The sequence below is a fragment of the Rhinoraja longicauda genome, chromosome 1, assembly GCF_053455715.1.
Source record: "Rhinoraja longicauda isolate Sanriku21f chromosome 1, sRhiLon1.1, whole genome shotgun sequence".
Lineage (NCBI taxonomy): Eukaryota > Metazoa > Chordata > Chondrichthyes > Rajiformes > Arhynchobatidae > Rhinoraja > Rhinoraja longicauda.
In genome coordinates this window covers 127,920,244-127,984,659 of record NC_135953.1, presented here as the reverse complement: position 1 = coordinate 127,984,659, position 64,416 = coordinate 127,920,244, and the positions used below count along the sequence as shown (strand labels likewise).

General features: G+C 43.5%; 1 protein-coding gene across 4 annotated transcripts; it reads right to left on the bottom strand.

Moving 5' to 3' along the window:
• Nucleotides 1-19,523: 19,523 nt before the first annotated feature.
• gucy1b1 (guanylate cyclase 1 soluble subunit beta 1) lies at nucleotides 19,524-59,881 on the bottom strand. 4 transcript variants are annotated; one of them, XM_078412531.1, is made up of 13 exons: nucleotides 59,625-59,881; nucleotides 58,756-58,829; nucleotides 56,540-56,640; nucleotides 51,831-51,949; nucleotides 47,170-47,367; nucleotides 36,493-36,723; nucleotides 33,275-33,391; nucleotides 33,020-33,153; nucleotides 30,831-31,028; nucleotides 26,963-27,200; nucleotides 23,280-23,420; nucleotides 20,032-20,186; nucleotides 19,524-19,856 (listed from the first exon to the last, which is right to left on the bottom strand). In XM_078412531.1, exons 1-13 carry the CDS (start codon nucleotides 59,625-59,627, stop codon nucleotides 19,724-19,726), a joined length of 1,842 nt encoding a protein of 613 aa, XP_078268657.1. In that variant the 5' UTR covers nucleotides 59,628-59,881; the 3' UTR covers nucleotides 19,524-19,723. The 4 variants fall into 4 exon arrangements, with proteins under 4 accessions (XP_078268657.1, XP_078268677.1, XP_078268668.1 ...); XM_078412551.1 differs by having other exon boundaries at nucleotides 59,630-59,691; XM_078412542.1 differs by having other exon boundaries at nucleotides 59,617-59,668.
• Between the last annotated feature and the right edge of the window lie 4,535 nt (nucleotides 59,882-64,416).

Genomic DNA, 64,416 nt, shown 5'->3' with positions numbered 1-64,416 from the left:
ACAGTCCGAGAAATATCCTTTATTCTAAAAATGAACAATGACTTCAACTGAACCTCAATGGTTCAATGTTTTCCGTAATATTATGTGTACCCACCCAGGTACAGTGAAATACTTTCATTGCATACAGCTCAGCAGGCCGATCGCCATACCAGAGCACAATACCCAGCTACTCCAGAATGTACAGAACACCGCACTGAGTCATGTAGAAAGGAACTGCAGGTGCTGGTTTAAACCAAAGATACGCACAAAATGCTGGAGCAACTCAGCGGGACAGGCAGCATCGGTGGATAGGAGGAATGGGTGACGTTTTGGGTTGAGACCCTTCTTCAGACTGAGAGTCAGGGGACAGGAAAACGTAGAGATAAGGTGGGGTAATGTGTGAAAACGAGATGAAGTGATGAAGATAAAGGAGAATGTAGAATAGATCATTGTTAGCCAGAAAGCAAACAGAGATAGAAATGTAATCAGGGGGATAGTCAGACTGGTTGGAGAACAAAGAAGGGGGGGGGGGGTGGAGAGAGAGGGAAAACAAGGGTTACTTGAAGTTAGAGACTCACTGAGCCTGTCTACAAGAGGCACCATTTTGGCTGAAGAAGGGTCTCGACCTGAAATGTCACCCATTCCTTCTCTCCAGAGATGATGCCTGTCCCGCTCAGTTACTCCAGCATTTTGTGTCCATCTTTGGTTTATTTATTTTTATTTTATTTTTATTTTTTTTTGAAAAGCATATGTACAAATAGAAATTTAAAAAAACACATTTGTTACAAAGTTCTTACATAGCTTCAATTTTTAAATTTTTGGAGCGAGAAAGTAAAAATAAAATAAAAAAACTATAAACTTGGGGAGAGAGAGTAAAAGGGTTAAAAAAACGGATCTAACAATGAAAATTAAAGGGAGTAGATCCGGGAGACAATAACCACAGTTGTACATCCAACCCCTAACTCAAGTTTCAACTTTTAATTTAAATTTTTTATTTTAGTCCTGTGCCAAACACTTTTCTAAAAATTCAATAAATGGAGACCATATTTTTAAAAGTAGCTCAGGTTTGTCAATTAAGGCAAACCTTATTTTTTCCAAATGCAGGGTCTCTGTCATTTCCGTAGTCCACATTTTAATTGTGGGGGTTATTGGTTTTTTCCAAAATTTAAGTATTAATTTTTTCGCAGTTATTAGACTGTAATCAAGAAAATGTACCTGACTTACTGTAAAATTTGTAGTATGTTCTGATAATCCTAATATAATTAATTTTGGGTCCATATCTAACTTTTTATTAATAACTTTAGAAACTATTTTAAAAATCTCCAACCAGAAGTTTTGCATTTTTATACAAGTTACGAAAATATGAGTTAAATTAGCTTCTTGAAATTGACATTTATCACAAATTGGTTTAAACCAGCATCTGCACTTCCTTCCTACAGATTTAGAGATATGAATTTTTGACTCAAGACTTGATCTCAAATCCCATCACATCAGCTGACGATTTAAAATTGCAAGTTAAATTAATACTAAATGAACAATGATGAAATCACTGCATTGTCAAAAAGATCAATCTAATTCTCCAATGCTCTTCCAAAAATAAAATCACTTATCCTTATTTGGTCTGATTTAAATATGACTTCAGACCCACAACTATACAGTTATAGTCATAAAGTCATACAGCATGTAAACAGGCCATTTGGCCCAACTTATCCATGCCGACCAAGATGCCTATATAAGCAAGCTCCATTTTGCAGCATTTGGCCCATAAATGGAATGTAGACTGGGCGATCGTTTCGCTGAACACCTTCGCTTAGCCCGCCTGGACCTACCTGATCTCCCAGTTGCCAGACACTTTAATTCTCCTTCCCATTCCTACACATACCTTTCTGTCCTTGGTCTCCTCCATTGTCAGAATGAGGCAAAATGCAAATTGGAGGAACAGCATCTCATATTTCGCTTGGGCAGCTTACTGCCCAGTGGTATGAATATTGATTTCTCTCACTTCAGGTAGCCCTGGCATTCCCTCTCTCTCTATCGCTCCCCTACCCAAGTCACACTAGCTTCTCATTTTCACACTACAATGGCGTGTTTCCTTTATCATCATTACTTTTTTGCATATCTTTTATTCATTATGCTTTATCCACATCATCGTCTATGTATATTTCTCATTTCCCTTATCCCTAACAAGTCTGAAGAAGGGTTTCAACCCGGAACGTCACCCATTCCTTCTCTCCAGAGGTGCTGCCTGTCCCGCCGAATTACTCCATCTTTTTATATCTATCAATGCTTACTTATAACTTCCCTCAGAAAGGGCGTAGCAAACCACAGTGCGCTAGGGAAGGTATTTCACCATCTTGTTCTCAAATCAATTCTACATACGCAACAAACGTTATAGTTGCCACTGATACCAGTGTCATGTGAATAAATATTGGCTAGAACATTGAAGAAAAAAATACAATCTTTTACAAAGAGGTATCCAAACAAAATCAATTTTTTGAAAGTTAGACTTTCAACTATCATGAATCAACAGTGATATATTCCTACAGTGACACATGCAGATGCTGTAATCAGGAGCAAAATTGCAAACTGGTAGTAGTATTGATTTATTATTATTATTATTATCAATGCCAATTGTTCCAAGGTACAGTGAAAACATTTATTTTGCATTTTGCAACAGGTAGTGCAAAAAGAGAAAGGAAACAGAGTGCAGAATATATTGTTAAAGCTACAAAGAAAGTAAAGATAAAAAATATACAAGGTCCCGAATAAGGTAGATTGAGGGAATAGGAAGTATAAGAAAATAACTGCAGATGCTGGTACAAATCGATTTATTCACAAAATGCTGGAGTAACTCAGCAGGTCAGGCAGCATCTCGGGAGAGAAGGAATGGGTGACGTTTCGGGTCGAGACCCTTCTTCAGACTGATGTCGGGGGTGGGACAAAGGAAGGATATAGGTGGAGACAGGAAGATAGAGGGAGATCTGGGAAGGAGGAGGGGAAGGGAGGGACAGAGGAGCTATCTGAAGTTGGAGAATAGGAATTCTATTGAGGGAATAGGAATAGGAATATGTTCTTAGTATGCAGTATGAGAGAGTGTGATAACAGAAGGAAAGAAGCTGTTCTTGAATCTGGTGGTGTGCACTTTCAAGCATTTGTATCGTCTACTTTGTAGGAGAGGAGTGAAAAGGGAATGAGGGGATGGGAAAGGAATTAGACTATGTTGGCGGCATGAAGTGTAGATGGAGACAATGGAGGATGGGGCGCTTGTTTGCATGATGGACCGGGCTGCATCCACAAGTCTCTACGATCAATTGCAAACATGCTGAAGTGGGGATATGCTGAAGATGCGGCAGACTGCGAATGCGGACGGGCCTCCAGACTATGGAACATCTCCTGAGCTGTGACATGCTGCATGACACACGCACTGTAAAGGATCTTGCAAAGGCCAACGACGTGGCACTAAAATTTGCTTGCTATTGGCAAACAGTTGTATGATGATACGAATAAAATTGCGATCAGGGCCAGCGCAGATGGTATTCCAAGCTTAAATGCATCCAGCTAGGATGCTTTCTATGGTGGATCTGTAAATATCGGTGGGAGTCATTGGAGACAAGCCAATTTCCCTTGGCTTCTGAGGAAGTAGAGGCATGTGGGCTTTCTCAGCCAGAGCATTGAAGTGGTTGGACCAGGTCAAATTGTTGGTGATATTTACACCGAGGAACATGAGACTCTGGACCATCCCAGTTCAGCATCATCGATGCAGTCTGGGGTACATATCCCACTTCACTTCCTAAAGTCAATGATCAGCTCCTTTGCTCTGCTGACATTGAAGGAGGTTGCTGCCTTGAAAGAGAGCTTGCTGTGTTGCTGGACAACTCAATGGGTCAGGTATCATCTGTGGAGGCAGAGAGATGGTTGGTGAATTGGGTCTAGCAGGACTTTTAGCATATAACTAGACCAAGTGGACCCGATGGGCCCACAACTCATTGGGTTGCCATTGTGATGTGGGGGGAAAATCGCACTTTTTTTCTTTAAAATAAATGACTTTGTTTAAAATATCAATCTCAATGTAAATCGCAATTTTTCTTTAAAACGGCGTTTTTTTCTGCATTGGTCTAGCACCTCCCCTCCCCTCTCTTACTCCATCCCGTCAACCCCTCTTCTTCCCCACCCACTCCCCCCCTTCCCCTCCCACCCTCCAGTCACCCACTCCATCCCCCCTTATCTCCTCCCTCCATTCTTAGGGGCTCTCCGGCGGCGCCACCATTCCCGCCCGTTGGGTTTCCATTGTGACGTTGAACATGGAGGTATTACTGCACATGGGTGGCTGACGGGCACAGCAAGTGGAAAAGGGATTTATTAAAGTTTAAAATGTGAATAACAAAATAAAACTATTTGAAGATTAATAGGATTTTTTGATGCAGGAATTTTCAACATCAGCATCATTTCCCCTTTTCACAACAGGAAAGAGTTGTCGAAAATCGCTACAACAAATGGTAAGAATGCCGCCAAAAGGCTCATCGTTCTTTTTGCATAGATCTCGAAGAGTTCTGTCCACCGCTTCAAAGCTCTCCCTCCTAATCATCAGGCACTCATCCCAAACAATCAGTCTCACACTCCTGATCAAATGAACCATGTTGGAGTTCTTCTCAATGTTGCACATTGTATTATCGGTCACTTCGATGGGCATCTTGAATCGAGAATGTGCAGTTCTTCCACCAGGCATCAATGTAGCCGTTATACCAGAGGATGCTACAGCAAAAGCAACATCAACTTGACCTCGAACTTTGGAGAGGATCAAATTGGTGAAAATTGTTTTGCCCATTCCTGCTGGTGTATCAATGAAAATCATTGAAGGAACAATCCTTTCCAAGCAGCTGCACACATGGTCATACACTGCTCTGCTCAGCATTCAGCAGAGGCTCCTTCTCTTCAACAAATCACTGTTGTTCAGGTCCAATTCTCTTGATATTGAATAAAAGAACAATGGTCATAAAATGTATGACTAAGTTATGAAGAAAGAGTTTCATTTAAAACTGCACATACCTAATTTCATTGAAGACATGCTTGCTCCAGTGGTCCAACAGCAAATCAAAACGGCCCGGTGGGTGGCGAGGTGAGCACCGGCAGGCGGTGAGGTGAGGCGAGGCCCGGGGAGCGGCAAGGCGAGGCGAGGCCCAGGGAGGGACTAGGCAAGGCCCGGCACGGCAGCGGCCCGGCGAGCGGCATGGCAGCGGCCCGGCGAGCGGCGAGGTGAGGCCTGGCAAGCGGCGATGCGAGGCCCGGCGAGCGGCGAGGCGAGTCCCGGCGAACGGCGAGGCGAGTCCCGGCAAGCAGCGAGGCGAGCCCCGGTGAGCAGCGAGTCCCGGCGAGCGTCGAGGCCTGGCGAGGCGAGCGGCGAGGCGAGGCAAGCAGGGAGGCCCGGTGGGCGGCGAGGCGAGGTCCGGCAAGCCGAGGTGAGGCCCGCTGAGTGGAGAGGCCTGGTGTGTGGCGAGGTGAGGCGAGGCGAGGCGAGCGGCGAGACCCGGCGGGCAGCGAGGCCTGGCGGGCGGCAAGGCAAGGCCTGGCGTGCGGCGAGGCGAGGCCCGGCGAGCGGCGAGGTGAGTCGAGGCCCGGCCAGCTTCGAGGCCGGCCCAGCGAGCGTAGCGGCGAGGAGAGGCCCAGTGAACGTAAAGGCACGGCCTGGACTGGCGACGCCAGGCAAGAGGCGGGGTGGGGCGGGGTGGGGCGAGCATTAGGGCAAGTGTCAAAGCATGTGTTTTCCGGGAAAATGTGCAGCGAAATCGGAATGGCAGAAATGAAATCAGAAGGCGGAAGCTGTCAGCCAAATTCGGATGGGTTCGGAGGTCTGCATGACCTCAGAGGTCTTCCTCCCTCTTGGCATGATGTTAAAAAGAGATAGGTGAAGGGAGGGGGGATGAAGGGGGTGGAGGGGGGATGGAGTGCGTGAGTGGGGAGGGGGGAGGGGGGGATAAAGTTGGTGGAGGGGGGAAATAGAGTGTGTGAGTGGGGTTCTTTAAAACAACCTTAACTCAATTTCAGTTAATGCAGGGGTGGTTTGGGGGAGTTTTTAAGGGGGGTTATCTTTAGCAGCTCAGCAGCAAATAAAAGCTTTATACAAAAACTCTTGTTTGTTCGTTTGTTTGTTTGTTTGTTCCTGAACTACAGCCAAAACGGTACATGATAGCGTGACAATTTTAGGTCCACCTTACATCGTCCCGTGGTCCTATTGGAAGAGGTTTCATTGAAATAGATGTTATATTTTTTAAAGTTATTCACGTTTTAAAGTTTACATCATTTAAAACCGATTGCAGATTCAGAAGACAGGCAAAAATTGGAAGTGGAGTGTAGTGTGGAAAACAGTGAAAATAAAGGTATGGAAAAAAGAAATAGAATGGTCCCATGAAACAAAAACTGCTGGAAATGTTTGTGAAGCAAGTTAGGTGGCATATATACAGAGAGGAAAACGGAGTTGACATTTCTGATCAATTAATGATCATTGACCTGAAATGTTAATTACTCCTGTATTACACTTCACAAAGGCTGCCTGATCTGTTAAGCATGTGTTTTATTTCAGATTTCCAGCATCTGTTGCTTTTCACTTTGGGTTTAAATTGTTAGCAATTTAAATATTAGATCTCAAGCAATAAATAATAGTCTGGGATTATGATATAAATATCCAAGGTCAATGGGGTGCAGTGCTGCCGGAGCCCACCGGAGAGTCGCTCCGGCACCTCGGTAAAAAAATACCCCAAATAAACAGCAGGGAATATTAACCAGCAAGGAATTTTTTTTTTTTTATTACTTTCTTTTTTATTTTTATTATTTTTTTTTTTTACATACATACAAACACAAACTAAACAAACATAGGAGATGCATATTGAATGTAAATACCCTTACTTTAAGTTCCCAAAATCGGAAGAGACTAGAGTCCCGGCATTGCCTGTATTAATAATGACCATCTTTTATCAAACATGTCTGTTGTCAACTGTAACCTTGCTGTGATTTTTTCCATTATATACACATTTTTTACCCTATCTCTCCATTGCATTATGCTTGGAGGCTGTGGTTTCAACCAAGAAGTTGTTATCGTCTTCTTTGCTATCAGCAGCAGGATTGTCAGTAAATGTTTCGAACTCTTATCTGTCATACTGTCAGGAATTATACCCAAAATGTAAAGTGCTGGAACCAGCAAGGAATTTAACAGCAGTCGCTCCGGTACCAGTGACAGCTCCGGCACCTAAACAATTAGCACTGCAACACTGTCCAAGATATCTATGATATATGATATCTTGGCTTTTACTGAACACTGGCTAACGAGTGTTCAGTCTAGGAAGGAACAATAGACAATAGACAATAGACAATAGACAATAGACAATAGGTGCAGGAGGAGGCCATTCGGCCCTTCGAGCCAGCACCGCCATTCAATGTGATCATGGCTGATCATTCTCAATCAGTACCCCGTTCCTGCCTTCTCCCCATACCCCCTGACTCCGCTATCCTTAAGAGCTCTATCCAGCTCTCTCTTGAATGCATTCAGAGAATTGGCCTCCACTGCCTTCTGAGGCAGAGAATTCCACAGATTCACAACTCTCTGACTGAAAAAGTTTTTCCTCATCTCAGTTCTAAATGGCCTACCCCTTATTCTTAAACTGTGGCCCCTTGTTCTGGACTCCCCCAACATTGGGAACATGTTTCCTGCCTCTAACGTGTCCAACCCCTTAATAATCTTATACGTTTCGGAAGAGATGGACCTGCATTAGTTGAGGTAAAATAATACAATCATGAGAAAGGATAATATGTCTGCAAGATTGACAACTGGGCCATGAGGTTGAATTATACAGAACAATCTCACAAATGTGTTTTTAGTGTGTAAAGTCTTTAAAACCATCTGAGGCAAATAGAGAAATTAGTATGTGATTAATTGTATTTGGGGAAGTTTGAAAATAACAAAGCATTCAATGTAGGGATTCCAACTATTTTGGCTTGGAACTAATATCTGTAAACAACGTTTCTCTGTGATTATCAAGATATCATGCATCCACAAATCTATCTGTGACCTTGTGGCTTTTCTTGGCAGTCCATGCTATTGCTGTTGCAAACTAGTTCAGGAACCTGGTCAGAAGGATATGAAGCATACCTGGATATGGAAAGCTAGGGTGTAGTAAATAAGCCAGTAAGACAGACAAAGCAAGAGACTGTGAGTATGAAGATGGGCCCCAACCCAAAACGTCATCTGTCCATTTCCCTCCACAGTTGCTGCCTGGCCCATTGAGTTGCTCCAGCACTTTGCTTTTTGAAGGCAGAGAGATGAATTTGGAGGGCAGAGAAAGCAAAGAGTGATAAAAAGAAAACAAAGCATTTTGCTGATACCAATTGCTCAGTGCAAGGTCTGGAAATAAAGGTGAGAAACTGAGGGCAACAACATGACATAATGCCTATAGTTGAAATATCATCTTAGGTGCCATTAACTGAGACAGATACAATTAGTGCATAGTACAGAGGTTAAAAAGAGAATCCTATTATTCTGTTGTGCGTAGGAAGGAACCTTTTCCCAGCTAACAATGATCTATTCTACATTTTCCTTGATCTTCATTCCCTTTGTCCTGTTTTCATACCTTACATTTTCTTATCTATGTATCTCCCTCTCCCTCCGCTCAGACTGTCTCAACCAACCTGATCTCCCGGTGGCTCAGCATTTCAACTCCCCCTCCTATTCCCAATTTGACCTTTCTGTCCTGGGCCTCCTCTATTGCCCAGCGCAAATTGGAGGACCAGCACCTCATATTACGCTTGGGCAGTTTACACCCCAGCAGTATGAACATTGACCTCTAACCAGGTAGTCCCTGCTTCCCCTGTCTATCCCCCCCTCCCCTCCCCCCCTTCCCAGTTCTCCCACTAGTCTTCCTGTCTCCGACTACATTCTATCTTTGTCCCGTTTCCTCCCCTGACATCAGTTTGAAGAAGGGTCTCGACCCGAAACGTCACCCATTCCTTGTCTCCAGAGAGATGCTGCCTGTCCCGCTGAGTTACTCCAGCATTTTGCGTTCCTTCGTTGTCAGTAATTATGGCAATTAAACACTTGTGATTCTTGACAGTATGTAGCATGTTCAATAAGTTTAAGGAATGGGTGGTGGTGATGTATAATTGTGAGTGTGATACTTGGCAGTATCACAGGATGAGACATGATTTAGATGATGGATTGGGAAAAGATACTTAATGGTAAATTCAGTGACAAAGCAGGAAGATGCCAAAATGCCACACAAGAGAAGGTCCGTAGATGTCACCATTCGCAGTTAGCATTATGAGTTAACCTTTCTCCCAAACTTGAACTTCTGCCATCACTGTGCTGATCTGGTCATATTTATCATTCCTTTTCAGAGAGATTATTCCTTCATCAGATCGCACATCTTATTAGCTTTATGAATTATAATTTTAGAAGTAAAATTACTGGGATATTTTTTTAAACAATATGTATGAAAATTATTTTCATTGGACATTCTGGAAGAACAACTAGAGGATCATTAGAAGAGTGGCCATTGATAGCACAGTCTCCATTATTCAATGAGCTAGTTTTGGCTGAGTGATGATACAAATTCTTTAAATCATGAGCATGGCCGAGGAAGATGCAATACAGAAAGCGTGAGGAATTCCAAATGGTCACAGAAAGAATGCTCACACTCTACACAGAAATTACAAGAGGTCAGCATTGAATCAGGGCAAACCTACTCACAGCGCAACCCTCTCTCCTCTATCATCAAGGCTGTGACAGCGCCCTCACAAGCCACTCTGATCCTTATCACTGGCAGACAGGCCAGGAGCATAGAAACATAGAAACATAGAAAATAGGTGCAGGAGTAGGCCATTCGGCCCTTTGAGCCTGCAACGCCATTCAATGTGATCATGGCTGATCATCCAACTCAGTATCCTGTACCTGCCTTCTCTCCATACCCCCTGATCCCTTTAGCCACAAGGGCCACATCTAACTCCCTCTTAAATATAGCCAATGAACTGGTCTCAACTACCTTCTGTTGCAGAGAATTCCACAGACTCACCACTCTCTGTGTGAAGAAATGTTTTCTCATCTCGGTCCTAAAAGACATCTCCCTTATCCTTAAGCTGTGACCCCTGGTTCTGGACTTCCCCAACATCGGGAACAATCTTCCGGCATCTAGCCTCTCCAACCCCTTAAGAATTTTATATGTTTCTATAAGATCCCCCCTCAGTCTTCTAAATTCATTGGTAATAGCTGGGTCCACTTAGGAGCCAGCGCTGCCGTCGCAGCTGCGGCTTGCCTGCAGTCCGTCTGTCTTTTGTGTTTTTTGTTGTTTTTGTCTGAATTGTAGTTTAATATGATGTAGTGTTGTATGTTATGTTTTGGGGGGGGGGGGGGTGGGAGGGAACGGGAACTGTAACATTCTCTCTCCAGAACGGAGACGTGACCTTTGTTCTGTGTCGTGTCTCCGTTCCCGTTGCGGCCTACCACCGGCCATTCACCTGGGAACACCTGGGGCTCTGGTTCGCAGAGCCCGCGGCGCGGACTCACCACCTGCGGCGCTGGCTGCCTGCGGATGCTGCGGGCGCGGCTGCGACTCGTCTCCGGAGGCTCCGGCGCGGGCCGCGTGGACGTCGGAAGCCCGCAGACCCCTGGGTGGGGGCCGACATCGGGAGCTCCGGCAACGGCAGAGGCAGCGTGTTCGCCCGCCCCGAATCGCGGGGCTTGGGTCGGCCCGTCGCGGACCTTTCACCGTCCGGCGCGGCCTGAAATAGGCCGTTGACCTTTCACCGCCCAGCGGGGGCTTCAATATCGGGAGCCCCGACCGCCCCGACGTGGCAACTCCAACAGCCTGACCGCGGGACAAGACGGCAGGGAAGAGAAAAAGACATTTTGGCCTTCCATCACAGTGAGGAGGGACTGGAGGAGACTCACTGTGATGGATGTTTCTTTTTGTTTGGTGTTAGTTGTGATTGTATGTGTTATTGCATTTTTATTGATTAATCTTATTGGTCTTATTGTTCAACTGCGGGTAATGTTTCATTTTACTACACATTTATGTGTATGTAACAAATAAACGACTATTGACTATTGACTAGATATTTGTTTGGCTACCTGAACCTCGTCAACCTACTAGCCAGAGGGAAGAGGTGTTTCCCTGCTATCTGTGTTCCCCTGCCAGCTGTGTGTCACCTATTGCAGGTTTGAGGAAGACTGAGCCACTGTACCAAACCCAAGACCACCAGCGCCACCGTGTGGTCAAGACTTGGCTGCCGGGAAGAAGCCCTGGACAGCCGGTGCCCTTACTGAGGCTAAGACTGAATGGCCAGAGCAAGCCTGAGATGCCGTTGCCTCTTTTTGCCCATGGACAACAAGGGACTGCGCCTAACGACAAGCAAGGTTGTGCCAATAGAATAACACAGAGACAGCCAGCTCTGCCTCCTCAAGCATCAAGCCTGAAGCTGAGCTGCCGTGAGACAGCACGGAAACAGGCCCTTCGGCCCACCGTGTCCGCACCGACCAGCGATCCCCGCACATTAACACTATCTGACACACACTAGGGACAATTTACACTTATACCAAGCCAATTAACCTACAAACCTGTACGCCTTTGGAGTGTCGGAGGAAACACGCTTCTAACCTATACTTTGCAGCTCATCCAAACTTTGATACTGTACATCCGATGGTCTTCTTCTGATGTTGAGTGCCAGTTACAAAAGCATTTCACTTTCAGCACTGATAATCATCACTCTCATTGATGACAATAATTCTACATTTACCCCCACTGAAAGGACCAAGTTTGTATTTAAAATATATTAATAAATTAACAACCACAATTTTTCAGGAATATGAAATGAACAAGAGTCCTGAACCATTGATTAGTGACAGATAAGACAACTAAACGTGGTACAAACACAACACTAAGTTCATGTTGAAATAGCTAGAATGTCACAACAACTGCAAAGTCAACATCTAAATATAACCTACAGGCCAATCAACCTTTAGTGTAAGTGGGAGGAATACTCAAGGTCCACCAACTGTTGCAAATGGAAATTTTAGAACGATGCGGCAGAAATCTCCTAATTTATCACAATAGCAACTTCAAAAATGCATTTGAAGAAGCGGCCCAGAGGAATATAAAAATGAAATCCCGTACTAACTGGAGCGAAGGAATGCCTTGGTATATCAATAATAACATAATGATTTGCATATCTGTTCACAAGTGTGGTTACAACTATGTAGGCGTGCAGTGTTCATATCCAGATGAAGCAACTCAAAATAGGTACAATCCAATAAACATAATGAAGATCTGGTTGCTAATTGACCAAGGATGAGGATTATATATTACAGGATACTTGAGTTTCAGAAGAGCTCAGCAAAGTGAAACAAAGGCAGTCCTAATAAATTATGGGATAAAGGCACAGAAAATCAAGAAGTGGGAGAACAATGGGTGGAGCTAAGGAATAGCAAGGAACTGAATGCATTGGTAGGATTTGTCTATATGTCCCCAATCAGTGTGGCATAATATAAATAAGGAAATTAGAGGCGCCCTCATACGGTACATTAATCTACTTATTGATTGCTAAACCCAAATTAGAGCAATATGGAGGAAGAATTAATGATGTGTTTTTATGGAGTTAATGACACCATATTGGATGGTTTTATTGGATGGTTTATTGGATGGTTTTATTTATCAATGTGCTGAGGAATTGTTCAGGGGGAGGGGGGGATGAGGAGGGGGGGAATGAGGAGGAGGGGATGAGGGGGGATGAGGGGGGAGAGGAGGGGGGAGAGGAGGGGGGAGAGGAGGGGGAGAGGAGGGGGGAGAGGAGGGGGGAGAGGAGGGGGGAGAGGAGGGGGGAGAGGAGGGGGGAGAGGAGGGGGGAGAGGAGGGGGGAGAGGACTAGTATAGATCTAATTTTTCATAACGAGAATTTTTTTTTAATGATTTGATAGTTAAGGAAGCTTCAGCTTAGTATTACCACAAAATGATGGAATTGTAATTCAATATTGAAAGTGATTCCTTTCCATGTGAAACAAAGATCCTTTCGTTTAGTGTAGAGATACAGCACGGAAACAGGCCCTTCCGCCCACCAGGTCTGCACCAACCAGTGATCCCCGCACATTAACATTATCCTACACATACTGGGGACAATTTACACTTATACCGAGCCAATTAACCTACAAATCTCTATGTGTTTGGAGTGTGGGAGGAAACCAAAAATCTCGGAGAATACCCACGAGGTCACGGGGAGAACGTACAAACTCCATACAGACAGCACCCGTAGTCGGGATTGAACCCGAGTCTCTGGTGCCGTAAGGCAGTAGCTCTACCACTGCACCACCCTGTTGCCCTAATAGCAAACAAACCATATGATATAGGATATGGAAGATACAGTGTGACAGTAAAAAAAGTATTGCCGTTAACAAGGAATATTGGCTAATATTTAAAGAATATATATTTTACCAAAAAATAGGTATTCTATTAAGGTACAAAAAGCTAAAAGGAAGATTGGTCTGGTTGTGGCTAACTGAAGTAGTTAAAGGTGGTATTAGAACAAAGAAAAAGGAATATAATAATGCAGTAAACAACAGGATTAACAAAAGGAGGTCACAAAATGCTGGTGTAACTCAGCGGGTCAGGCAGCATCTCCGGAGAGAAGGAATGGGTGATGTTTCGGGTCGAGATAAGGGTCTTGACCGGAAACGTCACCCATTCCTTCTCTCCAGAGATGCTGCCTGTCCCGCTGAATTACTCCAGCATTTTGCATCTACCTTCGATTTAAACCAGCATCTCCAGTTCTTTCCTGCACAGGATTAACAAAAGTCCGATAATCGAGAAAGGAGGACCTAGACACAGATGCAAAAAGGGAGCATTGAATATAAATATCTGGGAAACTTAAAAATTAGTTGAAAAAGTTGCTATTCATTTGGGCAAAGAAAAAGATTAGCAAAAGATAATGTGGGTCCCTCGGGTTGAGACAGGAGAAAATATGCTGGTGAACAAGAAATTGGCAGAGAAATAAACATTACTGCACAAAGTGTTCATGATTCGTAGTTTTATGAAAGTGAAATGGCATTTGGAAAACCTGTTTGCACATTATCACATCAGGTAGTCAGTCCTGCCACCTAAAAGCTCCAGGAACCAGGACTCCATTGTGGCCTGAAGTGGTATCTGCATGGTGATTGCATGTTTTCACCAAGACCATGCATGTTTCCTCTGGGTGCCCTGCTCTCCTCCCACATGCCCAAGTTGGCCTTGTAGGTAAATAAAGGGCCTGTCCCACTTAGGCGATTTTAAGGCGACTGCCGGCGACTAGGCTGTCGCCGACAGTTCGCCGGGGTGTCGCGGGCACGATCGTGAGGAGTCTTCCAAGAATCGTAGTGGATCACAGCGCATCGCTGAGAAATCAACCGGAGTGAAATTTCTCGGCGACAGCTGGCTTGTCGCCAGGCATCGTTGCTTATTATGGGCGCTGTCGCATGCTGTCCCCAGGTTTGCTAGTTTCTCTAAGATGCATTTAGAAGCACATAATATTAAAATAAGTAAAGTCATTTCAAGATACCGTAAAATACTTGTGTATAACAAATGTATTTACCGTCAGGACATTTGACAGGTAGATTGGAGGCGACAGTTTGACGGTCAGGTAAGTGTGGGAATTTTTGCGATGTTTATGGCCATCAGCGATCACATTTAAAGTAGGCTCTCAACCCAGATATGCAACCCAGAAACCAGATATGCATCTCCCGTACATTTTCAAAGAATGCCCACACACTTTTCACAAAAATCCATTTAACCACTTTTAAAATTAAATTTCTTAATACTGCCATTAATAAACTGGAAGTCAATCCAGGTTATGCCTTGTTACCGTGAAGCTTGGTTTTCAAGTAGCCCGGGCAAGATGTTATATTTCAAAACTCTCAAGTACTTACCGACTTGTCAGTGATATCAGCAAAAATTAAGACAATAGACAATAGACAATAGGTGCAGGAGTAGGCCATTCAGCCCTTCGAGCCAGCACCGCCATTCAATGCGATCATGGCTGATCACTCTCAATCAGTACCCCGTTCCTGCCTTCTCCCCATACACCCTCACTCCGCTATCCTTAAGAGCTCTATCCAGCTCTCTCTTGAATGCATTCAGAGAATTGGCCTCTACTGCCTTCTGAGGCAGAGAATTCCACAGATTCACAACTCTCTGACTGAAAAAGTTTTTCCTCATCTCAGTTCTAAATGGCCTACCCCTTATTCTTAAACTGTGGCCCCTTGTTCTGGGTTCCCCCAACATTGGGAACATGTTTCCTGCCTCTAACATGTCCAACACCTTAATAATCTTATACGTTTCGATAAGATCTCCTCTCATCCTTCTAAATTCCAATTCTCTTTGCATTTTTACATATGCAGGCTCTTGCTGACATTGAGGGAGAGGATGTTACCCACTATGTTTTGGCACCATTTCCAAAGTCCAAAGTCTGCCCACACGCTCAGTCTATTAAAATGGTTGCCATCGCCGATCCAGGTATACCCCAGGCTCCTGCAGGGCCTCCCTCTATCGCCTACGACCGGATCGGTCTGTGAACCGACGTCTCTCTCCTCGACCAGCCGTCGTTGTGTCCTGGGGACACCTCCTGCAGCCGACCTTGAATGCACTGGAGGCATTACCCCGCTTCACTCTCCTACTAGCCCTTGCCCGTCACGTCCGTCTCTCCAGCGGCTCCCTTTGGTTCCACGTCAGCTGAGCCTTCAGGTCCTGAGTCGGGTCCCCCATCCCGTGGTCAGCCAGGCCTTTGGGTCAGGTCCCCGGCAGGGTCACGGTTCCGTGGCCGCGGCACTTCGGGGAGACCTAAGCCGTGCGCGACACCTCGGAAAGGTTTCACTTTGAGACCATTGATGCTGATTTGGGGCATGTGCTCCCACCACATTTTTTGAACTCGGTAACTAGGTCCGTAGTCTTGCTGACATTGAGGGAGAGGATGTTACCCACATCGTCTATCTCCTTCCTGTACTCCTCATCATTGCTTGGGATCTGGCCCAGAGTATTTGTGTCATCTGCAAACGTATCCTTACTTTTCTTTGGATAGTCGTCTTTCTGAAGCAGGTGGGAATCTCAGAATGGAGTATTCAGAGGTTAAAGACATCTGTGAATACCTCTGCCAGCTCGTTCACACCGGTCCTGAGGACGCAGCTGGGGACTCCACGTCCTACGATGGCTATAGCGACCATATGTTGGCAGATAGTAGTGACTTTCTGTTCAAAGCAAGCACAGAATGCATTCAGCTCATGGGGGACTGACCTGGTGTTGCTAGCAGTACCACCCAATATTACGGTATGGTGGCACAGCGGTAGAGTTGCTGCCTTACAGCGAATGCAGCGCCTTAGACCCAGGTTCGATCCTGACTACGGGTGCCGTCTGTACGGAGTTTGTACATTCTCCCCGTGACCTGCATGAGTTTTCTCCGAGATCTTCGGTTTCCTCCCACACTCCAAAGACGTACAGGTTTGTAGGTTAATTGGCTGGGCAAATGTACAAATTGTCCCTAGTGGGTGTAGGATAGTGTTAGTGTGCGGGGATCGCTGGGTGGCGCGGACCTGGTGGGCCAAAGGGCCTGTTTCTGTGCTGTATCTCTAAATCTAAATCTAAAATCTACATTGCAGCCCATTGTAGCATTTAAGCCTTGCCACAATCAACGGGTGTCCGGGTCATTGCCTCAGGACTCCAGCTTCGTGCGGCATTCCCTCTTGGCATCCTTAATTGTTCTCAGAAGGTCATGGTACTGCTTGCCAGAGTACACAATAAATTTAATGCCAGCCAAATTTAATGAAATGCCAGAGTACACAATAAATTTAATATTTGTATTTCAACCCAGTATCCATGAGTGGTAAGATGAGAACAGATCGGTGAGCTGAAAGAAAACTATCTGAATGCTCCCTTCAAATGCCATTCAAACTAGTGTCATCAGGTGACACAAGGAACTACAGATGCTGGAATCTTGCAAGGAACGCAAAGTGCTCCACTATCACCCTGAGTACCGGCACACCACAGGGCTGTGTTCTGAGCCCCATGCTCTACTCCCTCTTCACACACGACTGTGTTCCTGCATTCGACACCAACACCATTGTCAAGTTTGCAGACGACACAACGGTGATCGGGCCGATCACCAACGGGGATGAAACAAACTATAGAGCGGAGGTGCAGAACCTGGCGGACTGGTGCTCGGATAACAACCTGTCCCTAAATACCACCAAGACCAAGGAGCTGATCATCAACTTCCATAGGTCACATAACGGGGAATATGCCCCGATCTTTATCAACGGGGACAGTGTGGAGAGAGTGTCCAGCTTCAAGTTTCTGGGCACTCACATTTCGGAGGACCTAACAAGGTCCAATAACACTGCTGCGCTGGTCAAGAAGGCACAACAAAGACTGTTCTACTTAAGAACACTGAAAAAGTCTGGTCTACCCCAACAGCTGCTGACGACCTTCTACCGCTGCACGATAGAGAGCATCCTAACACATGGCATCCCTGTGTGGTACCTCAGCTGCACGGAGGCAGAAAGGAAAACTCTACAGCGGGTAGTCCATAGAGCTCAGAGGGCCATCGGAACACAGCTACCAGACTTGGAGGGCATCTACAACACACGATGCCTCAGAAAAGCCACCAGCATCCACAAAGACTCTTCACACCCCTGCAACAGTCTGTTCGAACTCCTTCCATCGGGCAGACGATACAAGGCCTTCTACGCCCGCACCTCCAGACTCAGGAACAGCTTCATCCCCAGGGCCATAGCTGCTATGAACCGGTCCGGCTGAGCCGGATGGCCACAACGCATAGATCAACTTGCACTTTACCCTGTCTAAAACTGTCACAATTGTTTCGTTTCGTTGGGTTGCTGTTGTCTAAATTACTTAAATTATTGCATCGTATGGGAGGCGCATTCCCAATTTCGTTGTACCCCTGGGTACAATGACAATAAAGATATATTGTATTGTATTGTATGGGTCAGGCAACATCTCTGGAGGACATGGATAGGTGACCTTTTGGGTTGAGACCCTTCTTGAGACAGATGAAGTGAAGCCCGACCCAAAACGTCACCTATCACAATGAGAGCGTTTGAGTATAGGAGTAAAGAGGTCCTATTGCAGTTGTACAGGGCCCTGGTGAGACCACATCTGGAGTATTGTGTGCAGTTTTGATCTCTTAATTTGAGGAAGGACATCCTTGTAATTGATGCAGTGCAGCGTAGGTTCACGAGATTGATCCCTGGGATGGCGGAACTGTCATATGAGGAAAGATTGAAAAAACTGGGCTTGTATTCACTGGAATTTAGAAGGATGAGAGGGGATCTTATAGAAACATATAAAATCATAATTGGACAAGCTGAATGCAGGAAAAATGCAGGAAGTCCAGAACCAGGGGCCACAGCCTAAGAATAAAGGGGAGGCCATTTAAAACTAAGATGAGAAAAAACATTTTCACCCAGAGTTGTGAATTTGTGGAATTCTCTGCCACAGAAGGCAGTGGAGGCCAATTCACTGGATGAATTTAAAAGAGGGTTAGATAGAGCTCTAGGGGCTAGCGGAATCAAGGGACATGGGGAGAAGGCAGGCACAGGTTACTGATTGTGGATGATCAGCCATGATCACAATGATTGACGGTGCTGGCTCGAAGGGCTGAATGGCCTTCTCCTGCACCTATTTTCTATGTTCCTATGTTTCTATCCGCGTCTTCTAGAGATGCTGCCTGACCCACTGAGTTATTCCATCATTTTGTTTTCTACACAAGTATCATCAGGTCCCAGCTATGCATTTGAAAGAAACAATCGGCAGATCCGTCATATGGAGAAGTTAAAACAATACTGACCAAGCACACCGCCTGCTGGTTGGAGCAACAGCTTGCACTTAAACACACATTCTTGAAAATGAGGCAGATTTTATTCCAAGATCCTATTTATCATATCATCATAGATATACAGCCGGAAACAGGCCTTTTCGGCCCACCAAGTCCGTGCCGCCCAGCGATCCCCGCACATTAACACTATCCTACACCCACTAGGGACAATTTTTACATTTTACCCAGCCAATTAACCTACATACCTGTACGTCTTTGGAGTGTGGGAGGAAACTGAAGATCTCGGAGAAAACCCACGCAGGTCACGGGGAGAACGTACAAACTCCTTACAGTGCAGCACCCGTAGTCAGGATCGAACCCGAGTCTCCGGCGCTGCATTCGCTGTAAAGCAGCAACTCTACCGCTGCCAGGGGACTTGCAGATTAGTGAGCATCAAAGAATTCCTGAGAGTTCAGGATGGACTTCACACCACCAGCCCTCTTTCTTCCTTAAATAAATCACAGCATTTCTTTGAATGCTACCTTAGCAAATTGTGGAGTCGTGAATTTTGGTAGTAGGAATAAAGGCGTAAACTATTTTCTAAATGGGGAAAAATCCAGGATGCTGAATTGGCGATGCTCAAGGCATCCTTATTTTACACAAATGTTGTCGGACTTGGCACAATGTGCAAATTTCATATGCAAGATAAACCAAATGTGCTCGTTGGCATCTGTTTATTGAATGAAGAGAAATTAGAAACAATCTTCTGATTAAACAACTTTCTTGCTACTTGACAAAGTTCGTAGAAAAATGCCATTAAATTAGGAAATGTTTGATTTTTCCGTCGTGAGCACTATTTATCAAATTAATGATTTTTTCCACTGTTTATGTTCAAAATAATAAATTGTTCTTTGATGAGTCATATTTCGGTCTCCTTGCTTTTTCTGGAGAGGAACCAAACTTTCATCGGATCTTTCTTGCCCTTCATGCTAACCAAATCTCTGTACTCCAGTTGGAACTGTTCGTCCGAGTTCTCAGCATTCATCAGGCATCTAATTATAAAAGATGAGGCTAATTAAATTAGGATCATTTTTCTCATTTTAAGTGCAGATTGAAACAATATCAATTCAGAAAAGGTAAATGTGCAAGATATAAACATGATGTGCTCCCCTCCCTTGTCACATGCTTGTAACAACACCATTCACAATGAATTAAAACGCCACTCACCTGTATGTATAATCAGAGACATTGATTTTCCCTTTTTCTCCAGTGGTTTCTGTCCTGCTTGTTAGATTCACAGTATTTCCAAACAAACAATAGCGAGGCATCCTCTGGCCTATTACACCAGTGACAACTTCCCCAGTATGAATGCCAATAGTGATCTGAAGTGAAAGAAGATATAGTCTGAAGAAGGTCTCTCGACCCGAAACGTCACCTATTCCTTTTCTCCAGGCATGCTGTCTGACCCACTGAGTTCCTCCAAATCTTTGTGTCTGTCTATATACTAAAACTCTCGTTTGTTTGTTTGTTCCTTGTTGTCTGTCCATTTTCCTCCACCGATGCTGCCTAACCTGCTGAATTCCTCCAGCACTTTGTGTTCCAGGAGACCAGCAAGGATGGATTCGCCAGCTGTTATGGGGCTGGAGTTATGCCACATTGAACCCAAGGAGAATATATTCCAATTAACACAATGATGTTTACTTTGCAAATCTTATCTACAAACATGCACGGTGGCGCAGCGGTAGAGTTGCTGCCTTACAGCGAATGCAGCGCCGGAGACTCAGGTTCGATCCTGACTACGGGCGCCGTCTGTACGGAGTTTGTACGTTCTCCCCATGACCTGCGTGAGTTTTCTCCGAGATCTTCGGTTTCCTCCCACACTCCAAAGACGTACAGGTATGTAGGTTAATTGACTGGGCAAATGTAAAAATTGTCCCTAGTGTGTGTAGGATAGTGTTAATGTGCGGGGATCGCTGGGCGGCGCGGACTCGGTGGGCCGAAGGGCCTGTTTCCACGCTGTATCTCTAAATCTAAAAAAAATCTAAAAATGCCACCCGGGCCATATCAGAACCAGGGGTCACAGTTTAAGAATAAGGGGTAGGCCATTTAGGACTGAGATGAGGAAAAACAATTTCACCCTGAGAGTTGTGAATCTGTGGAATTCTCTGCCACAGAAGGCAGTGGAGGCCAATTCACTGGATAGTTTCAATAGAGTTAGATTTAGCTCTTAGGGTTAATGGAATCAAAAGAGATATGGGGAAAAAGCAGGAACGGGGTACTGATTTTGGATGATCAGCCATGATCATATTGAATGATGGTGTTGGCTCAAAGGGCCGAATGGCCTACTCCTGCACCTATTTTGTATGTTTCTATGTTTTTTTCTATATCCAAGCAGTATCTTTTATAAAAACGTCAATAGCACTTAAAACCTTGTCTGCAGTAACATATTTAAAAAATATATTATTAGCCCGAGATAGGCTTAGGTTAAATTTGTTGGGATTAGCGTTGTGGTTAGGTCCTATGGGGCAACCCACCTCTGCAAGCATCTTCTGCCAGGACAAACAGCACCCACCCTTCCAATTGGTGAACTGTTAAGGGTTACAAACAGTTCTCTTCTACAGAACCTTACCATAACAGGTGAAAGATCTGTATCTAACTTTAGCCACCACATTCTACACAGGACATGTCGGTGAAGAGTTGAAGGATAGAGAGGAGGGTTGTCAGAATGGTTCCAGGAATAAGGGGATTTAGCTTCTCCTGGACTGCAGCCTTGACATGGTGGAGAGGCTTGAGTACTCCAGTGATCCTGTGAGCTATGCCGGATGGGGTTTTATATCCCTGGCAGGTTCAACCAAACCGGACAGGTCATGGGGTGAGGAGGCAGATGAAGCAGTCCCTGGTCCACCAAGTTGGGGGTTGGGCGTGGGGTTAACTACCCCACCCTGGAAAAAAGTGTGAGTAACAGAAACATTGACGAATGAAAACCAAATTACACACTTGGTTGAAGAAGGTGACCCAGCGACGGGGAACATGACACTTCCCAGCCAAACCCACAAGGGTGCTGGGAAGCTGACACACCTTCTGACGCCAAAGAAATCCATCCTTGTGGGGGCATGGAACATCCGAACCATGTTCCAGGCTGGCAAGGCTGCCACTGTTGCCAACGAAATGGTGCGCTACAATCTCTCAGTCCTGGGCTTGGCAGAAACAAGATGGAAACAGTCAGGGGAGATCAAATTGGCCAGTGGGCAGTCCATTATCTACTCCGGAAAGGAAGATGAGAGACTAAACATCTGGAGGAGAGACAAAGTAAACAATGTGGACCTGTGGAAAACAACAAGCCAGGATCCCATTGACTTACAAATTCGAAAGAGAAAATGGAGTTGGATTGGTCATACCCTCAGAAAACCTGCCACAAACATCACCCAGCAAGCCCTGAAATGGAACCCTCAAGGAAAAAAGAAAAGAGGTCGCCCCGGGAACAGCTGGAGAAGAGGTGTCCAGGCAGAAATGTCTGGGAATGGGCTCAACTGGGCAGATCTCGAAAGAACCGCCAACAACCAAGTGAGGTGGAGGACATTTGTCAATGGCCTATGCTCCCTAGAGGAGTCAAGGGCTTAAGAAGAAAGAAGAAGAGCTGTACGGTTAGGTTGAAGACACCTTTAATTTATTCCCTGGAACAAGGGGTGCTGATTTGAAAAAGATAAACAAGATCACAATTGGTTTAGATAAGATAAAACAAAGAAAAATGTTGTTCCCATTAGCTGTTTGTACAGCGATGTAGGGGACACATATTTAAAGATACAAGAAGAAATTCAGGAGGGCCACGTGGAAGATCTTTTTCTACCTAATAAAAACGAATGAACTGGAACTTACTGGCTACAAGAGTGCTAGAAGCAGTGACAATCATTTCATAATAAGAGAGTAGGAAAATAACTGCAGATGCTGGTTCAAATCGAAGGTAGACACAAAATGCTGGAGTAACTCAGCGGGTCAGGCAACATCTCAGGAGAGAAGGAATGGGTGACGTTTCAGGTCAAGACGCTTCTTCAGACTGAAGAAGGGTCTCGACCCGAAACATCACCCATTCCTTCTCTCCTGAGATGTTGCCTGACCCGCTGAGTTACTCCAGCATTTTGTGTCATAAGAGGCTCTTCAAAGTACACAGGCAGGGCTTGTAGGGTGGAGCAGGGAACTAGGACTATCGGGACGCTGTGCAGAGAGACGGGATGTATTCTGTGGACAATTGTCCTTCACTGTGCCACAAGATCACAGTTTATTTCTTCACAACTTTAAATGCTTTCAATTTACAACCATCTTGAATGTCTTTGGTTAGTTTTTCATGGATTTTTTTTTTGGCAATGGAATATTTTTTGATGAAGAGTTGTTGATCAGCATTTGAAAGGATTTTAGATGTACCGCACAGATAGTGAAAATGCACAACGGTTACATATTCGGCTTTTTCATTGGCTAACCTGCACAGGTTCTCCTTCTATCTGCACCTGTCCTGCGATTTCCATCATGTCTAATGCCAGGTGGCATATGGAACGAGCATGATGGACGCATGGCTCTGGCAGACCGCTCACAGTCATGTACTTATCGCCAACTGTCTCCACCTGCAACAAGAAGGGCAAAATTTAGGCTCACGTGGGAGTGAGGACACAGCTGCTGAAGGAAGGAACAATGGACGACCCAGCGTTGGGGGGGGGGGGGGGTATTGTGAGGGAGGGAGGGTGTGGGGGAGTACAACAATGGAGGATCCAGCGTGGGGGGGGGGGGGTATTGTGAGGAAGGGAAGGTGTGGGGGAGGGGGGGGTAGAACAATGGAGGATCCAGCGTGGGGGAGGGGGTATTGTGAGGGAGGGAGGGTGTGGGGGAGGGGGGGTAGAACAATGGAGGACCCAGCGTGGGGGGGGGAGGGGTATTATGAGGGAGGGAGGGTGTGGGGGAAGGGGGGTAGATCGAAGGGGGATCTGGCGCGGGATACTTTGTAACTTTGTAAGCGCCCTTATGTGGTGACAATTTGTATACCTTGGGTATGCAAGCAAAGAATTTCACTTTGACTTGTCACATGTGACAATAAAGTATTCATTCATTCATTCAAAGATGCTAATACAATAATAGCAATCTAAAATTTGCAGATATACCAAATCATACAATACTTTCAATTGCTACATTAATTAAAAACTGTTTGATCAGCCTTTGCTATATTCTTCTTCAAGTCTTGGCCTCAAAGAACCCTTCAACACACAATGGGCCAGAGCATGCTGGATAGGTGCCCAGTATCTGGAACTGTAGTCTGCAGTCCCTGCTTTCCTGGACTCTCCTGGCCTGTACGCAGAATGCCAATTCTGCTGGCTGTCCACTCCCACAAAGTAGGTGGCAGGATTTTGAACAATGATGAGACTAGGGGTAACATGATGCAGAAGTCACAATCCCAAAATACCCCCAGAAAGTGGGGCAAAACCAGGAAGAGAACCTTCTCTTCTGTCAAAGTTATGGCTTGATAGATTTTTAAGACCTCTGACATCCAGGGACATTTAATAACTATTACAATGAAGAATATTCAAAAAACCAAACAAATGTGAAGAACTTTTAGATCAGAAAGATTGATGAAAGATTTAAAAACTTAGAAATCTAAGTTTTAGAAAAGTTAGACTCTCTTGTTATGCATTCAAGCGAGAGCGAGATAGAGCTCTTAAGGATAGCCGAGTCAGGGGGTATGGGGAGAAGGCAGGAACGGGGTACTGATTGATAATGATCAGCCATGATCACATTGAATGGCGGTGCTGGCTCGAAATGCCGAATAGCCTACTCCTTCACCTATTGTCTAAATGAGTTACTACTTGGGCTACAATAAAATAATAAAAAATAACCTTGTTTGTGTGTAATTTACAGGTTTGGTACCCGTGTTAACATTGGGTTTGGATTGCATGCCTGGGACCACTTGGCATGGGGAATGTTACTAAACTGCTGTTGGTCTCCATGGAAGACACCTATCAGATGCAACACCTGTCCCTTTACCTCCCCCTTCAACTCCATCCAAGGACCCAAACAGTCTTTCCAGGTGAGACAAAGGTTCACCTGCACCTCCTCCAACCTCATCTATTGCATCCGCTGCTCTAGATGTCAACTTATTTACATCGGCGAAACCAAGCGCAGGCTCGGCGATCGCTTCGCTGAACACCTGCGCTCGGTCCGCATTGACCAAACTGATCTCCCGGTGGCCGAGCACTTCAACTCCCCCTCCCATTCCCAGTGTGACCTTTCTGTCATGGGCCTCCTCCAGTGCCATAGTGAGGCCCACTGGAAATTGGAGGAAGAGCACCTCATATTTCGCCTGGGCATTTGCAGCCCAGTGGTATGAACATCGACTTCTCCAACTTTAGATAGTTCCTCTGTCCCTCCCTTCCCCTCCTCCTTCCCAGATCTCCCTCTATCTTCCTGTCTCCACCTATATCCTTCCTTTGTCCCGCCCCCCCTGACATCAGTCTGAAGAAGGGTCTCGACCCGAAACGTCACCCATTCCTTCTCTCCCGAGATGCTGCCTGACCTGCTGAGTTACTCCAGCATTTTGTGAATAAATTGATTTGTACCAGCATCTGCAGTTATTTTCTTATATAACAAAACATTTGTTGTGCACTTTTGTCAGAGCCTTGTACCAATTTGAATGTTGAACGTTCAGAGCTGCCAAACATAACCAGGGACTAACTGGACAATAATTTGAAATTATCTTTAACAAAATAAAACACAAAAGTGCAATCTGATATAATCTGTCACATGGAAAATATTAGGACAAGTGAGCAAATGCTTGGTCTGGAACCAAAAAACAAACTGCTGGAGGAACTTGGAGAAACAAGGAACTGCAGTGCTGGCTTACCAAAAAAAAAGACACAGAGTGCAGGAGGAACTCAGTAAGTCAATCTGAGTCAGGATAGGGGATGAGAGTCAGGATAGGGGATAGAGTGGGAAGGCAAAAACAGAGGCTGGAAGGCCATAAGTAGAACTACATAAGGGAGGGATGATGGGCAGACAGAACCAGGGTGGGGGGAGATATAGGAAAGGTTGACCAGGGGAGAAGAAACCCAGGTGGATAGGTGTGTGTGTGATCGGCAAACATAACCAGGTGATGGGCAGACAGAACCAGGTGGGACAAGGTAATGTATCAGGATAATGTGGGTGGGGGAGTGGGGTGATAGGACAAGTTTGAATTCCTAGAATAATTCTGTATCATGATATTTTTTTACACAAAGCCACATCACCTGTGTATGCGTCAAGCCATGCCAGTTGAAAAAATATTGTGTTTATTTTTTTATTCAACACAAGTTCTGTGAGAGTAAATTTTATTCCCTTTTTAAATTTTTTGGGTAGTGGTTTGTAAATTCTTTAATGAAAAATTTTCCATTACTAAATGGCCATGACATTCTCTTCCTCAGAGGGCAGTGGAGGCCAATTCTCTGAATACATTCAAGAGAGAGCTAGATAGAGCTCTTAAGGATATCGGAGTCAGGGGGTATGGGGAGAAAGCAGGAACGGGGTACTGATTGAGAATGATCAGCCATGATCACATTGAATGGCGGTGCTGGCTCAAAGGGCCGAATGGCCTACTCCTGCACCTATTGTCTATTGTCTATTGACATGAGTGTCACCTGTCACAGGTGAGCATGAAGAAACAGATTATTCTCTATGTCGCTCAATGAATTTAGGAGAAGTGTTATTATTATTCTTCTTCTGCAATGTGTGTATAAAAACTGGAATATTATTGCTCAAAGTGTTTAGGTGACAGATTCACTGGTAACCTTCCATCTGTGATTTAACAACCAAAGATTGCAGAATAAATTAGTTGACAACTTTTATAGCTAATTCTGTCTGCACTATTTCTATTGAACATATCGGAGACAGGTGATAGTCCATAGCATGCAGAAATCTAAGTTTGAAAATCCAGCCTTGTTCAATGTTGCTACATACAGGAAACATATAAAAGGTTCCACATCGAAATCAACTTCCAAAATTTAGGTTTGGTAAATATATTGATTTTAGAATAGGAGTGTAAAGCACAGCTACTACACGAATGTACATTTAGTACCAACCAATATCAAATTCCCAGATGATAAAATTTACTTCTAAATTGAGCCAAATGAGAACAGGGCAAACTCACCTTAAACACATAAGGATTTTTGCGTGAATCAGTGAGGATGTCAAATTCTGTGTAAAGATCATTGAGGAGATTTACAATTTTCATAGCTCCTTCAGTCGAGGCATGTTTACTGCAAAAGGAGTTGAATCCAACAATCCCACTGAAAAGGATGGTTACATTGTCGTAACGTTTAGCAGGAACAGGCCGCTTGTGTCTCAGCTCATTGGCCACGGAATGGGGAAGAACTGAATACAGTAACCTGAAAAAGGATGAATGCATACAGATTTTCAATGTTTTAAATATTTTCCTAACATTTTAAATAATTTAATTTTACGCACCTAAAAAGGCATTTTAAATTGTAGATGCATAGCAGATCAACGTACAAGTTGTTTGAGGGTCAACCGCTGTCAAATTCTGTTGTAAAAGGTCTAAAGGACATTTGCTGTAGGACATGCCATACAGAAGTAACTGTATCAAAGACCTTACTCATTCTCCACTCTTGCTGAATGCATGAAGAAAAACAGGTGGGTTACAGATCTTGTTCATACATTGCAAGGAGTGAGGATGGGTTGTGAGCCTGGGAGGGGAGAGTTTGGCATCATTTGGTGAGAGGGAGAAATTATCTTTGCAACCAGGGAGAACAGGTTAAGGATGGAATTGCAATTGGGTTGGGGCAAGATGGAGTTGTGAACGATTGTGGGGTCCTGAGGAAGAGCTGTTGTGATGCACAAGCTCTTAATCAGTTTTAAGCAGGTCCTATTTATCAGTGAAGATAGGCTCAAAATGCTGGAGTAACTCAGCGGGACAGGCAACATCTCTGGATAGAAATAATGGGTGATGTTTTGGGTTGAGACCCTTCTTCAGACCCTTTATCAGTAATAGGTCTTCACAGCTTGGTTCTCACCCCCTATAATTAATGATGAATGGTGCACTATGCAATAACAAAACTGTTCAGAATATGGACTGCAAATGATTTATAATGGGCTTCTTTCAAAGAGTTAGCATAATTATAAATCTATTGCAAATGTTTTTATGTGTTATCCATTTTTTGTCTAAAAATAAAATTTGCATGTTAGTTAATGACAAAACCAAGATCCAGTGAGATATCTAACTCAATATTTTATAACAAGCAAAGGGAATCCTATGAAACCACAGGATAAAGAGAACTAAATAAAGGTATTTTGTTCAATTTTTAGGTGCAGGATCTTTGGTACAGCATCCATTAACACATTGCAAGTAGGTTGTAAATTAACTGGTCAGTGTAGAGGAGATTCTACAAAATGGTGCCTTGAAGTTACAGGAAGAGACTGGATAGGCTGGGATTGTATTCCCCAGAGAGGAGTACCAGTAGGTCTTCGCTCCTGGACCTGGCTGTTGATGAGGCCAAAATGGAACTAATAGCATTTTGGTCTAGGTATGTAACATGTGCTTTAATTTCCTGCATGTTGGTCCAGGCAGTGGAGTCCAGCATTGTTTGAAGGTGGGTGGTGGCACCCAGTAGGTGAGGGTGGAAGAGCATAATAGTCCAGGTTAGCTAGGAGGCAGAGTAGGAATCTGACCTTGCTGGGTAGGTGGGGAGTCAGAGATGCAGGAAACTAGTCCAGGTGGATTGAGGGGAAACATAGACATAGAAACATAGAAAATAGGTGCAGGAGTAGGCCATTCGGCCCTTCGAGCCTGCACTGCCATTCAATATGATCATGGCTGAACATGCAGGAGAATTGGAGAACATGGTATCTCCACTGCTGTACCTGCTCATTCTTACATTACAACCTCCTGCCCTTAAGTCACACATTTGTTCACACCAGATTATTTGTATGTTCCCTGAGCTGCTTTACATGACTATCTTAGACTTATGCATAGACATGGTACCATGCTGAAATGTACATAATTTCTCACATTTTCATTTGAAGGCTATGTGATTTCAAAACATCATAATCCTATAGGAAATACATATAACCTGTAAATCTAACAGATTTAACTAATCAGTTTAGTTTTGCTCTTTTATTTTTTATATAACCTTATCATCATGAAATATCAGTGAGCATGAATTTACAAATTATTTCCACTGTACGTGTAATTTTATTTACACCTCCTTTATTATCAATGTGCTGTGAATAAATTATGGAATCTTTAACTAATTTACCACTAAACAATATATTTAGACCACCATGCCTGAGTTAAGTGTCTGCAAGAACAGGCAATTTATCTAATTCCGCTGTTCTTTCTCCAGAGCCTTGTAATTGCTTTTCATCAGCGGTAGCACAGCGGTAGAGTTGCTGCTTTACAGCGAATGCAGCGCCAGAGACTCAGGTTCGATCCTGACTACGGGTGCTGCACTGTAAGGAGTTTGTACGTTCTCCCCGTGACCTGCGTGGGTTTTCTCCGAGATCTTCGGTTCTTCGGTTTCCTCCCACACTCCAAAGACGTACAGGTATGTAGGTTAATTGGCTGGGTAAAATGTAAAAATTGTCCCTAGTGGGTGTAGGATAGTGTTAATGTACGGGGATCGCTGGGCGGCACGGACTTGGTGGGCCGAAAAGGCCTGTTTCCGGCTGTATATATATGATATGATATGATATGAAATATCCAACTTACTTTTGAGAGCTTCCATTTAATCTGAATGCAATCCACATAATTTGCCAAGTTAAAGAAAAACATTAATTTCTACCCTTGCTGTTTTGCCAATTATCTTGAGTCTGTCTCCTCTGTTTATAGAGTCTAGGGTTGTGCAGAACAGTAACAGGAACCTTTTTCCATGACGTCCATCCTGATCTTTTTACCCATCTTTCCTAATCCCTTTTGCCCACATTAGGACCTGGTTCTTCTAAGTTTTGCCTATTGAAGCATCTGCCTAAATGCCTCTTAAACGGGGTAACTGTATCTGATTCCATCACCTCTGATGGCAGCACATTACAGATATCAATCACTCTCTTGGTATAAGACTTCCCCCTTAGAATCCTATTAAAACTCAAATTCCTCGCAAATTAAACCTATTCTGTCTTGTTTTTTAATATCCTGATCATGAGGGGAAAAACTGACCATCACTCTATTTATGTCTCTCATAAACATATATACTTCTATCAAGTCATCTCTCAACTTCTCTGTTCCAAGGAAAACAAGCCTATCATTCCAATCACTCCTCATAACTAAAGTTCTGCAATCCAGGCAACATCCTATGAATCTGTTCTATCTCCAGTGCAAGCACATCCTTCCTATGCAATGGTAGGCAAAGCTGCACGCAATACTCCAATGCAGCTAATTGGTGTTTTGTAAAGTTGTAAACTTACCATTCCAGTTCTTGTATTCTTTGCCCGGATCTACGAAGGTGCCTATGCCATTGCATTCTTTGCCAACCTACCTCCCTGTGTTGCCACTTTCAGGTAATTATTGACTTGGCCCTTTACTTTTTCAGTTCAGCAACATTCCTTAGTGCCCTAACATTTATTGTATGTCTTACTCCTCTTCCCAAAATGTATCCACTCATACTTATCAGGATTATGGACCTTCAATCAGAAAAGCTTCCTTACACCACTATCCTCTGCCTCCTATCGCCAAGCCAGTTTTTGATTCAATTAGCCAGTTGCTGCTGGATCCCATGTGCTCTGGACGAGGCTACCATACAGAACCACGTCACACACCTTACTACATCCATATAGACAACATTTACCTTCCTGTTTTCATCACCGAGTTTCTTCCGATCTCCTGTTTTAAATATTTCATAGTTTTGCACAATTGTATTGTGCCTTTCTAACCTTCTACGCTATTTTTTCTAGGTTTTTTTTAATAACAGAAAATGTCCTCTGTATTCATGTTACTGGCTTGAGATGAATTAACATCCGTATCAAAAATGTACATACAATTCACTTCCTAGCCTGAAGCAGCTTACCTGTCTGTCTTTTTCTTTTCATCTTCCAGTTCTCGCAGAGTATGTTGCAGGCGATCTGTCAAAATTTCCAGTTCTTGGGTAAGTTTGTACTCTTCTCTGAACTGCTCGCCTAGCAGAACAAGATCACGAGTAGCATCATGTATCGGGATATCACTGAGATAAAGGCCTCTCCTTGTGAGATCATCCAAATTCATTACACTGGATTGAAATGAGAAAATATTTAAACCTTACTAAAGGATCATAAACAGAAATACGTTTGTTTGCATTGACATTTCCATATGAACACACCATTGATTACCTCACTCCTTTGAACAGCAAAGTAAAATATTTGAAAATTCATTAACATTGACATTTCACTAGGATGGTTCAGATACCTTTAAGATGATGTTTAACAGAGTGTATCATTGAAAGAGCATATTCAAAGTTTTGCAAATAACACAATACAATTAAAATGATATGGGAGTGAAGTAAGCCTCAAAATTCAAACTTTTATTGTGTCACAAGATAAGATATGGCATTCAGCCCAGAAAGGCCAAAAAGACTTTACATTAATCCCATTTCGTACCTCTTGGTCCATAACTCTTTGGGTCATGGCTCTTCGGGTACCTTTCTTATGCTTCTTCCAAAAAATGTCTACTTATTAATAATATTTTGGCAAGGAGAACAGTCCTTCCTGTTTACCTTTCCAGGCCTCTTTAGTTCTACACAATTAAACACCCTTTATTTTTCCAAAGAAAACAATCTCAGTGAAGATAGACTATAATTCTCCAGTCCAGTAAACATCTGTGCATTTGTCCTCTGTACCCTGTCAATCCGCTGCCACATCGTTCTTACAGTGAGGTGTCTAGATTGTACACAATGGTATTCTCGACCAACTGTGAGTCTAAATAATTGGAGATGGAGATGGAAATGAAATATTGGGGTATTGTATAATCTTCTGAAAGTCTGCATGTGATGTTGAAGTAACTAGGAGATTCTATCTTCAAGTTGTGTGAAACTTATGCCCCATCCTTTGCAACATGGAAGTGGTGTCCAGCTCAATGTTAATATTTGTAGACTCAATTGTGAGGCATCACCTGATGCCAGAAACAGAAGCTGTACAACATATGATGACCGCAGTGGAATGACTTCTATCATCTAAACTCAGACTGCTTTCATCGTTGCTCTGAATTCTATTCTTGGCAAGAGACTCCAATAGTGATGCCATGACACTCCAAAAATATGTCCACCAGTGGGTTTCTCAGCAGCTGATGGGTTGCCCTGACCCTGGAGAACCAGCAACAACTGTAAGGAGACGACAGAAGTTCCCGGTTCTGATTTAACAGGAATAGACACTGAGAACTTTCCTCGATGTATTTAGAAGCAACTGGACAGATTTCTTCAGTATCTCAGCAACTGTACAGGACTTCTCCCATCGCCACGCACAAGGTTGTAAAGTGCCTGGTTGAGGGCACTCGGGTCAATGGTGATCCCCAGGACATTGCTTATAGTACAATGGGCAAAAGTAACCTCACTGACTGCGAAGGAGAAAGGTTGAGACATTCATTTGAGATGGGTGGTCATTGCTGGGCGTGATCGTGACGAGGACATTTGTGTCCAACAAAATCTTGCTGTTGGTTGGACATAAACTGCCATTTCATCTGTGCCTTGAGTTAGTGAAGTGAGGTCCTCAAGTGAACCTCATGACAACCAGGGATTATCATTTCAGGATATGATGGGGAAGACACTTCTTCATTCAGAAATATGTGAACTTTTGGAATTTATAATCCTTGAGGACCTTGCATTCTTTGACAATGAAGAGTTTACTGAATCAATGACTGATTCTGGTTAATTTGTGTGGATTTGAGAAAGGTAGATCCAAGTGAGTCTTGAGCAGATTGCAGAATATCTTGAGTAAGCTTTCATTCTTTGTCAATGAAGACTCACTCAAGACTGAAACCTGGTAGATTTTGTATACTGTGGGGAATTGTAGTTGACTGGGTTCAGGTATTAGTATAAATTTGCCGTGAGTGCAATGAATGCTGAAAGAAGTTCAAGGGGTGCTGGGGCCTAGGCCTGTTTCTCAACCACTTTTGTTCTGTTCACATCTTTGAAAAGAAAAATAAGCTACTTTAAAATTAATATGGATTCATCCGATCTAGAAATTCTGTAAAATTAACGTACAACTGCTTGACACATGAAAAATATACCTGGGAGAACACAGGAAAAGTACGTTATCGGCTTCAGGCAAATAGATCATCTGCCCCTTCAAACGTAAACAGCAGATCTCAGCACCCGTCAGATCATTGTAAGATTCTGCCTTTTCTACATTCAGCAAATCTTCCTGAGGTAAGTAAAATATATAAATATACTTTTTTAAACAATACATTTGCTTATTTAATGGTTTCGTTTCAGATATGGTTATTGTAGTGTCAATAAAAATGGACGAATGAACCATGAGTTACCTTACTTCTTAACACAAAGACTGTGTTAATGTGCGAGAGGATTCCGTGGAAAGTAAAGTCAATGTGTGGCCGAACCAAAGAGAAAACGGACAGAAGGTTACAATTTCCCGGCTGAAGCTAAAGCAGAAAGTAAAGAAAAATTACAAGACTGCAATAGAACAAGACGACAAAATTGAACCACTTCATTATCTAAGATAATGGAGGGGAAAAATCAAGCTGCAAAGTTGATTATTTCTTCAGTTTTAATAGAGATTTGGGAATGCAGATGTTATGTATGCATTATGGAAATGGAAGGTACGATCACCTGGAACACAAACCGATACATCTGAAGATGCTCCCCATGATCTTCCTTCTATAACAGGCCTATGATCATAAAGAGGGGCCGAGATTCCCTGTTAATATATAGTGACATACATGATCTTTTTACTATTTGAAGTCTACTTAATTTTCGCACTAACCATAAATAATACCTGAAATAACATTTGAGCAAATTATTTTTTAAGAAGCTAGAAAATGCAAGAGGCAGGACAGAGCTCCCACTTGCTTCTCCCCTCGTCCCCCCTGCTCCCTCCGCCTCCTGCTACTTTCTTCACTGTGGCTTCATTATCCACAACTCTACAAAAGTGTCTCACACCTTCTGTTCGCATCTCTGGCCTTTGTCAAACCATCTGTCTGGGAATAAAACCACCCCCTCGCCGCCCGTGTCTCCCTATTACCTATCATGCTCTGCCCTGCCTCTTTTATACCTTTCTTCTCCCCCATATAATCAGTCTGAAGAAGGGTCTCAATCCGAAATGTGACCTATCCATGGTCTCCAGAGATGCTGCGTGACTTGCTGAGTTATAGTCATAGTCTTACAGTGTGGAAACAGGCCCTTCACCCCAACATGTCCTAGTTACACTAGTCCCACCTGTCCACGTTCGGCCCATATCCCTCCAAACCTGTCCTATCCTTGTACCTGTCTAACCATTTCTTAGACGTTGGGATAGTCCCTGCCTCCACTGCCTCCTCTGGCAGCTTGTTCCTTACCCCCACCACCTTTTGTGTGGAAAAAGTTACCCCTCAGATTTCTATTAATTCTTTTCCCCTTCACCTTAAACCAATGTCCTCTGGACCTCGATTCACTACTCTGGGCAAGAGACTCTGCATCAACCCGATCTATTCTTCTCATGGATAGGAAAAAAAACTGCAGATGCTGGTTTAAATCGAAGGTAGACACTAAATGCTGGAGTAACTCAGCGGGTCAGGCAGCATTTCTGGAGAGAAGGAATGGGTGACATTTCGGGTCGAGACCCTTCTGAAGAGTTACTCCAGCATTTTGGATCTAGCCTATTCTTCTCATGGAGGTTACTTTGTATCCTTCAAAAAAATTAGTCACAGGTGTCATGTAATGAGGTTTATGGTGGGCTGCTTTACCCAGACAGTGTCTGCAAGCAGTACCAGATATCAGGAGAACGAAACTTCAAACCAGTCAGATTCATTTCCAAGAAATCCGAAAGGCACATTAAAATGCTGCTTGAAAGCTTTGGGCCAGTCTGACCCAAAGCAGTTCCACTCCATTCACAGTTGGTGGCACATATCCCTAAATTGATTCATTTTAAAAAGATAATAAGTTGGTCATGCCTCATATATAAACGAAAGGTGAAGTTATGGCTTTTAAAAATATGAATGTATTAACCATTGAAGACTTTTCACACGCTTTTTAAATATTGTCATCAGATGCGTGCTGGTAAGTTTGACAATAGACAATAGCTGCAGGGGGAGGCCATTCGGCCCTTCTAGCCAGCACCGCCATTCAATGTGATCATGGCTGATCATTCTCAATCAGTACCCCGTTCCTGCCTTCTCCCCATACCCCCTGACTCCACTATCCTTAAGAGCTTTATCTAGCTCTCTAATTTGCTGCAGAAAATGAAAATGAAAATATTGCAGGTTCTAACATCATTTAGAATCAAATCGCAAATTGTCCTAATTTGGAGTTGGCTACCTGGGAGGAAACTTTCCAAGAAGATTTTTGTCAGCATTGGAAACACCAAATTCACTTAACACCAGAAGCAGAGCAACACCCAATATTTCACACACACACTGGTTCATATCATCTCCCAGTGTTGAGGCACAGACAACCAACTTTCACTTGCATAGTTTCCTCTGCAACCACATCAAGAGACCCAATCACTCTTCTCTGACTTACAATAATACATCGTTCTGCAGGAGATGTAAACAGAAGAGCTGAAAAGGGGTGGACAACAAAAAATCTTGGCTATATGAGAGACGGAATGCTTAGTGTACAGCTGTCAATGTACTGGTGACACAGCTGCAAGGCTTGCAACACCACTGTGCATTCTGAAGGATGAGACAGAGACTGAGGGGGAAAGGCAGAGACCAATAGAGACATATAAGGTGGATATATAGATTGGTGAGAGAGGGAGAGATAGGGAGATAGAGAGAGGGAGACGGGGAGTGGGGGAGAGGGAGGGGGAGATAGAGAGAGATAGAGAGAGATAGAGAGAGATAGAGAGAGATAGAGAGAGATAGAGAGAGATAGAGAGAAATAGAGAGAGATAGAGAGAGATAGAGAGAGATAGAGAGAGGGAGAGATAGGGAGAGGGAGAGATAGAGAGAGGGAGAGATAGGGAGAGGGAGAGATAGGGAGAGGGAGAGAGAGAGAGAGAGAGGGAGAGAGAGGGAGAGAGAGACAGAGGGAGAGACAGAGGGGGAGACAGAGGGGGAGACAGAGGGGGAGACAGAGGGGGAGACAGAGGGGGAGACAGAGGGGGAGACAGAGGGGGAGACAGAGGGGGAGACAGAGGGGGAGACAGAGGGGGAGACAGAGGGGGAGACAGAGGGGGAGACAGAGGGGGAGACAGAGGGGGAGACAGAGGGGGAGACAGAGGGGGAGACAGAGGGGGAGACAGAGGGAGAGACAGAGGGAGACAGAGGGAGACAGAGGGAGACAGAGGGAGACAGAGGGAGACAGAGGGAGAGACAGAGGGAGAGACAGAGGGAGAGACAGAGGGGGAGACAGAGGGAGACAGAGGGAGACAGAGGGAGACAGAGGGAGACAGAGGGAGACAGAGGGAGACAGAGGGAGACAGAGGGAGACAGAGGGAGTGTGAGAGAGAGAAAGAGTGGGAGAAAGAGATGCAAACACCAGGCTGGGATCAAAATCTTCAGAAAACTATTTATTTTTGTGAACTGTAATGAAGTTGGTTGCATACCTGTGGAAGTACACGATATATTGCATTCCCAGACTGCGTAATCATAAATTTTCTATCAAACATAATGTGGAAAGGAAATGCTTTGCAGAAGGTGAAAGGACTAATTCTGGACTCTTGGATGGTATTCTCCTCAAACCTATCCAGATCTTCTGAAAAATCCTCTTCTTCAGAATCTTTTTGCTCAATCAGAAATTGGATGTGATCACATTCTTCACTCTTCTGTCGGACCACCTAAAAACGCAGAAAGACTAGCTTTAGTAATCTCCTTACTCTCAAGCAAAGAAAAGCATCGAGCTAAGGGAGCAATTTCCATTGTTGGTAATGTTCATCTTAAAACCTAAAGTACACCACCTCCATTAAGTTCCTTTATCAAAACCGGTAGCATAGACGTTAATTTAATGTGGTCTGTAATAAAGAATACAAGGGGGGAGGCACAGTGTCACAGCGGTAGAGTTGCTGCCTTACAGCGCCAGAGACCCGGGTTTGATCCTGACTACAAATGTCTGTAAGGAGTTTGTACGTTTTCCCCGTGACCTCAGGGTGCTCCGGTTTCCTCCCACACTCCAAAGACGTACAGGTTTGCAGGTTAATCTGCTTCAGTAAAAATTGTAAATTGTTCCTAATGTGTAGGATTGTGGTAGTGTATGGGGTGTTCGCTGGTTGGTGCGCTGAAGGGTCTGTTTGCGCGCTGTAAAGTTGACTTAAAAATCCTTCTAAAGAGAGGGAGTTATATGTTATATTCCTTAGGTAGCAAGATGTTAAAGGCGGTAACCTCCAAATTATTCCCAGTACTACATACATTAAAACCCCAGAAATCCAGCATGCTGGATGTCCGACTGAAGATTTTCCAGACAATTGAATGTTGAATACGTCAACATATCTTTAATTAGTTTTTTTGTTGTTGTTACTAAAGTTGTTTCAGTATTATGATCATTTTTCCATTAAGTTTAGATGGAGCGTGGGAACCAGGGCTCCAGTCAGTTGGAAGAGTGACAGGATCCTAAGTCACAGTGAGTGGCAAGGGAGCGTGGGAACTGGGATCCCAGTGAATATAGGAAATAGGCTTCCGGTGAAAATACAAAGGGCGGTACGGTGGCACAGCTATAGAGTTGCTGCCTTGCAGTGTTTACAGCACCAGAGACCCAGGTTCGATCACGACCAAACTTGCTGCCTGTACAAGAAAATAATTGCAGATGCTGGTACAAATCGAAGGTATTTATTCACAAAATGCTGGAGTGAGTTATTCAGCAGGTCAGGCAGCCACTCGGGAGAGAAGGAATGGGTGACGTTTCGGGTCGAGACCCTTCATGTTTGAACGTTGTCCCCGTGACCACGTGGGTTTTCCCCGAGATCTTTGGTTTCCTCCCACACTCCAAAGACATACAGGTTTGCAGGTTAATTGAATTGGAATAAGTGTAAATTGTCCCTAGTGTGTGTAGGATAGTTTAAATGTGCAGGGATCACTGGTTGGTGCGTACTCGGTGGGCCAAAGGGCCTGTTTCCTCGCTGTATCTCTAAAGTAAACTAAACTGAAAGGGAGCAGGAAACCAGGGCCACAGTGAGTAGAGTGGGAGCATACAAACTACTGTATGAGTCTGGTGAAATGAAAGAGAACATGGGAAACATCACCTGGTATGCCAGGTGCCGACCTATTGGTATTTCCACTTTAGACAACAGATTATCAGAGTCTTAATGTGTATATATATAAATCGGATCACACAAATAACTGCTTGGCTACAAAATTGGTGCAAGATGGAGCACTTAAAATTCCTTCAGCATTCTGACCACTGGAGGGATTGCAATCTGTGCAGGCCCAAGTAGTTCTATCTCAACAGAACTGGAAACACTATCATTAGAGAGAGATTCACGAATGCTTTTGTGACTTTGGGGAAGAGTTGTAGGATTTGGGAAGAAGAAGAGCATGAGGATCTAGCAGTGAAAGAAAAAGACTGGTACATTAGGGACTGGGAAACTCAGAGAGCAAGAGAGAAATAATTTGCACAATGTTATATAGGAACAGACTGAAAGAAGGAGCATAAGTCTATGATTGGATTAAAGTGCATTTATACAAATGGATAAAGTGTATAAAATGAATAAAGAGCAATTGTGATATAGTGGCAGCGCAGAAACCTTATTGTACAAAGCCAGGTGGTCTAGTATATTGTGTCTGTTACTTAAATAGGTTACATTCTTAAAGCACGGTGTCAGGTGTTTCGTTGCTCTCTATAGGGACGATAGGTATTTCCAGGGTCAGTCCACAGGAGCCATCAGAATAAACAATTGACAATAGACAATAGGTGCAGGAGGAGGCCATTCGGCCCTTCGAGTCAGCACCGCCATTCAATGTGATCATGGCTGATCATTCTCAATCATCGGTAGCGCAGCGGTAGAGTTGCTGCTTTACAGCGAATGCAGCGCCGGAGACTCAGGTTCGATCCTGACTACGGGTGCTGCACTGTAAGGAGTTTGTACGTTCTCCCCGTGACCTGCGTGGGTTTTCTCCGAGATCTTCGGTTTCCTCCCACACTCCAAAGACGTACAGGTATGTAGGTTAATTGGCTGGGTAAATGTAAAAATTGTCCCTAGTGGGTGTAGGATAGTGTTAATGTACGGGGATCGCTGGGCGGCACGGACTTGGAGGGCCGAAAAGGCCTGTTTCCGGCTGTATATATATGATATGATCAGTACCCCGTTCCTGCCTTCTCCCCATACCCCCTGACTCCGCTATCCTTAAGAGCTCTATCCAGCTCTCTCTTGAATGCATTCAGAGAATTGGCCTCCACTGCCTTCTGAGGCAGAGAATTCCACAGATTCACAACTCTCTGACTGAAAAAGTTTTTCCTCGTCTCAGTTCTAAATGGATGTGTTTGGACTATGGACAAATGACTGTGGTCAAACAGAATCCTGGCAGATGCTACATTGGTGACACTGATCGACAAATTTTCAGACTTTAAGGGAATCGTGCGACATGGATTAGTGCATATATGGAGCTTAGATAAAAGATGAACCATGATCTATCTGCCTGAATTGTGGAAGAAGCATGAGTGGCAGAATGGTCCAGAGCTGAACCACAGTAGATCTGGGCTTACAATGCAAAAAGAAAATCCAACAGATACTCCGTAAACCATAGATATAAGGGCTGCAACATCCACACAATCAACAGTGCTGCAAGACTAACATCTGACGGACATACACTTATCCTTCTGTGGCAGCCATCCATTGTGATGACCTCACACACCTCTCCAATTCATCTATACGTATGTACGTGCATGCAAAGACTGTTTGACCACCAAACGCACCAATGACAAATGTACTCACATTGCGGATGGATGCTGACTAGTGCTTCACCCTCTGTCTTGCAGGAAATGATGACAAGCAATTAGCAGTAGGTGCAACAAAACTAATCTCCTTCCATGTACGCCATCTCACTTGGCGTAGCGCTGTGCACTGGGCCATATGCTTTGCTGTCACAGCACCAGTAATCTCATTTCATGCTGTCTCGGGAAAGCGGCCAATGTAATCAGGGGCCTTTTGCATCTCGGTCATTCCTTCATTATAGTAACGTTGTGTGTTGAGATGTGGGGTGCTCACTGCTACGGTCTGGTTTTGACAGCAGGTTGGTCAACTCCTCAAAGGAGGTGGAAACACACTAACTCTGCTCACAAGTACTCAGGTGTGGACCCACTCACGATGGGTGCCCAGAAGCACGTGAACTTGCTGAGCATATTGTCAGACTGGTCAGAATGCTTGTAAGATTTGTCAAGGAGTTCTTTCTCTAACCTTTGAATGGAATGTGTCAGGAACTAAAGAAGTCATCCATGCTATTTGGCCTTGGGTACATGGTACCTGCCATGGTGATTTTCCTTTATTATTTCAGACAAGCCGCATACTCTGGGCAAGAAACCCCTTATGATTCATGGATAGCTCTAAGTTCTTATTCTCTTATTATGATATAGAGAGACACCATTCAGCCTATCAACTTCTGCTAGCTCACTGAAGAGGCACGGTGGCGCAGCGGTAGAGTTGCTGCCTTACAGCGAATGCAGCGCCGGAGACTCAGGTTCGATCCTGACTACGGGTGCTGTCTGTACGGAGTTTGTACGTTCTCCCCGTGACCTGCGTGGGTTTTCTCCGAGATCTTCGGTTTCCTCCCACACTCCAAAGACGTACAGGTTTGTAGGTTAATTGGCTGGGCAAATGTTTAAAAAAATTGTCCCTAGTGGGTGTAGGATAGTGTTAATGTGCGGGGATCGCTGGGCGGTGCGAACCCGGTGGGCCGAAGGGCCTGTTTCTGCGCTGCATCTCTAAATCTAAAAATCTAAGCAATTCCATAAATCTCATTCTCTCTCTTAAATCCCAGTGGTCCTGAAACGAATCTTCTTTGGTTCTTTTGGCACTTACATAAATTAAACAGTAATTTTGAGTAGTTAATTAATCTACCACCACATCTTTGTGAGGCAGCGATACTAACTGCCTTGCTATCATGCCATCCTAATCACTGTAAACAAAAGTATTTCAGCAAATCTACATGCACATGAAACAAGCTGGATTTACTAATCATCGACAAGGAAAAGGAAAAGTAACGAAGTTCCCATAGCAGCAAGGAGCTGCACTTTGATGTATGGCATGAGTCAACCTCCACTTTCTGCATTAGTCCAGAGATCAAGGACTACAGCGTGTAATTAACCATCACCTCTTAGGCTGCCAGTCTGCACCACAGAAGGCCAACAATGAAACATGCATAAGCAAGAAAGATTTTACAGACAGTTCAGAAAATAACTGTTGTGGGCTCTTGTGATCGATCCTCTGGCAGCATACAAGATTATTTGCAGCTAAGCCCCCCAAAAAAGCAAGACTGATTATCCTTGTAAAGAGTCCAGGTATCAAGTGCACAAATGGTGTGGTGCACATTTGTCCGGCACGGCCTGGAACGTGGCAACTCCAACAGCCTGACTGCGGGGGAAGACGGCAGGGGAAGAGAAAAGACATTCTGGCCTTCCATCACAGTGAGGAGGTGACTGGAGGAGACTCACTGTGATGGATGTTTCTTTTTGTTTGGTGTTGGTTTATGATTGTGTGTGTCATTGTTTATTTTTATTGCTCTTATTGTTGGACTGTGGGAAATCTTTCATTTCACTGCGCATTTATGTGTATGTGACAAATAAAATTGACCATTGACTATTGAGAACACTGTAAGATCTTGTTCCATGTGAGCTGTTTGCATTGTTTCCCAAACAATAATAATATGCTATCATTTTAACGGAAGGTTCAAAAGAAATGTTACACATCTTTTTCAACATTATGTCTTGCGGTGCATGCGCTGCTTTTGATGAGAATTAGAGATAAATGTGTTAAAAGTGTAGTCTTCCCATCACCTGGCACTATGTGAGTATATGCCATGCAACAGAACTTCTCGGGCTCCAGACTGCTAAAATGTTTTATACTTATTGCCAATCTCACTACAATTGCGAATGAGCCACTCAGAATAAAAGAGAAAAGATTTATCAGTGAAAAATCCCATGAAAATACTGCAGAAACATTGAGAAGATATGCTATGGTAAGACATTAAGACCTGTTATAAGGACCTAAGGATTTAAAAGGAGCGTCATCTAAAATGATCAAAACGAACCCTGCTTGCAAAATCATTAAAAAAATCTCAAAGAACTGATATGGAAATTTCTGGTAAGATGCTTGTGAAAACTTTGGGCATTTAGCCCAAGTTTTCACTCCCTCACAAGCTCCATTTCTGGAATGTATCCTGCTGGCTCGCAGAGAATTGTTGAGAACGACTTGCTTGTATCTACGTGGTAAATGTCAGAAGAAATTACAGATAACTGACAGAATGAAAAATGCCTTTTGGCCCATTGAGCCCATACTGGCCACGTGCAAGAACATTGCAACCAGTAATTTTCTCCACATAACCCTGAAAATTCTTTCTTTTTAGTACTTATTCAAATTCCTTTCAAATGCGACAATTGAATCTTCGTCCACTAATGTTCCTGGCCGTGTGCTCAAGATCACAACCACTAATAAGTGTTTTGTTATGTCAATTTAGGTTCTTTGACCTAAAACCTTCATTGTACATTATTTGGTTTGCTTCCTTTCCGTTATCGAAAATAGTTTCTTTTGTTCTAGTTTGTGTGGATCCTTCGTGATTCTAAGTGCCTCTAGCACATCCTCTTTCAACTCTTGTTTAATGAGGTCCAAGTTCATGTATCTGAACTCGTCCATCATCCCTGCTATCCCTCTGGTAGACCCCTTTTACACCGTCTCCAAAGTCTTCAAATCTTTATTGAAATGAGGTGCCAGGAACTGGAAGTACAATTGGGCGGCACGGTAGCGCAGCGGTAGAGTTGCTGCTTTACAGCGAATGCAGCGCCGGAGACTCAGGTTCGATCCTGACTACGGGTGCTGCACTGTAAGGAGTTTGTACGTTCTCCCCGTGACCTGCGTGGGTTTTCTCCGAGATCTTCGGTTTCCTCCCACACTCCAAAGACGTACAGGTATGTAGGTTAATTGGCTGGGTAAATGTAAAAATTGTCCCTAGTGGGTGTAGGATAGTGTTAATGTGCGGGGATCACTGGGCGGCACGGACTTGGTGGGCCGAAAAGGCCTGTTTCCGGCTGTATATATATGATATGATATGATATGATATAATTGCGGTTGACCAGGTGTTTTAAATAGAGAAGTTCTGATTTCCTTGCTCTGGAAATTTGGGGGGTTTTTCCAGCCTCCGGAGGATCTTGTATGCTTTTTAGAACATTTTCCCACTTTCAATGCATTCTGCACAACTACTCGACTTTCCTACCTCCCCCCGACTAATTTAATAGACAAACTCTTTCTGTGTTTCTGTTTCTGTTTTCTACTGCACAAACGCCAATAGCTGGGCTACCTCGTGCAGGTTTCGCTCGCATGGGTGCTGGTTGCAAAAGGTTGTTTAGATTTTTATGTGGGCAAGTTTAGTGAGATGATCCATGTCCAAGTTGTCGAGCTGTGACTTGAAGAATGACAAGGTTGGTGCACATCTGGTGGTGTCGGGAAGGATGTTCCACTGTGGGATAGTCCATGGATATAGTGGCTGTAGGTAGCTATTTTTGTTTGCTCTCATTCTAGTATAAATGAAGTGACCCAAGGACTGTCTTGTAAATTTCTGGGTATTGGATTGAATAAAGTGAGATATGTTACTGGGGATGATGCCATGAGTCTCTTTGTCGACAGTACATAAGCGGGCTTTGGTGCGTCTTGACTCCAGCGACTTAACCAGCCAAGGCGATTTAACATATCGGAGACGCTTGACTGTCTTGAGTAGTCGTCACAAACAAACCGTGCTGCACGCCTCTGAACCTTGTCAAGGGTGTCAATGTTATTTTTCTGGTGAGGGTCCCATATTGCCTGGCAATATTCCAACAGTGGGCGGACAAGTGTTTTTTGTGTGCTACCTCCTTTGTTGGTTTGAGAGTAATGCTAAATATAAAATCTGTTTTTGATAATCTGGAGGCTACGTAGGAAAGAAAATAACTAAATATTTACAGCAAAATATAAGAGCGCTTCAGAATATTTGACAACAAATTAATTTGGGACTGCACCCCAATTAGTTCTAAATTTGTCATGAATTAACAACGAAACCTATATGTAAAGGCCTCAAATGCCAACATGCATATTTATGACTTTAAACTCTGCTTTACAATAAAGATTTCATACAATTTGTTGTATAATGAAACAGGAAGTTATCTATTGCAATAAATAATCAAAAATGATAAGACTTGTTTACGGCAGAGGAAGGAACTGCAGATGCTGATTTAAACCAAAAATAGACACAAAATGCTGGAGTAACTCAGGCAGCATCTCTGGAGAGAAGGAATCGGTGACATTTTGGGTTAAGACCCTTCTTCAGACTTGTTAATTGTAAATCATTAGCATGCTGATGATGTTGTAATTAAAATGCCACCTTGCAATTCAGTTCAAATTGGTAAAAATGAACAAATAGATTCCAGTTACAATCATCCATTCAAATACAACTTCATCAACAAGTTAGCTTCAAACAAGACCAGAATAATGAGTTACATAACCTTTGGCAATAAGCAGAGCAAAAGAATTGTGAAAAACATTCACCATGTTCCTTTACATATTGTCCAGCCTTATCCAGATTGTCCCAATCTACCTTGTTAAACCACTCACCAAGACATATTTCTAAGCAGTCAGAAATTACTTCTTTAGAACATTAAAAGGGAGCAGCAATAGGTCCCAGGACTATGCACATTGCCCTGTCTTTCAATAATATCATGGCTGATGTTATCTTAGTTCATTTTAACTTCATTAGATATTCCTGATAATCTTTTGTTCTCCCACACTATAAATGTATCTATCTCAGCCTTGAGTATATTCAAAGATTCATCTCTACAGCCTCTTTGTATAAAGAATACAAAAAATACATGGTCCTCTGAGAAAAATTCTTCCTTACCTCTGTCTTTAAATAACATTGAACAGTAAAACGCAGGAAGAGTCCCTTTGGTCCAAAGTTCTGTGCTGAACATAATATCAGGTTAAACGGACCTCCTCTGCTATTTCAATCTATTCTCTGTATATCCACCTGTCTGTTTAAAATCGTCTTAAATGCCACTATCCTATCTGCCTCCACTACCATCCCACACAACACACTCCAGGCACCCTACACTCTCTGTGCAAAGATCTTTCCTGACATATCTCCTTTAAATTTTGCTCCTCTGACCTTAAAGCCACACCATCTAGTCTTTGTTTCAAGGTTCTGACCATCTCCCCATCTATGCGTATCATAATTTTACATATTTCTATCAGGTCACCCCTCAACCTCCGCCATTCCAGCGAAAGCAATCCAAATTTGTCCAATTGCTCCTTATAAGCAATACCGCCAAATCCAGGTAGCATTCTGATAAACCTCTTCTGCGCTTTCCAAAGCCCCCACATCCTTCTTGTAATGTGGCGATCAGACGACACACAATATTTTGAATGCAGCCTAACCAAAGTCCAGTAAAGCTTCAATATGACTTCCTGACTCACACACTCAACTTCCCCACCCATGAAGGCAACCATACCATACGCCTTCAGTCAGAAGAAGGGTCTTGACCCCGAAACGTCACCCATTCCTTCTATCCAGGAATGCTGCCTGTCCCGCTGAGTTACTCCAGCCATTTTGTGTCTGCCTTCTTTACCACCCTCTCTACTTGTGTTGCCACTGTCATTGTGGAGTGATACAATGCTTTAAGATCTAGAATCCACCACAGGAAAAACATTATTTCAGCATCTATTCAGTTAAGCTCCATCAATACCTCTGATTCTTCTAACCACTAATGAGTATCGACCAAACCTACTCGATCTTTCTTTATATCACAGTTTCTTCCTCCAATGAATCAACGGAAATGCCCCCAATGGACGCATATACATATTCAAATAAGCACACTAAAACTATAAGTAGTATTTGTGTATTCGGGTGTGGGACAACGACTGCAAGACATCATAAATGTTATATTCAATCCTCCTTGCAATTAGACATTTGTGACAATAAACTAAACTTCAATTTACCTTCCTGATTACTCGCTGCACCTACATGCTAATTTTCTACATTTAATCTGCAAAAATGATTTCACCCATCCCAACATTGCTGAAATGATCCATCTATAGGCGCCCATGCAGAATGGAATCCCTGGCTGACCACTGCAGAGTTGGTGGAGAATTTCCAGAAAGCTTGCAAAGGCAGTGCAAGAAGAGTTCTGTTGAACTCTCAACAAATGTACAATGCAAAACAATACAGCGGCAACCTGAGGTTGCATTGTACCAAACTGCATTTTTGTTTTGCAATTGTGACATCAAATGGCAAAGTTGAAAAACTTTGACGACAACAACTCTCCGACTGTAGGTGATTATGGTGACCATTACTTGTTCCTGAAGAAAATAGGGTCCTTTAAATAACTGTTCTACACAAAATAAAAAGGCAAGACTTTGATTTTATCCCATTGGATTAACCAATGTAATCCAAAAATAATTGCATTCTTTACCACTTTAAACATACCATCATTAATCTAGGTCCTAGATACACTAATTGCTTTAAGTGGGAGATGCTGTCAAAGTAAATTGCTATAATGCAGCTGGTAAATCATGCATAATGCAACCCGAGAGCTGGGGGACAATGGATCATCATTGCAATGACACATCACGAAATTGGAAGCATCAAAATTTAAAAGGCACAAGTATGTCACAGCCTGGAACTCATATAGATAATATAACACATTCATATGGTAAGACTATAAATCCAAAACCATCCCCTCATACAGTCTAAATTATTACCAATCCATGCATATTGTAATTACAAGGGATTTTTAACCGGATTAACAATTAATACAACGAAACAATGAAAGGATAAGGAATATTGAAATTATTAATGGTAATATTGAATTAAGGAGAAAGATCATGTAATCTTCAGACATGCATTTCAGATTCAATTTGAAGCAATTTGTCTTGTGAGGTTTAGTTATCAGTGTATGTCAGAATATTGAATTCTTCTCCAGTGTATTCATGTGGAAGAGAATACTATTGATGGGCAATTCTCTGGCACATTAATTGCTCATGACCAAAGACACATTGCTTCTTTTTACTTCTAGTTTTCAAACACTATTATTGAAACTGTAAATATTGTGATCTTACCTTCATATCTATTTCAGTGCCATGAAGCTGCTGCGAAACTGTCTTAATTATTCCAATTACAATGTCCTGTAAGCCTTCCCTCTCCGAATAATAATGTAAAAGTAGTCCTTTCCCTTTCTCTGCATCTGTACATCGGAATGATGGTGCCCGCATCCCTGGGTAAATGGTAGCCAGATGATCATGCAAAGCATCCAGGTTCTGAGAAAAGATTGATATCTTATTCACATTTAGTAGAGCATTTTAAACCACAGGCATAATCAATAATAAGCAACCCAAAAAAAAAAAAAAAAGTTTTGCCAAAGCTTCTAACTTCCATAATGCGTCCTTTTCGTTACAGGCACTGTTAACCTTATCATAGCACATAGCACTGTTTACATATTCTGTTGTGCTGCAGCACGTAAGAATTTCATTCTGTGTTCTATCTGGGACACATGACAATAAAACTCTTGACTCTTGGAAAACCAACGGCCCAAATTTATCAGAAAGAAAGGAGGTTGTTCCAGGGCGGCACGGTGGCGCAGCAGTAGAGTTGCTGCCTTACAGCGAATGCAGCGCCGGAGACTCGGGTTCGATCCTGACTACGGGTGCTGTACTGTACGAAGTTTGCACGTTCTCCCCGTGACCTGCGTGGGTTTTCTCCAAGATCTTCGGTTTCCTCCCACACTCCAAAGACGTGCAGGTTTGTAGGTTAATTGGCTGGGCAAATGTAAAAATTGTCCCTAGTGGGTGTAGGATAGTGTTAATGTGCGGGGATCGCTGGGTGGCGCGGACCCGGTGGGCCGAAGGGCCTGTTTCTGCGCTGTATCTCTAAATCTAAAAATCTAAATCTAAACAAACTCTGGCATTGATCTCCACCACTGTCAGAAAGTTGAGGATTCATGAAAAAAATGTACAAGAACATGAAAATTCCTCATAATTTAAGGAAAATTGTCATTCCAATTGAGTGGTGATGTTGCGTTCCTGAAAAGTGAGTGGTGCTTTCTAGGAAATCTGCAGATAATCATGCTTTAGGTTAGATCTGTGGAATGTTTGATTTCTGCTTCAGGTAGATCAGACCTTCAGTTTATTGCCCCATCTGACAATGCAGTATTCACTCAGCATCCGCCTAAACTACCAAAGTGCAGTCCTGCCCTTCCATCTACCACATTGGAGACCTCTGAGGTATCTTTAATCTGACTTTATCGAACTTCAATGTTATATCTTTGCACTAAATATTGTATGCTTTATCCTTTATCTGTGCACTGTGGAATATTTGATTGCATTCATGTGTAGTTTATCCTTTGACTGGATAGCACATAAACAAAAGTCTTTTCACTGTTCAGCAGAACATCCAAGAGAGAACTGAAAGGGGATCATTTATGAGGAGAGCACAAGGGAGAAGAATGAACTGGGTTGTTCATTTAATGGAGACATAGTCTTCTGAAGAAGGGTCTCGACCCAAAATGTCACCCATTCCTTCTCTCCAGATAGAGCTGGATAGCTGGATAGAGCTCTTCAGGATAGCAGAGTCAGGGGGTATGGGGAGAAGGCAGGAACGGGGTACTGATTGAGAATGATCAGCCATGATCACATTGAATGGCGGTGCTGGCTCGAAGGGCCGAATGGCCTCCTCCTGCACCTATTGTCTATTGTCCATGGACGCTGCCTGTCCCGCTGAGTTACTCCAGCATTTTGTGTCCATCTTGTTCATTTAAAGAGTCGGTATGGACTTAAAAGGCCACATGGCTTCATAATGGGAAACTTTCTGTGATTAGTACGATATGACAAGGATTTTCAACATGCATGACAACATCTAAAGAGAGAAATGCACACCCATGCAACATTCCCAGAACACACTTGACACCAATGACAGATTATGAGGAGCTTTACATAAATAAAATGTGCCCTTTAAGCCTAGATTCGAAGTGTTTTAAATCAACCGAGCTTTCAAATGCAAAGAAATATTAAAGCTTAAAAATTAGGAACAGAAGCAGGCTGGTGGGCCCTGAACGCCTGCTCCATGATTCAACATGTGTAGGAAAAAAATTGCAGATGCTGGTTTAAATCAAAGTTAGACACAAAATGCTGGAGTAACTCAGCGGGTCAGGCAGAAACTCGTGACAATTAATTCAATTATTTTTGCCCAAATCACCCGTAATAATTTCCAAAGTGTAATTTGCCTTCTCTCCCGAGATGCTGCCTGACCCGCTGAGTTACTCCAGCATTTTGTGTTTACCCATGATTCAACGTGATCCTGTCTGATCATCCAAATTCAGTACTCTGTTCCTGTAAAAATCCCAAATGTTCTGGGATTTTTCCCCCACATTCCAAAGATATAACGGTTGGTTGGTTAACTGGCCACAGTAAATTGCCCCTAATGTTGGTGGCTGATAGAATGCGAGAGGGAGGTGGGTTGGGGGAAGGGAAGTGGGTGGGGATTAATGGGAATATAGGGAGAATAGAATGTATAATTGGCCCTTGACCCTTATCTATGCTGTATGATTTCCTGAAAGATCTGAATGACTGTACTGTACATCATTCCCACCTTCATTTATCATCATGTTTTTGTGCAGCATCGTAGGAAGCCATTTGGCTGATTTTACCGATGCTGGTTCACAATGCAATCCTACCAATCCCACTTCCCCCCCAACAACTCTTCTACGCTGCATGGTGGCTTAGTGGTACAGTTGCTGCCTTACAGCACTTGCAGCGTCTGAGACCTGGGTCCAATCCCGACTACGGGTGCTGTCTATACAGGGTTTGTAAGTTCACCCCGTGATCTGTGTGGTTTTCTACGAGATCTTCGGTTTCCTCCCAGACTCCAAAGACCTGTAGGCTAATGGGCTTGGTAGAAGTGTAAATTGTTCCTACAGTGTATCCTGAAAGTTGTGATGGATTCGGAATATTGAAGGGTTTACAGGGAAGTCTGATGGAACCACTACTGTTAGACTCTACAATGCCACTGGACCTCAGGCTGCTGAGTAAACAATGGTTGGCGGTATTTATTCACAAAATGTTGGAGTAACTCAGCAGGTCAGGCAGCATCTCAGGAGAGAAGGAATGGGTGACGTTTTGGGTAGAGACACTTCTTCACATCACCCATTCCTTCTCTCCCGAGATGCTGCCTGACCTGCTGAGTTACTCCAGCATTTTGTGAATAAATACCTTCGATTTGTACCAGCATCTCGAGTTATTTTCTTAAACAATGGTTGGAGATCACCTGTTATCCAAGCCCGATATGTTTCAACCTCCAGACCTGTGCTAGATATGTCTGGTACATCCTCCATCCCAACCAAGTTCTCCTACATTCTTTAGATTTCTCCCAGGATTCAGTTTTCCATTGTTGTATGAACACCAATCTGCACCCAATGGAGAAGGGCTTGACCTCAGAGGGAGCAAAGGGAGATGAATTGACCAACACCATCTCTCTGTTCCTACAGATCAGCAATTGTTGCATTTGGCATCACTCTGTACTTACAGTACAGCAAGTTGATGCAGATATCAGAGAGCAGAGATTTGATGGATTTGATGAATTTATCTTCACAGCAGCAGTTACTTAACTCAATCACCTCTATAGAATGGGATCATCACCAGATCCAAATTGGAAGTGATGAGCTCTTGGCTTCTATTAATTGGAAAGAAAAATCTTGACTACTGGCAATTTTCTGTAGCAATGAATTCCATTATCCAAAAATATATCCAATACACACGGGTGCTGTCTGTACCACATGGGTTATGTCCGAGATCTTCGGGTTTTCTCCCACACTCCAAAGACGGACAGGTATGTAGGTAAATTGGCTTGGTAAATGTAAAACATGTTCCCTAGTGTGTGTAGGAATGTGTTAATATGTGGGGATCGCTGGTTGGCACGGACTCGGTGGGCTGAAGGGCCTGCTTCCGCACCAAATCTCTAAACTAAACTAAGCTAAAAATATGCTTAAAACGAGGACTTTTAGTCGCACTTATAAAAGTAAGCAAAAAGTCCATGCTCTTTTCATAATTACTTTTTCCAAGATTTCGCTATGGTAGATTACTCAACTTTTAAGAAATCGTGGCTCACTTTTTTCAATCTAACTCTGCATTGAATGTTTTAAAATCTGATCTTTTAGAAAATATTATGGTATTTTTCCTTGATATAAATGTAAATTGTCCCTGGTGTGTGTAGGATAGTGTTAATCGCTGGTCGGTGCGGATTCGGTGGGCCGAAGGGACTGTTTCCGCGCTGTATCTCTAAACTAAACTAAAACGAAACTCCATTATATGTTCCATTCCAAAATATAGTTGAAAATGACCAACTTGACTATGTTGGTAGCATAATATTGCTGCAGAAACCAAAGAATTTATTATTATTTAGTTTAAACTTTGGATCATTTTGCTAAGATTATCAGAAAAGTAATCATAGCCAATTGTTAATTTTTTATTCCACAAAAATACTTAACATTAAAAAGAAGCTTCATAAACAGGTGTTGAAAAATAAACTTACCATTGACAGATTCTGAAATGTTTAATTAATATGGTGCTTTCAAGAAAGAGCAAAGGAGTGGAGTTCAGCTCAAGAAAAGGCATAATGTTGGGGAGTAAATTTTAACACTTTAATTCAGGTTTTTTAACAAGCTTTCTGTGGACCAGTACTTAAAAATAATTGATGTTTAGTCTTCAAAACAGAAATATGATGTATTTACCTGCAAAAACTCACGAACATTGGAACCCAGAACACGAAGGATTGTATCGTAGCCAGATTCTTGGCAGAATTCGAAAAACATCTTCCCAAACATCTGTAGTATTTCACCAGCATTTATTTCTGGAAAGAAATGATCACATAACGTACTGTTCGGTCTCATTCCAAATACCTCAAACGAGATTTTTTACGACCTAGTGGAAGCTGAGTAACTTGTCATACAAATTAATTCATGACTGATGATATAATGGGAATGACTTAAATATCGGATACTACGCGGATATAAGAAACATCCAATAATGCACATTTTGTGCCACAGACCAAGCTGAATTTTTACCATAGAATGCCAAAGGCAACGAACAGCTTACAGAAATATTCCTAGGTCATTGAATCAGTGGATTAATTAAGTGGACAAAAAGTTGGCAAAGGTAGTATAAAATGGGAAAACATGAAAAATGAATCAATTAGTAGAATATGAAGAAAAGCCACAGAACGCTGCAGTACAAAGGGCTTGGTAGACCTTGTGCATGAAATACCAAGAGCTAGCATGCTAGCTAGAATGTTTGTGTCTATTTCAATGGGTTCAGTATGCACTGCACCTATAAAAGACCTTGTAAGAGCACACCCTGAGTCATCATAGTCACACAGTATGGAAACAAGGCCCAGGGCCCAACCAGCTCACACCGGCCAACATGTCCGATCTACACTAGTCCCACTTGCTTGCGTTTAGCCCAATCCCTCCAAACCCATCCTATCCATGTGCCTGTCTAAATGTTTCTTAGACATCGCGATAGAACCTGCCTCAACCTCCAGAACCAGGGGCCACAGTTTAAGAATAAGGAGTAGGCCATTTAGAACAGAGATGAGGAAAAACTTTTTTAGTCAGAGAGTTGTGAATCTGTGGAATTCTCTGCCTCAGAAGGCAGTGGAGGCCAATTCTCTGAATACGTTCAAGAGAGAGCTAGATAGAGCTCTTAAGGATAGGGGGTATGGGGAGAAGGCAGGAACGGGGTACTGATTGAGAATGATCAGCCATGATCACATTGAATGGCGGTGCTGGCTCGAAGGGCCGAATGGCCTACTCCTGCACCTATTGTCTATTGTCTATTGTCTAACTACCGCCTCCGACAATCTGAAAAATTAATTGTTAATTACCATTCATGATTAGATGTGATATGACTGCGTAGAGTTGATGTGGTCCATTGGTTGTGAGATCACGCAGGCTGATAAGAGTTTTAATTGTTAAGGGAATCAAGGGGTATGGGTTTAGTGCAAGAAAATGGTGCTGAGGTAAATGGTCAGTCATAACCTTATTGAATGGTGGAGCAAACACATGGGACCAAATGGCTTACTCTTAATTTTATTTCTTAGATTCATGTGTAGTAAATATCTCAAATGCTTAATGGAAGTTCAAATGAATTAACAGTGCTAGTTTCCCCCAAATCCTGTTACATTAATTAAGCCTATGCAATATTTACAAACCCATGTTGATTTTAAATCTCAGTTTTGTCTCTGCCCAGTCACTCCACCATTACCTATAGATTCCTCTAACTGCCTCACAAACAGGTATTTTATGGCTCTGAGACGCTCTCAACTGACCCAAATAATGCAGTCATTGCTTTGAAGGTATATAGCAACGGTGTCTGAAAAATCTTTACCCATTAGGGAAAAAAAAAAAGAATGAAGGCTATAGTGGTCACTTGACATACACAGATCAGGAGGACGGGCCCAACGGGCACACTTGGAGAGTAAGAGTGGGGCTGGGGGAGGAGAGAATGGGGGGTGTGGGGACGGGCCCAACGGGCCCTCTTTTCCGGGCCCAACGGGCACACTTGGAGAGTAAGAGTGGGGCTGGGGGAGTGAGAATGGGGGGTGTGGGGACGGGCCCAACGGGCCCTCTTTTCTAGTTTACTTTAAAACCCTCGGAAGCAACACCAATTCAGCCTTCAAGGGTGTTACTTTGCCACAATGTATTCATTTTATAAATTTGTCACTTCCTTACTTTCATTTATAACATTTCTTACATCTGATGTTGAAAGGTTCACATTATATTTGATTGACCTGGCCAGGCCACTGCAATTTTGTCCCAAGCTTCGCACAATGTCCTTGGATACACTTGGTCTGGCCTCAAGAATTTATCCACCTTAATCTGCCTTAAAATTGTCAGTACACTCTCTCCTGTAATATAGATAGGTTCCAGTACATCACTTCTCAATTCCCTCAATTCATTTGCTTCCACAACCTTTACACTATTGTACAGTCATGTCCTAAGTGATAGGAGAAGAATTAGGCCATTCGGCCCATCAAGTCTACTCCGCCATTCAATCATGGCTGATCTATCTCTCCCTCCTAACCCCATTCTCCTGCCTTCTCCCCATAACCCCTGACACACGCACTAATCAAGAATCTATCGCCTGAATTAGTCTCGACCCTGAATTAGAGTCTCGACCCTTCTCTCCAGAGATGCTGCCTGTCCCGCTGAGTTGCTCCAGCTTTTTGTGTCTATCTTTGGTTTAAACCAGCTTCTGCAGTTCCTTCCTACACAAGAATCTATCTATCTCTGTTTTAAAAAATATCCATTGAAATTCTTTTAATAGTCTTTTAATTTTGGTACTTTTTCCTACAAGACTCTCATCTATGGGTTATGATTTCGTGCCACAAAGCTGCCAAACCTGCAAATGATATCCATGACAGTTTTGTCCTTTTATACCTTTAGTGAACTAGGAAGCCAATGTCAAGAGCTTAACCGTACATATATCCTCTCTTTAATATTGTAAAAATAGTTTTCATCACAGGCTAACTTTGCTTGCTTTCTTTCCCTATCCTTTTCAAAAGGTCTTACAACTTGGAATATTTATCTCCCTACAATAAAAGCACACCATGACATACATTCTAACCCCATCTAACCCTCAAATTTGACCGCATTCAAATGTATATGTTAAAATTCTTATTAGGGCAAAATATCCTAACCAGCTTTCCTCATGCCCTTTCATTTAATTTAAGTATAGTAAACCCTCCTTATAATGGACTATAGGCGGAGGGGGGGGGGGAGTTGGAATGGTGTTGTTATTGGCAATTGTCCGCTATAACGGAGTAGATATTAAGATTGTATAAGTAGTAGAAACAACTGCAGTTGTTGGTTAATGCATGAAAGGACACAAAGTGCTGGAGTAACTCAGCAGGACAGGCAGCATCACTGGAGAACATGGGTTGATTAGTACAGGTGTCAGAGGTTATGGGGAGAAGGCAGGAGAATGGGGTTAGGAGGGAGAGCTAGATCAGCCACGATTGAATGGCAGAGTACACTTGAGGGGCCGAATGGCCTAATTCTACTCCTATCACTTATGACCTTATGTTTCGGATCGAGCCTTCTTCAGACCCTCGGTCCAGTAGCAGGCCTGGAATCCAGGTGAGTTGATGGCCCTGGCCTGCTTGCAGCTGGGGGAGAGGTGAGGATCGGCAGAGGCAGTGGCCATGGCCCAAGGGCAGCCAGAGTGCAGGTAAGGGTCAGCGGTGATGGTGGCAGGCACAGCCTGGAAGCAGCCGAGGAAGCTTTGTGGGCCAACAATGGCGGCAGAAGGTCCGGCCTGGAGTCGGTGGTGGCGTGGGCAGCCGGGGCTGCAAGCGAAGGGGAGGCGGCGCGAGCTGGGCGTGGCATGGACAGCCGTCGGTAGGTCCGTCCGCTATAACCAAAATCCGTTATATTGAGGTCTGTTAAAGTGAGGGTTTGCAGTACTACTACTATGGTAACCAGTCAATTTAGTAATACTCACCTGAAATAACAATGTTAATGATTGTGACTTCCTTCCATTTCCTTCTTATGTATTGTGAGCTATATTACATCCAGCAAACTGATTCTTCTCATTGTGATCAAACTCCAATGCATTGACATATCCTTTTTTTCTGGCCCCAAAAAGATAACAGCCTTTGGGGCAGATCACCATTGCTAAAGTCCGTACTATTTAACTCCAATTATTCAACATTCGATGACTACTGCATTTCTGTTCTGCGTATCCACACTGAATGCCTTGCTGTTCAAGGTTGCCTCCAACACCACGATAACTATCCTTCTCCTTGAATTGAATGTATCAAATACATTGCATTTATTGGATGGATCTAGTACTGGTGGAATCCCATTCTACCCTCATTTTTCCAACCCTTCATAATGGCAAACACATTCTTTTGCACTTGTCTTTTTCGCTGAGGTCTAATTGTACTCTGGGGAAGAAAATTACCCAGAAATGTTTACTCCACTTCCCCTCGCTGCTATTGCATCTATAAGCAATAGGCTAACTTACGATTGTCTCAAGCCTGGACAATTTTCACAAGACACCTTTGCTTTATTGCAATATCCTTATATAAATCTGAAAACAAGATCCTTACAGGCTATACAGGTGAATGCATAAATGTAGGCAAATATACAAAATGTTACCGCCACATTATATTTTTTTACTTTGGGTGCAATGTGGATTAATGCAAGTTGTCTTCTTGGGAGTAATTTCAATTGAGTATGGTCAAGTGCCTTAACCATAAATGGAGAAGTTAATATTTATGAATCACAACTATGTGAAGGTAGCTGAAAGCATTTGGTAACTAACTCAATACAATTAGACTATAGATCTCATGATAAGGAGGTTTAATAGCTTTGCTGAAATTGTCCATTTATGGTTCTATTATCAAAATTCATAGAAATATAGATTAAAAACTACTTACTTAGGACTTTGCTTGCTGCACTGATTAAATCATACGTTTTAGAATCATCATATATTATTCGTACCAGAAATTGTCCTTCCAGATCCACCTGTGCTTCTTTTCTGTAACAAGAAAACATGATGAGAAAATATGATGCACAATAACCATTGCACATTTTCAGAAGGCCTTTGATAAGGTGTCACACACGAGGATGCTAAAGAAGATGAGAGCCCATGGTATTAGAAGGAAGATACTAGCTAGAAAGCTAGATAGAAGATTGGCCGAATGGCAGAAGGCTAAGAGTGGGAACAAAGGGGATTTTTTTTTCTGGTTAGGCTGCCAGTGACTAGCCGTGTTCTGCAGAGGTCAGTGCGAGGGTCACTACTCTTCATGTTGTGCATCAATGATTTGGATGTGTAGGAAAATAACTGCAGATGCTGGTTCAAATCGATGGTAGACACAAAATGCTGGAGTAACTCAGCGGGTCAGGCAGCATCTCAGGAGAGAAGGAATGGGCGACATTCCGGGTCGACCCAAAACGCCACCCATTCCTTCTCTCCTAAGATGCTGCCTGACCCGTTGAGTTACTCCAGCATTTTGTGTCTACCAATGATTTGGATGAGGAGTTGAAGGCTTCATGATCAAGTTTGTGGATGATACAAATATAGGTGGAGGGGCAGGTAGTGTAGAGAAAGCAGGGAGTCTGCAGAAGGACTTGGACACATTGGGAGAGTGGGCTAAGAAGTGACAGATGGAATACAGTGTAGCACAAGTGTGGAGTCATATATTTTGATAGTAGGAATAAAGGCATAGACTATTTTCTAAATGGGCAGGATTCAGAAATCGGAGGTGCAAAGGGACTTGGGAGTAGTGGTGTAGTAAGGAAGGAAGGGAAACGCAATTTATTTCAAGAGGACTAGAATACAAAAACAGGGGTGTAATGTTGAGGCTCTATCAGGCACTGGCCAGACCGCATTTGGAGTATTGTGAGCAGTTTTGGGCCCCATATCTGAGGAAGGATGTGCTGGCATTGGAGAGGGTCCACTGGAGGTTTACAAGAATTATCCCAGGAATAAGTGGGTTAACATATGATAAGCATTTGACAGCACTGGGCCCGTACTCGATGATGTTTAGAAGGGTGAAGGGGGACCTCATTGAAACGTACCGAATTCTGAAAGGCCTGGATAGAGTGGATGTGGAGAGGATGTTTCCACTGGTGGGAGAGTTTAGAGCCAGAGGGCATAGCCTCAGAATTAAAGGACATACCTTCAGAAAGGAGATGAGGAGGAAGTTATTTAGTCCAATGATGCGGAATCTGTGAGTTTCATTGCCAGAGACATCTGTGGAAGCCAAGTCATTGGATATTTTTACGGTGGAGATTGACAGATAATTGATTTATAAGGGTTTCAATGGTTATGGGGAGAAGGCAGGAGAATCGAGTTGAGAGGGGAAGATTGATCAGACATGATTGAATGGCAGAGTGGACTCGAATGGCCTGATTCTGTTCCTGTGACAAACGAACGTTCTCGTGGAATTCCCTACAGGACTTTTTAAAAAATATTTTGTGTACAGGAGAGAACTTGAAGAGTATTATTTGATTATTTAAACTGTATTAAGTCAGCTTTAATTATATTTGGGAAATTAAAAAGCAATCAGCTCCTTAATTGCTAGTTACACACATGCATTTGAACAAGACAACCTTATATATCCGGTTTATCACAGCTCTGGCAAGAATTAACCCTCTATGTTTCCTGCAGCACATCTTCAAACCAGTGAAGTACGAATAGTATTCCAAACATCTTCGGCATAAAATGGCTGGTGGTTTAAACGCTGTTGTATCTGTTTGTACAAGTTGTTCGACAATCAAATACAACTGAGGCTGTCATTGTGGCATTTCTCTCAGTGCCTCTACAACAGATACCATGCAACAACAACAACAAAAACATCATTCGCAGCAAAAACGAAAGTGCTTTTTTTAAAAACTTGTGTGTTATGTCCAGCAGACACCAAATGGTTCACAAGTCTGTGCTGGAGTATCTCCCCTGCAGCCAGGAACAGTCGCCTGTGGATTACCGTTGTTTATTTACAGTGTCTGATTCAACCGAATATTTTTATTGACTTGTCTCCAAAAAACCCCCCAAAATCCTTGAAACGCGCTGAACAAGGGGGGTGTAAAGTTGAGGCAATGATAAGACAGACGTGAGATGGACACATCTACCTACGTCTGAGGCACTTACTTGATATTTTCCCACACCAAAGGTCCATAATTGCGTTGGATCAACAACTCCAGGGCGTGATTGACGAAACCATACTGTGAATTTAAAAAACAAACACGAAAACGTGATTGGGGTTTCGAAACGAACTGAATTAAGGAGAATTTAAAATGGTCTTAAAAAGCTTCATGGTAACGTGCAGCAGAACAGCCAACACTTGCTGGGGAAGCCATGAAGCACAACTGTCTCCCATCCCCCCCATCCCCCCATCATCCCCATCATCCCCATCATCCCCCTATCCCCCCCATCCCCATCATCCCCATCATCCCCCCCATCATCCCCCCCATCATCCCCCCTCCATAGCCATTCAACAAGACAAAACATTGGTATATTTAGAAACATCGACCCACAACTGTCTTCCCCCCCCCAAGACAAAACATTGATATATTTAGAAACATCGACCCACAACTGTCTTCCCCCCCCCCCCCCCCCCCCCCCACGACAAAACATTGATATATTTAGAAACATCGACCCAGATGGGTTTAATTTAACTCCATCATCTACACTCTGAGGGCATTTCACAGACTCTGCTCGAATGGGATTCTATTCTCATCCAACAGATATCGGGGTAATGAGAAGAAGGAGGAGGGGGGGGGGGGCGAATTTCATCCAAAGGAGATAAATCCCGAAGACATCAGCAATGGGCTGTGCACACACACACACACACACACACAGCGCCGTGCTCCCATTACAGCGGCAGCCTTCACTGCAACAGTGGTAGTGGTGCTGGTGGTGGTGGTGGTAGGGGGGGGGGGGGGGGGGGGGGATATACATACACAGAGATGCACACTGTTGGGCGGCTAAGCCGCACACTCACTCACTCACTCACTCACCATACCGATGCTCTGCAGCCGCCTGTCTCCCTCGGTCTGGGTGGCTGTACCGGAGACGGTGGACAACCCGTCAGTCAGTCAGTCAGTAACCCCAGGCGCCGCCAGCCATTGCCACGACTCCGCCTCTGACTGACAAACGAACCTCGTCAATAGGGGAAGAGCGTTCTCCCAGCCTTCATTCATTCCCAGTTTAAAAGGCCAAAACGTTGGGCGATGCTCAGTGTGATACAGCATGGAAACAGGCCATTCGGCCCAACCTGGCCCACACTCCCACCCCCACCCAGGGCCGTCTTTACAGCATTATGGACCCCGGGCAAAGCAGTGTACTGGGGCCCCTACGACAACTACTCACAGGAATAAAAATGTAAATGGTCGATAAAATTAAACATATAAGCTCGTGGGGCCCCGGGCAAGTGCCCATCAGGCCCATGCGTTAAGACGGCCCTGCCGTCCAACATGTCCCAGCTACACTAGTCCCACCTGCCTGTGTTTGGTTCATATCCATGCAGACCTGTCCTATCAGTCTGAAGAAGGGTCTCGACCCGAAACGTCACCCATTCCTGCCTGACCTGCTGAGTTACTCCAGCATTTTGTGAATAAATCGATTTGTACCAGCATCTGCAGTTATTTTCTTATACCCATCCCTTCTCTCCCGAGAGGCTGCCTGACCTGCTGAGTTACTCCAGCATTTTGTGAATAAAAACCTTCGATTTGTGCCAGCATCTGCAGTTATCTTCTTATGCTTCTTGTCCTATCCATGTACCTGTCTAACTGTTTCTTAAACGTTGGGATAGTCCCTGCCTCAACTACCTCATCTGGCATCACAAAATGCTGGAGTAACTCAGCAGGTCAGGCAGCATCTCAGGAGAGAAGGAATGGGTGACGTTTCAGGTCGAGACCCTTCTTCAGACCTTTTATTTGAACCAGCATATTTGTGATACATTCGATTTGAACCAGCATCTGCAGTTGTTTCCTTCCTCCTCAGGCAGCTTGTTCCATACCCCCACCAGCCTTTGTGAGAAAAAGCTACCCCTCAGATTCCTATTAAATCATAAATGTTGGGAGAGCTTGTGGAAGAACCTCCTTGGACTGTGAATTGATAACATGGAGATATAAATTGTGCAGGGATCTATTAAAATTATAAAGTGCAAAAAATAACTCGCAAAATATTTAAGGAAATTATAAAAGTATTTAGTTGTTGCAATAAGTAAAATACATAATAAGTAACCAGCATAAGTAAAATTAGACAAGAAGCGGGTCAGGCAGCATCTGTGAAGAAGATGGATAGGTGATGTTTGCGGTCGGGATCCTTCCATGTTCCGATCCATGTTCTCCACAGACGCTGCCTGACCCACTGAGTTACCCCAGCACTTTGTGTCTTTTTTTTTAAACTTGTGTGGAAAGGAACTACAGATGCTGGTATATACTGAAGGTAGATACAATGTGCTCGAGTAACTCAACGGATCAAGCAGCATCTCTGGAGAAAAAGGATGGGTAACGTTTTGGGTTGGGACCCTTTTTCGCCAGAGATTCTGACCCGCTGAGTTATTCCAGCGCTTTGTGTCTATCTGCAAATAGACACAAAATGCTGGAGTAACTCAGCGGGACAGGCAGCATCTCTGAATAGAAGGTATGGGTGACGTTTCTGGTCAAGACCCTTCAGACTAAGAGTTAGGGGAGAGGGAGATACAGAGATTGGGGAGGGTCAGGTGTGAAAACGAGAAATTTATCTGCAGTTCTTGTTTCTACCCAATAGACAGGTAATGTAATAGTTAGGAACAGAGGACGTACAACAAGATCTGGGTGTCCTAGTGCATCAGTCACTGAAAGGAAGCATGCAGGTACAGCAGGCAGTGAAGAAAGCCAATGGAATGTTGGCCTTCATAACAAGAGGAGTTGAGTATAGGAGCAAAGACTTCTGCAGTTGTACAGGGCCCTAGTGAGACCGCACCTGGAGTACTGTGTGCAGTTTTGGTCTCCAAATTTGAGGAAGGATATTCTTGCTATTGAGGGCGTGCAGCGTAGGTTTACTAGGTTAATTCCCGGAATGGCGGGACTATCATATGTTGAAAGACTGGAGCGACTAGGCTTGTATACACTGGCATTTAGAAGGATGAGAGGAGATCTTATCGAAACGTATAAGATTATTAAGGGGTTAGACACGTTAGAGGCAGGAAACATGTTCCCAATGTTGGGGGAGTCCAGAACAAGGGGCCACAGTTTAAGAATAAGGGGTAGGCCATTTAGAACGGAGATGAGAAAAAACTTTTTCAGTCAGAGAGTTGTGAATCTGTGGAATTCTCTGCCTCAGAAGGCAGTGGAGGCCAATTGAATGCATTCAAGAGAGAGCTAGATAGAGCTCTTAAGGATAGCCGAGTCAGGGGGTATGGGGAGAAGGCAGGAACGGGGTACTGATTGAGAATGATCAGCCATGCTCACATTGAATGGCGGTGCTGGCTCGAAGGGCTGAATGGCCTCCTCCTGCACCTATTGTCTATTGTCTAATGTTTCGGGTTGGGATCTTTCTTCAGACTGATTGTTCTTCAGTTGCCAATCCATGTTCTCCAGAGATGCTGCCCAACCCACAGAGTTATTTCAGCACTTTCTGACTGTTTTTGTAAACCAGCATCCACAGTTCCTTGTGTCACCAAAATAAGTAACATTAATAACATTTGTTCTTTCGATTGATGTAGCACAAACTAACGAAATATTTTGGGGAGAACAAAATTCGCTTAATAAATAGACAATAGACAATAGACAATAGGTGCAGGAGTAGGCCATTCAGCCCTTCGAGCCAGCACCGCCATTCAATGCGATCATGGCTGATCACTCTCAATCAGTACCCCGTTCCTGCCTTCTCCCCATACCCCCTCACTCCGCTATCCTTAAGAGCTTTATCCAGCTCTCTCTTGAAAGCATCCAACGAACTGGCTTCCACTGCCTTCTGAGGCAGAGAATTCCACACCTTCACCACTCTCTGACTGAAAAAGTTCTTCCTCATCTCCGTTCTAAATGGCCTACCCCTTATTCTTAAACTGTGGCCCCTTGTTCTGGACTCCCCCAACATTGGGAACATGTTTCCTGCCTCTAATGTGTCCAATCCCCTAATTATCTTATATGTTTCAATAAGATCCCCCCTCATCCTTCTAAATTCCAGTGTATACAAGCCCAATCGCTCCAGCCTTTCAACATACGACAGTCCCGCCATTCCGGGAATTAACCTAGTGAACCTACGCTGCATGCCCTCCATAGCAAGAATATCCTTCCTCAAATTTGGAGACCAAAACTGCACACAGTACTCCAGGTGCGGTCTCACCAGGGCCCGGTACAACTGTAGAAGGACCTCTTTGCTCCTATACTCAACTCCTCTTGTTATGAAGGCCAACATTCCATTGGCTTTCTTCACTGCCTGCTGTACCTGCATGCTTCCTTTCATTGACTGATGCACTAGGACACCCAGATCTCGTTGAACTCCCCCTCCTCCTAACTTGACACCATTCAGATAATATTCTGCCTTTCTATTCTTACTTCCAAAGTGAATAACCTCACACTTATCTACATTAAACTGCATCTGCCATGTATCCGCCCACTCACACAACCTGTCCAAGTCACCCTGCAGCCTTATTGCATCTTCCTCACAATTCACACTACCCCCCAGTTTAGTATCATCTGCAAATTTGCTAATGGTACTTTTAATCCCTTCGTCTACGTCATTAATGTATATCGTAAATAGCTGGGGTCCCAGCACCGAACCTTGCGGTACCCAACTGGTCACTGCCTGCCATTCCGAAAGGGACCCATTTATCCCCACTCTTTGCTTTCTGTCTGTCAACCAAATTTCTATCTATGTCAGTACCCTACCCCTAATACCATGTGCCCTAATTTTGCCCACTAATCTCCTATGTGGGACCATGTCGAAGGCTTTCTGAAAGTCGAGGTATACCACATCCACTGACTCTCCCCTGTCAATTTTCCTAGTTACATCCTCAAAAAATTCCAGTAGATTTGTCAAGCATGATTTCCCCTTCGTAAATCCATGCTGACTCGGAATGATCCCGTTACTGCTATCCAAATGCTCAGCAATTTCGTCTTTTATAATTGACTCCAGCATCTTCCCCACCACTGATGTCAGACTAACTGGTCTATAATTACCCGTTTTCTCTCTCCCTCCTTTCTTAAAAAGTGGGATAACATTTGCTATCCTCCAATCCACAGGAACTGATCCTGAATCTATAGAACATTGAAAAATGATCTCCAATGCTTCCACTATTTCTAGAGCCACCTCCTTAAGTACCCTGGGATGCAGACCATCAGGCCCTGGGGATTTATCAGCCTTCAGTCCCATCAGTCTACCCAAAACCATTTCCTGCCTAATGTGGATTTCCTTCAGTTCCTCCATCACCCTAGGTTCTTCGGCCCCTAGAACATTTGGGAGATTGTGTGTATCTACCTCAGTGAAGACAGATCCAAAGTAACGGTTTAACTCGTCTGCCATTTCTTTGTTCCCCATAATAAATTCCCCTGCTTCTGTCTTCAAGGGACCCACATTTGCCTTGACTATTTTTTTCCTCTTCACGTACCTAAAAAAACTTTTGCTATCCTCCTTTATATTATTGGCTAGTTTACCCTCGTACCTCATCTTTTCTCCCCGTATTGCCTTTTTAGTTAACTTTTGTTGCTCTTTAAAAGAGCAACAATCCTCTGTCTTCCCACTCTTCTTTGCTATGTTATACTCCCTCTCCTTAATTTTTAAGCTGTCCCTGACTTCCCTTGTCAGTCACAGGTGTCTCTT

Excerpts from the sequence above, each read along its gene's own strand:
- gucy1b1 (XM_078412531.1), bottom strand. Across the intron at positions 56,641-58,755 it reads TTGGTGTGGGAAAATATCAA|AAAAGAAGCACAGGTGGATC; the intron begins GTAAGTGCCTCA and ends TTCTTGTTACAG. Across the intron at positions 23,421-26,962 it reads AAAATCCTTATGTGTTTAAG|GTGGAGACAGTTGGCGATAA; the intron begins GTGAGTTTGCCC and ends TTCTTGTTGCAG.